Below are 72,089 nucleotides of genomic sequence, written 5' to 3' on the forward strand. Positions count from 1 at the left end.
GAAGCACCTTATTGAAAATAAGAAATGGAGTGATAATATCTACCTCAAATCTGTGATGAGCTGAGACGTGTATAAACCATTTCGTGTGGTGCCTGACACATGGCCAATGAAAACTGCTCAATAAATAGTGGCTCTTTTTTATTATTCTGTCATTTTACCCTCCTCGTGGAGGCTCCCTGAGAAAAGTGGCTCAGCCTCCTTGCTTATAGCTTCTGTTGCTTAAACTGGAAATGAGGCCCCTCAATAACATCCCCTCGAACCCTCATGCTCTGTTGGTGGGAATGTAAATTGGTGCGGCCACATATGGAAAGGATGGAGATTCCTCAAAAAATTAAAAATAGAACTACCGTGGGATCCAGCTTTTCCACTTCTGAGCCTTTATCTGAAGAATATGAAAACACTAGTTCAAAAAGATAGATGCAGCCCTAGGTTCATCATGGCTTTATTTATCATGCAGCTAAGATATGGAAACAATAAAGAAGACGTGGTGTCTATATACAATGGAAGATTACTCGGCCATAAAATAGATGAAATCTTGCCATTTGCAACGACGTGGATTGACCTTGAGGGTATTAGGTTACGCGAAATAAGTCAAACAGAGAAAGACAAATACTATATGATTCTGCTCATATGTGGAATATAATAAACAAACAGACAACAACAACAACAAAGAAATAAATGAACAAACCAAACTTGACAGAAATGAACACATACATACAGAGAACAGAGTGGTGGTTACCGGAGGGGAAGGGGTGGGGAGGGCGGACTGCATGATGAGGGGGGACTCTAGACTTCTGGTGGTGAGCACCCTGCCGAGTACACAGGAGTTGAAATACAATGTTGTACACATGAAACGTGTCAAAGTTATAAACCAGTGTTACCTCAATAAATTTTTAAAAAGCGTCTTATACAAACACGCCCCTTGTTCTCCCTCCTTCCACTTCTAGGGGGAACAAACTGGAGCAAAGTGCCAACAGGACATCAACAAAGCCTGGGGTGAATTGACTTGGGCACGAGTCACACATGGTGGTGGCCTGCTTTGCCCCCTCCTGTGCCCCCCGACAATGCAGACACTGCTTCCTGCTGCCATCCTTTTCTGGATGAAGGGTGGATGTCAGCCAACAGCTGGGATGTTAGCCCAGCAGGGACAGACAACCGGGACAGACACTCTCTATGCTGCCTCTTCCCCTTTCTTCCCGCTTGAATGCTTACATGATGCCCAGAGCAGAAAACCCAGCCCTGAAAGTGTCGTGATTCTCAACCAATGCCAGCAGCCCTCGAGATCTAGGCTCCTTGGAGGGGAGAAAAAGATCCCACTGTTAGCTGGGTCATCTTACAGCCAAAACCTTTCTACCAGACATGCTATCCTAACACTCACCATCACATGAGTTATCCACATGGCTGCGGAGTGACTTCCCGGTCATGAACCTGGCCTTTACCTCCCCTGAGGCTGCAACCTTAGACTCTCGGTCCCCTCTGAACAGCAGACCATGACAATGACATGCTCCTAACTTTCCCCTGCCCTCAATCCCTCCCTAAATTACAATCTATACCACTTCCGGATATACTCCTAAACAAAATTAAGATTACGTACCTCTGTAAATTAGTACCATCCGTGGTTCTCCACTGTCTGTGGTCCAAAGCCCAGATTCCTCAGTGTAGCATATTAAGGCCCCTTAAACTCGATCCTTCCCACCACTCCAGCTTCATCTTACCGGGCCGCTCCCTGCACCCTAGCCACGCAGAACCTGCTTACAGGTCCCCTGACGGGTGCTGTGCCTCATGCTGGTCCAGCTGCTTCCCTACACCCGATTCCCTTCCTCCCATCCCACCCTCTGGTCGGGTAAACACCATCCCCGACCCGGTCATCTTTCACACTTAATTCAAACAGATTTGTTTAAAGAGACCTCCGTGAAGCCTCCTCCGGTCTCGCTCTGTGCAGAACCCCCGGTCCTCTCTGCCCCATCTGTCCTCTGCATCTGTCTACTAATAGCTCCTATCATCTTGTTGTACCTCTCTGCTTACTGATCTGCCTTCCACTACACTGTGAGTCCTAGAGGCTGCAAACCAGGTCTTATTCATCTCTGTAAGTTCTCTACTGATCCATTTCTTGGCACACAGCAAGAACTGAATAGATACCTTTGTTGAATGAATCGTTAAATAATTTTAAAATCCTCAAAGCCCAAATCAAGTCCATGTAACGAGTTGTGAGCCTCAAGTCCAATCCTGTGAGGATGGTAGCCGGCCATTTGCTGGGGACACAATACAGGCGAATGGTGAAACTGCTGCTCTACAAGGGCAGGGGCTTGGTTCCCATCTTTGGGGGCCTTATGGGGAGTCCTAACACTCAGCACACCGAGCAACATAGGTGGATTAAGGACAAGAAATGTGCCCCCGGCTGCATGAGCCAAGGGCAGGGCTGCCCTGAGACTATGTGGGGTCCAGGTAGATATTTTTTATGGGACCCTTGTCTATATCAACAATTTGATTACAAAAATAGAACAAAATTCATGGGCACATGTGAGTTATAGTAATTTAGTGATGAGGATTTTGAATAATGAATGGTGAAAAGGCACTTTGTGTATTTCTTTACAGTCATACCAGTGCATGTGAAGATTTTTCATAGTGTCTTTTCTTGTTAAGTCCAAGAATCATCTCATCATGCTCTTTATTATCAAATGCCCAGGCCCTGGCTAACTTTTATATCTCTCACCACAAGTAAGGCATAGCAATGTTGTTATTACTCACAATGACATGGCTCTTTAGAGCCAGTTTGTATTGAAACAATATAGATCTTAGGGCCTCTGCGGTTCCCTGACACCAAATATTTAATGCTTGTCACAGAATTACTCATGATGCTACAGCCTGCAGCCCATGAATACATGTTTTATGGCTCTTTCGAAGGTTGTTTCTGTGCTTCATTGATGATGACCAAACATGCAAGTCTTAGCCGGGTATACAGAAAAATGTGAACAATAATTAATTTTCTGGTCATATAAAGTTTTCCTTTTGGAATTTTATAGCATAAGGATAGTATATTTCTCTCAGGTGGTAATCACTGCATTTCTAGAACGTGACCTAGAATGCAGTCCTGCACACCATCACCAGAGAGGGAGAGAGGCAAGCAGCCTCTGGGCTGAGTGAGAAGAGCAGTCCTATTCCTTCAAGAAATACTGTTCCCTCATTAAGACTGGTCCTGAAGATCAAGACGTCATCATATCCACTGAAGGCAAGAGAATGCGTCACTCAGAAGGCCTGCAAGGACTCTGGAGCAACAGTCTCAAAAGCTCTTGGGACATAGGTGCAGTCACCCTTGCGGGCCTGTCCAACAGGTGGCACAGAGCCTGCGGAGAGGGTAGGATGACTGTCCTAGGTGTCCACAGCAGAGGGGGGCAAACAGAAAAGGACACCATTGCCACCTCTCTCCCACATGGTGCTGTGGACCAGGTGGCACCATGGTCAGAACACAGAGGGGTGAGAGCCAACCGGAGCCCACAGTGCAGCCCAAGCCTGAAGCTGGGCAGTAGACCCTCCAGTGCTCAGTGCCCTAATTTTATCCTGTCTCCAACATCAGTAAGAGTCACCTCAGATTAGCACGTCAGCCCCATTTCAGTGGCCCCACCTTGCACGATCTTGTACAAGAAATACCCTTCGGTCCAGTGGCTGTGATCTGCTGGCCAGGTGGTCCTCCCAGAACCCCACTGACCATGGGCTGGGGCACTCTTATGGACAAGAATCACAAAACTGCTCAGGGCAACTGGTCGATCCCATGCAATGAGTTGGGAGCACCTGATGGGGAAAAATGGGGATAGCCTCATGGTGTTCCATTCAGATTGTGCTGCCTGTTCCTAGTCATTCCCCTGCATTAAGGTGGGCTTCTTCTGAGGAAGGTTTGCTGAAGTGCATTGTCCTCTGAGGCTTGGAGTGGAGCGGGCCATTTTCCCGGGTCAAAGGATGGTACTGACCAGTGGCAGGGCGGCCATCAGTCCCAAGGGAGAATGAGACAAGTCTCTGTCCCTTTCATGGAAGTGTAGTTAGAGCTTCTGTGCATACATTTCTAGAGTCAGATCCAGAAAAGATAAAGAAGGACAAGATAAGCTCCTCCGTAACTCCCATTAGAGAGAATGAGAGGGTTAAAAGAAACTGCTCCCTCTACTCAGGGGCAATAGTATTAAAGCACAACGGATTGAATGGAAACTCCCAAAGGATGCCCCATAAATCCCATCACAAAAGCCCTTTAGTTATGAAAGAGAGACCATGATTTCCTTCAAGGATTTTGAATTCTGGTTTCTCTACTAAGTCATATTGAAAATCAATGAGCAATGAATTAAGCTTTTGACAGACCTTAGAGATGCAAGAGTCACAGAAAGAAAAATCAGTGAGACACAAGGACTCCAACCCCTCATTTGTTTGGTGGTCTAGCACTGCTCTGGGAGACGGGGTGCCCAGTAATGGTGGACCAGACTGTGGAAACCTGCCTCGTGTCCTGTCTTTGTGGGCTTTTCCCAGTTGACTGGGCTAATGTTGCCCAAACTGATCCCACCTACTTCAGCAGTGTAGACCCCAAGCATTTCTTTGCATGCCCACAGACACAGGATTTGCCTTCCAGATAACACTCCAACAATTAATTGAAATCATTTAGACAGAGTGATAAAAGGCAGTCAAACCCAGCAAGGCATGGGAGCCCCTCTGGACTTAACATTTGAATACACTAATCCCTTGCTAACCATGGGGGCTCCATTCCTGAAACATTCTCTGGCAAACTGGAGGATCTGTAACATCTAGAAAATAGAAAAATTCATAGAAAAAAAAAAATTGGTGCTAAATTTTTAACTGAGAACAAAACAAGCAAAATTCCTCTTTTGTTGATATTTAAAACAAGATAAGTTATTCTTATCTTAAATCCTCTTTTTCAATTGTTCAGGAAATATTGGTGTAAAAACATGTCTCCTGAGAGTTTGCCAAAAGTTTTATTCTCGAAAGTCTATATTATTTTTAAAGGTTAAAACCTGCCTCTACTGCGCTAAAATGTAATGTGTTTTTAACTCGCTTCGGCTTTATTTTCTTTTTGAAAGACTCAGCAAATTGCCCACGTAACTCACCAACTGGCTTTTTCTGACCCTTGTTGAAGGTGGGGGACAGAGGTGTCTCACGTCTCTTCATATTAAAAGGATAGAACAAATACAATTTCCTTTTTATGTGCTAACTGAATCATCCAACAGACCTGTCTACAAACTGTATGAGAGTTGTATTCTTTTGTTTTTAGGATATTGAACTGAATGAGCATGATATAAAAATTTGAAAATTTAAAAATTTTAGTACAGAACTATGAAATAAAAACTAGGGTTAAGGCTTCCCTGGTGGTGCAGTGGTTAAGAATCCGCCTGCCAATGCAGGGGACATGGGTTCGAGCCTTGGCCTGGGATGATTCCACAGGACGCGGAGCAACTAAGCCCGTGCGCCACAACTACTGAGCCTGCGTGCCTAGACCCTGTGCTCCACAACAAGAGAAGCCACCGCAATAAGAAGCCCACGCACCGCAACGAAGAGTCGCCTCCACTCGCCGCAACTAGAGAAAGCCCACACACAGCAACAAAGACCCAACACAGCCAAAAATAAATAAAATAAATAAATTTTTAAAAAACCCAAAAAACTAGGGTTAGTATAAGGTGTGTATATCCTGAGTGGTTCACTCCTAACAAGTATAATTCCTTTGTGAGATTCAGGAAAAGGCTCCCTTCTTCCAGCTGGGGACATTTTCAGACTGGTACAAAGTCCCACTGACCCCTTTGCCCAGGCGCAACCAACATAGCCGTACATGGTGACCCTGATCCTGACAACTCTCTATGACTCCTGTGCAAGTAGCTCCAGCCGTGCTTCAGCTCTTTCTCTGAGTGTTGCTGTTTGCAGACCTTACTGTGAAGGCAGAGACTGTGTCTTATTCTCCATTGTATCTCTGGAACCTGACACAGAACAGGCACTCACTCAACAAATAGTTTTTGGTTGAAAGAGTGAGTAAATTAAAAAATACTCAATGCAATTCTTTAAAAAGGTGAAAAGGGAAGGGCTATGGGAGAAACATAGCTAACTGTCCAAAACATTTTGTGTCACATTCAAGCATTAGAAAACTTTTTTATTCTTGGGATCAATTACACTACATGACAATACACTGCTCTACTGGAATTTAGAAGAGATTAGAAGATTTAGAAGAGAGTATAAAATGACTTTGAAGATAGAGGCAGATCATTTAGAAGAGAGTATAAAGTGACCTTGAAGATAGAGGCAGATCATTATGTGTTAATTTCTAAGGGTTTGGAGTGTAGAGGGCCAGAAATCAAGGAGACCAAGATAAGAAGTCTGCCTTGCTGATTTTCTTCTTTCATCTTGTGAGCGGTTAGTATTATGCTTTGAAAGAGTATAATTTAGGCGTGGCAGCAATCAGTTGCAGAACACCATTATGCTAACATTTCTAGAGAAAAAAAGTTCTAGGAACTTGCTCTTCAGAATTTCTCAAGAGTCGGTTGGAGCCTACACATAGGATTTAAAGCAGGTCTAGTTGGTATGTGTCTTTTCCTTCCTTTTCTAATTCTATCACCCAAAATTGAGTCTCCCAAGATGTTAACAACAGAAAGAACTTGGAATAGACACTGACAAATAGGCTGTAAAAAAGAGCTGGTAGAAAGATAAATCAGATAGCCTCGAGACTCTTGCATTTCTTATTTCTATGACACCATTGGATCTAGTAGCCTGTTCCAGTGTGTAAAAAGGCAATTTTAGTTTTGGTGAAAAAGCAGCAAATGCTGTCCATTTCCATGAGTTGGAGTCCAGCCCAGGTCCACTCTGGCAGGACTTTGCCTCCGAAGCCTGCCAAGGCCCTCAGTGCCAGCCCAGGACCGGTAGCTGCCCGGATGGCTGGCCACGTAAGCTAACAACCTCACACAGCCCTCTCCTGTACACAGAATGGTGATCTGACTCAAAGGAGCAAAGTACTATCAAACAAACACTTGCAGCCGTTAAAACCAAAACATGCAGTTTCTTCACAGACTGATCACAACTTAGCTTTCTGAGACTAAAGATTCACGTTCATTCAACTCATGGGTCAACAGTCACTCCATGTGTTGAAATAATGACATTACAAAAGCAACCCTGAAATATCCAGGTTTTTTTTTTTTAAATCAGCTTATTTCTCCTCATGAGATAGAAGGCGCTCTTCTATTCCCTTTAAACTGGATACACGTTAAACCAGGCTTCCGAAAGAATGAAATATCATTAACAAGATTTACCCAAGAGCTACCCAAATAGAAGAACGGTGTGCGCAGTGATCTGTTTCGCAGGAACAAGGCTGAATCAAACATCTGTTAGGCTTTCCTCCCCTCCTTCTCCCCTCCCCAATGGTTAATGACATCTGAAGCGCTTAAGCTTTGCACATTCCTTCACTAATTAAATTCCTGCAAAGCTGTCTCATGAATCAGGTGCTTTGTGCAGCAAGAACACAGACCCAGCTTTTGTGTGGCTGGTGCCTGCCTCAGTGCAGGTAGGAGCTGAACGTGCGTTAGGCCCGCTCAGGGCCCTTTGCAAAAAGGTCTTAAAAGTCCTGTTTTTCCCAAAGACTCTTCCTTTGTTTTTTTTATTACCTGTTCCGTCAAAACTAAATGGACAAAAATAAATGAGGGGTTAAGTGGCACAGATAAAGATTTAAGAATGCGCAAGTACTAATTTTTCAGGGAACAGGGGCATTTCAGTAACCCAAGTAGAAATAAAGGGAGAGGGAACTGCTTTTTCCCAAAGAGAAGGCCAACTGCCTCAGATTCATTCATTCATTCATTTGACAAATAAATATGCATTGAGTGCCCCCTATATGTCCTCACTCTACAGGGTCCTGAAGTTAAGGACAGGCTCAGTCCTACCCTCATGGAGCTTCCATTCTACATCTCAGACCTTAGGACCCTTAGTCCAAAACCAGAATGAACAGTGGGATCTTTCCATGATCAGGAGGTGATATGGTCATTGAGGAGGCAGGGTCCCCATAGAAAGAAGTTTCCAACTGATGGCTACCTTGGGTCTGGATTTACCTGGGGACTGGATTTACTTTACTCAAGAGTGATTATTAAGTATATACTATGTATTATAGAATTAATGCTAAAAGCTACCTCTTATTAAATGCCTATTATACACAAGGCACAGTGCTAAGCACTTTATATGAATTCTCAGAATCTTCAAGATAGTGATTTCCCCCTCATTTTGCAGTTGGGGAAACTAATTCTTAGAGAAGTTGAGTATCTCTAAAACTCTTTCTACTTTTTATTTTTATTTTCTTATTACTATGCTTGAAGATAGGATTGGCTACTACAGCTATGACACAACACAAAGCGATGCTGTATATGATGACCAAAGAAGCCTGTCCCAGCACTCAGGAAGTCTCTGCAGTGGAGATTCAATAGGAAGGAATTGAAGCAAGTTCTGGATCATGTGGAAAGAGGCAGGAATGGAACCATGAAATCATTTAATTAGGGAAAATTAGAGAAACAGGGACCCAAAGGCATAATGAGCAGAAACCGTTTCAAACGTCCTCTACTCTCCTCAAACCCTTTCTCTTCCAGGCTTGCTCTCTCCTCCTTCATGGAGAAAACAGACACCATCAACCTTCCCAGGACAGAAGGCTCTGAACACATACCTTTACTGGCATCTGCCCTGTCCTCCTCTTTCCCTCCTATTACTTCACAGGTGCTCTCTCTACCTCACTAAGACCAAAGCTCCCACCTATGTTCTGGGGCCATTAAGTAAACAGCAACCCTGTGGGGTGGCTGTGCATTTATGACTACAGGACTAGATGTATTAGTGGAGGTAGCTGGCCTGAAAGAGAGTAGCTGCTCTACTCTCTAACCTTATTGCTTGTAACTTCCGCCAAGCAGAACTGCCTACAAGGCTGTTTGTGCTCCGTGTGACTTCATGCTCCTGTGGCTTTGAAAAAGTTTTTCTCTCTGCCTAGAAAACCCTTCTGCCTCTTATCCACCTTGCTGACTTCTACTACTCCTTCAAAACTTAGCTCAATGGGCACAATATAGCTTAGGATTAAGAAAACTCAAAATAATAATAATGAAGATATATGGATTTATATTTTTTCATATAAAGGGAATCCAGAGATAGGCAGTTCAGAGCTGTATGTTGGGTACCATGATCATCAGGGACTCAGATTCTTTATATTGTTCTGCTCTGCCATCCATAGCCCTTGGATCCTATTCTCAAGTTTACCTAATGGTACAAAATGGCTGCTGGAGCTTCAGGTCACACACACGTTGATATTTCAGATGAGAAGGAAGAAGGAGGGAAAGCAAAGAGGACAAGTTCTAGCTGTCTGTTTTCCCTTTTAAGAAGTCTTCCTGACAAACTGATCAAAATGTCCATTTACATCTCAGTCACATGATCTTAGTCACATGATCATTAGGGAGAGTAAGAAATGTAATCTCTCAGGTGAGCATATTGCCACACTGAATAAAAACTGGCATTGGGTTAATAAGGAAGGGAGCAGATTGAGTAAGCAATCAGCAGTCTTTGCCTAAATACCACCTTCTCTTGTAAGCTTTCCTGAGTTGCTTTCTTGTTCTCCCCGGCTATGAGGCAAATTTCTGTGTGTTCTTTGCACCCCAGGCATGCCTCTGCAACAATACATATTACATTACGTTGTCATCATCTGGTTTGCTTGTTTCTCTCCTCCAGTAACTGTGAACTCTCCGATGGCAGGTACCATCTCCATCATATATGAATTTCCTACTAGCATGGGGCCTGGGAAATTAGTCCCTAAATAATTGATCATATTGCACCATATCTCTGAGCATCTCCTGGGCCTGGATTTTCCACTCTTGTCTTGCTTTTTTGGAGCATTGGTATTTGCACCGAGAAAACACTAAAAATATCTGGAAGGTTATTCCAAAGTGCTACAAGCTACCACTGCGATTGGTGCTGGTTTTAGAGGAAGAAGCACATGGTTTTGAAACCAGACTTAAAATAGTATTGAAATGCTGACTTCAATTTCCACTCCAATAGGTCATTCATTCGGTATCTGTTACTAGGGAACCGCCCAGAGCGTGGTGGGTGGCAAGGACAGTCTGAGCAGCCTGCTGCAATTGAAAAGGGTCAGAACATGTATTTAAACCAATCTTCCTTTAAATGACACTTCCATTTTTTACAAAGGCAAATGGTTGAGGAAAAAAAGAAATAAGATGGCAGCTAAGAACAAGATGGAAACATGGTCTCATAGCTCAAATGAAGTCACATTTTCACTAGAAGTTGGGCTCTGTCTTTTTGTGGGAAGAGGAAATCAAGAGAGAACATTCTCAATGAAGTACTGAAGGCCAACTCACAAGGAAATCATACTAACGTGACACAAAAGCTTTAAGAATTGTGGTGTAAGATGCCATCGGACACCACAGAATCCTCAGTGACTTCCTACCCTTCCTGATCTTTATGTCCTTCTCTCAAGTCTGTTTCCTTCTTAACATTTTTGCTGTCATCAAGCTCACGCGGGCCCTTGAAACAATCGTTTGGAGGCAATAATACCCTCTTACCTAAGACGCTGCGTCCTTACTCTTCACCCTCACCTTCTCCCCTGCCCTTCCCACCCAGCCCTCGCCTCCCACTGCCTTGTGTTGAGTCTTGGTCTCTTACTCATCTATGAGTAAGTTCCCTCAATGCAACCACATTGTAAATTACTTCTTACACTTCTTCCTACTCCTCCAGGACCTAGTCCAGAGCTTGGCTCACCATATGGGCTAAATATTTGTTGACTGACTGACTCAGGGACGATGAATCCGCTGAGCACAGCAGGCACAGACATATGGCCCCCCAAGCTTCTAGAGGGCTGTGAAAATGGTTTAATATTCATTTCTTTTAAAATCAGAAGAAAAAACTGACTATAATAATAATGACTGTCTAGTAATGAATCCAGCCTGGATTGTATTCATCTCTTTACTAACACAGTCATAAAATAGAACTTTTAATATATTTTAAAAATTCTGGACCCATGAAGGCAAAGGTGCCTAGAACCCCTGAAAGTCAGAGTGAGGCCCTGGACTAAGTTTTCAGCGCCTAAGTCAATCAAGGTCAAAGTAGGCACAAAAACAAAGATTTTTGGTGTGCTTATTTTTGATGTGAATTTTCCTTGAACACTCTCCATTTCTCAGATTTTTATGCTGGTCCAGTGCTGATCACTAGTCCAGTAAGCGTGAAGGCTTCTTCCTGGGTTTGATACATTGATGTATACGGAATGCGTCATGTCACTGTGTTATTTTGTTCACACAATCGCCTCTTTGATGGCTCAGTAAAAGGTGGAAGAGAGAAACTTCTCATGATATCTCTAAAATACACACCATGTTCAGTCTGTGTGTTTAAAGACATAAAGTTCCCTTTCCAGTTTCTAAAACTGTGTCAGGACCAAATGAAATGTGTTTTAGCCGGCTCTTGGGTAAACACAGAAACGTAATCTTTCTCTCTTAAAGCCGAGCCTGCTTCACACACTGCATCTGTGTGTGTAATGTTTATTTAAGCATGCAAGGATTAGAACTTAAAACTGGTGTGAAAGCACTGGTGGGTGTTTTTTTTAAAGCACCTAATGATTTGAGAATTTACAATATTTTTAATTCTCCCAGATAACTTTTCCTTCCAGGTAATTTATATTCAACTTGAGTTGGAAATTAAGGAAATAATAACCGTGCTTTCTTTTCTCTCTTTTTTTTTTTTTTGTAGGGGTGGTGCACAAGATATTCTGTAAAGCACTGATGGTTTCTTGCAATTAGGAGTTTCACTTCTTTTTACCTAAACATAATTATCTCTAACCCAAATAAAATCCAGAAGATAAGTTGACTTTTCCTTTATGCCATAAATTATAATCAAGGCCATTACTTAATTTGTTTTTTCTGTCAAAATGTCACCTGCTCCTTTTTAACATTATACCCAATTTACATAATTTGAAGCTACTTTTGCAGGTACCTAAATGGTCACTTTTGTATCTTCATAGACTCTCTGGGATTTACTTTTCTATTCTTTGTGTCTTCCTTCTCATGCAGCATGAGAGTGATGTTGAAATATCACCTGGCGTAGTCCCATGCTTTTGGGTGGTGAACGCCCCACAGAAATTCATCTGCATGACGGGATGACTCTTCTCGTTCTGAAGGTCAGGGATTCCAATTCCACAGCTCCCCTCCATGACGCTTCTCGTTTTAACTGCCCTGACCATCAAGATGAGCCCTCCCTTGAGCTCAGCCAAGAATCTCTTTTGTCCTCCTTCTTCCCTGGCTTTCTTTGACTTTGTCCTTCACAAACCTGGAGAATAATTTCTCAGCATCTTGCTAAATAAAGTCCTCTTAAACCAGAAGTCCAAGTGACGTCCTGCTTTAGTTTCCTCTTCTTCAGCCCAATCTCTTGTCCTACTAGACTCACTTTCTACCTATAAAAAATGTTTAAATGGCATAGCCATGCAATGGACTATTATTCAGCCATAAAAAGGAATAGAGTGCTGATGAAACTCCACGTGGATGAAGCTTGAAAACATGCTAAATGAAATAAGCCGCAAAAGGTCACATATTATATGAATCTATTTATATAAAATATCCAGAACATGCAAACCCATTGAGACAGTAGCTGGAGGCAAGGGGGAATGGGCAGGGACTGCTTAATGGGGCATGGGTTTCTTTTGGGGTGATTAAACTGTTGTAGAATTTGATGGTGGTGTTGGTTACATGACAGTATGAAATGTACTATATGCCACTGAACTGTATACTTTAAAACGATAAAAATGAGGAATTGTATGTTATGCATATTTTAACACACACACACACACACACACACACACACAAAATGCTTAAACAGTTCTCTGAAGCCCTTCCATTTTTATGTGCAACCCCTTTTAAATGCGGTGATGAAGATGGTGGTCTTCTAAAGGCCTGACTGGGCATTGCAATAAAAAGATTACATCTCGAGTGACCAGAGACATAGTTCAATGGACAGAAGACACGACTAAGTGCAAGGCACTGCATTTCATTTATTCGTCAACAAATATTTGTTCAGCACATACTCTGTGATATGTTCTAGGTAACATACTCCAGGGGCTGGAGATACAACCGTGTGGACCTTTCATATATGACCCTGGTCCTCTGGGAAGCTGCAGTCCAGCCACTCCTTTCCATGACTTTATGAGAGTAAAGAGTCAATTTATTCTCTGACCTTCATTTGACAAACAAAAGCAGGGGATAATAATACTTCATCATATTTACCCTTACAACCCACAGGGTTATGCAAGGATTAAATGAGATAATGCATGTGAACATAATTTGTATTTTATAAAGCATCAAACAAAAATTAGGCATTAATACTATATTATTCTAGTTTAACGTTGACTTTTTTCATAACAGTACTGCATCTCAGTTATGAAACTGGTGTGTTGTCTCTTTATAACATTTATAGGTGCTGGGGGAGCAGGCTTCCTATTACAGATATGATATACAGCCATTGTAGAAAATTTAGCAAATGCAGAAAGGTACATTTTAATCAGCTGTTATCCTCCTCACAGATATGTCCCCTGCCCACATTTTAGCCTATGTCCTTAGGCAGCGATAGATCAATGGGTTAAGGCAAGGATGATGTTGGAGACAGGCTCTATCTCTAACTATTGAACTTTGGGGAGGCATCTCACATCTCTAAGCCTCAATTCCTTATCTGTAAAATGGAGGAAATAACACTCGCTACCTCCTAATTGTGAGGATTAAATGAGGTACTCGATGTGTATCACTTGACAAAGTACTTATTACATTATACACACACACGCGTACATATGTATTGATAAATATATATCTCATACGTATGTCATTCACACATGTGCAGAGATAAACATAGAATTTACTGTTTGCTTCTTGTTAGTGAGGCAGCAATAAACACATCTATCTCCATCCATGCCTTAGCTCACTACGGAACTACTTAAACGAGCCTCCCAAGTGTATTATAGTGGAAATTCTTTTAAATAAAAATATTCAACCTCTTCAAAGAGTAGAAGATTTTATAATCTGTGTACAGAGGTTTCCAGATTCTGTGCTGTTTATAATTCTTTTTTTCCTGTAGTAGGTGAAACAGTTTGCGTTTTAACAGATGGCCCTCTGAGCGCCTTTTAGACGGAACTGTTTGTTTTCAGCAAAAGTCCTTGATGTGCATATGACCTCTTTGGGGGTAGGGTTTGAAAGGACAGTGAAACACACCATCCAAACAAACCTTGTAAGAAATTAATCAGAATTGGAGCGGGGAGCAGAAGAGAGGAGTCTGGAGAGGAAAAGCTAGCAGGGCAAGTAGAAAGGAGAAAGCAGAACAGGCAGCAAGCAGGATTCTGGGTTCTGATAAAAAGTTGTGAATGAGAAATTTCCAGGGGTGGGTTAAACAAAGGATGTTTAAAAACTTGAATTCCTAATAGTCTAAGTTTATGTGTGTGCTGCTGAAAGGTGAGCACCATCCATTACTCCAAAACTTCAATAAAGTCTCTATGCCCATAAATACCTTGGGTGAATGGATTAAGGGCACATGAAAGAAAGGGACTGAGCTCCACATCTGGGCTGGTGTGTAGCAAAGAAAACTGTATATCCATAGAAAATGAGATGTGAGATTAAGATGTTAAGATGAGCAGAAATTCAGAGCCAGAACAAACCATGAGACTATGGTTTGGTCCCTCCCACCCCCCAAAAAATTCATGTCCACTAGAAACCTCAGAATGTAACAGTATTTGGAAACAGTGTCTTTGTATATATAATTAAGGATCTCCAGATGAAATCTTCCTAGATTTAGGGTGGGCCCTAAATCCAATGACTGGTGTCCTTATAAGAAGAGAGGACATAGAAACACAGAAAAAAGAGGGCAACGTGAAGATGGAGACTGAAATTGGAGTTATTTCCCTATAAACCAAGGAATGCCTGGGGCCAGCGGAAACTGGAGAGGCAAGAAAGGATTCTTCCCTGGAGCCTTCAGAGGGAACTGCTGACACCTTGGTTTCAGACTTCTGGGCTGTAGAACTGTGAGATAATAAATTTCTGTTGTTTTAAGCCACTCAGTTGATTGGAACTTTGTTACTTTACCACAGCCCTAGGAAACTAATACACCTCCTGGAAACTTGCCAAAATCTCCGGGTAGGCATGAACTTCCCATAGCCCATCAACAACCTAAGGATGAAACTGAACTAAAAACCGTACCATGATCTTTCCAGTTATCGTTCACCAATCTGATCGTAACACTCCCTGATCAAATAGGCTTTTCCATTGTTGACTCCTATCACCTACAGAACATACGCAGCCTACCTGTCTAGCCTCAACTTTTGGCAGTCCTATCATTCACCTCTTGCATTTTAAGTTTCAAATTTATAAAGTAATACTGAACTCTGAAAATGCCTCGCTTGTTCACTCCTCCCTGCTTTTGAACCTACTGTTCTCCCTGTTGGTCAACACTAATTGGTAAATGCCCACTCAGCTTTCAAGCCTCCTCTGGGCAGCTTAACTCCTGCAGTCTGACTTCTTCCATGTATCCGATGTAATATATATGAGATATAGATAGATATAGATATGGATATGGATATAGATGTCCACTGTGGTAGATTTCAAATGGTATTTTATTTGTTTGTTCTTATAGCTGCTTTTTGTCTTCTCAGAGAATGTGGGTTTTCATCTTTGTATCCCAATGCTGGCACAGCGCCACCGTCCTAGGTGGTTTTATGCAGCGGCAAGTGAACTGAAGTCATAAGACCCGGTTTGAATGCAGGCATCTCCACGGTCGTTGGTGTGGCCATGGCAGACGCTGGTAACAGAGTCGGTCCTCCGTTTTCCCTGCTAAAAAAACCCCGATTTTGTTCAGGTGTATGGCAGAGATTCTTCCATCTCGAGGAAGGTGGACCCAGCTGCTAACCCAGAGGTGGAAAATATAACTCAGTTCTGGACAATGAAATGTAAGAGGCAGTCTATGGGGTCTCCAGAAGAGGTTTCTCCTCCCTGACAAGAGGAAGGTGTGAAGAGAGATCCCCAGCCTGCCCCTCCTCTGAGTGGGCGTATGGCGATGCTGTAGACTTCTCACACTCCTGAGAGGAAGTCAGCTTAATCGCAGAGCCATGCATCTTGGGTCCCGACCTGACCGTGGAGCCACCCAGCCATCGCCAACAATGCCCCCCACCCTACTTTTTGTTATGGGAGAAAAATGAACCCATACTTGTTGAAGCTTCTGTTGGCCAAGTATGCCAGTGCTTGAAGCCAAATTCACTTTTGTCTGATATGATCAGACTTGAATAATTGAAGTCACTTAACATCTTTGAACTTCAGTTACAGCGTGGCTCATAATCCCGCTCTACATCCAACCGCCAATACAAGCTCAAATTGAAAAGCATGCATAATGTTTACATTTAACAATAAGTGGTTACATTTATTGAGTATTCCATGGGAATTCTTCTAATTACTTGTATTATTTTATTTCATCCTCACAATAACCTATAAGGTGCTATGTCAAAGAAGTCTTTGCCTACCCCAGGCTCACAAAGATTTCCTTTTATATCTTCTGCTTAAAGTTTTAGAGTCTTAGGTTTTATTTTTAGATCTGTGATTCACTTTCAGGAAAGTTTTGTACATGGTGTGAGTTATATATCAAAATTCATGTCTTTACATATGGATATCCAATTGTTCCAACACCACTTATTGAAAAAAATCATCCTTTCTCCACCTTTGTTGACAAGAGAGAAAAACAAATATTTTCCTTTACCTTTGCACCTTTGTTGAAATGTACAATATACTTTTATTGAAATATACAATGGTCCATGTATGTGTGTGGGTCTCTCTTCAGTTCCCCTGGTCCATTTGTGCATCTTTACCAGCTGTCTTGCTCCCATAGTTTTATAATAAGTCGAAGTTGAGAAGTGTAAGTCCTTTAGCTTTATTTTTCTTTTTCAAAGAAAAATAAACAACTTTTTCAAAGTTGTTTTGGCTCCTCCAGGTCCTTTGTATTTCTTCATGAATTTTAGAAATAGCTTGTCAATTTATACAAAAAAAGGCTGCTGGGATTTTGATCAGGATTGCACTAAATCTGTAGATAAACTTAGAAAGAACTAACATCTTAACAATGTTGAGTCTTGCAATCCATGCACATGGCATGTATCTCTAATTAGGTCTTTGATTTTTCTTAGAAATGTTTTCTAGTTTTCAGTTTATACGTATTATACATCTTTTATGAGATTTATCCTGAAGTCATATTTTTATGTTAATATAATTGACTGTTTTAAATTGTCAATTTCCAATTGCTCATTGCTAGTATATAAAAATAAAATTGACTTTTGTGTATTGATCTTATATCCTGAAACGTATTAGTTCTAGTACCTTTTTTGTCAATTCCTTCAGATTTTCTCTGAAGATGGTTAGAGTCATCTTAGAATTCAAATTATTTTACCTCTTCCTTTCCAATATGGATGCCTCTATTTCTTTTACTCACCTGATTGCCCTGGCTAGAACCTCCAGTACAGTGTTGAACAGTCGTGGTGGGAGGGAATATCCTTGCCTTGTTCCTGATCTTGGGGGCAAAACATTCAGTCTTTCACCATTAGGTATGATATTAATTATAGGCTTTTTAGGTAGATTCCATCCATTCCTAGTATTTTCCAGGGAGTTTTTGTTAAGATGTATGTTGGATTTCATCAAATGGTTTTTTTGCATCTATTGAAATGGTCATATGATTTTTCTTTAGTCTACTGATATGGTGAAATACATTGAATGACTGTCAAATTATAAATCAACCTTGCATTCTTCATATAAACCATACTTGGCCATGATGAATTATTGATTATTATTGATTATATATTGTTGAACTCAAATTGCTAGTTTTGTTTAAAATTTTTGCATCTATGTTCATGAGGGATTTGGTCTATAGTTTTCTTATAATATCTTTGCCTGGTTTTGGTATCAGAATAATTCTGGCCTCATAGAATGAGTTGGGGAGTATTCCTCTCTCAATTTTCTGGAAGATTTTATGTGGAACTGGCATTATTTCTTCCTTAAATATTTGGTAGAATTTGCCAGAAAGCCATCTGAGCTTGAAGTTTTCTTTATGACAATTAAAATTTCTTTATTAAAAATTCAACTTATTTAATAGCTACAGAATAATTTTGTGATTTATGTCTTCTGTCTTTTTTTCTACATTGGTTTGGTTAGACATTTATCAATATTATTGACCTTATAAAAGAACAAGTTTTTAGTTCCTTCATTTTCTTTATTGCTTTTCTGTTTGTATTTCATTGATTTCTGCTCTGATCTTAAGTATTTCTCTTTTTCTAATATTTACTACTTACTGCTTCTACTGTATGCTCTCCTATACTAATGCTTTTTTCCTTTGCTCTTGATTTTCTAGTTTCTTAATATGGAAGTTGAGGTCATTGATTTGAAACCTTCCTTTTCTTTAATATAGACATTTAACACTATAAATTTCCCTCTAGGTACTACTTTTAACTGCATCTCACCAATTTTGATATGTTGTGGTTTCATTTTCATTTAGTTCAAAATACATTCTAATTTCCCTTTTGATTTCTTCTTTGACCCATGAGTTTTTTAAAGAAATGTGTTATTTGCAATCCAAATATTTCAGGATTTTCCAGAGTACTTTGTACTATTGATTTAAAATTTAATTCCACTGTATCTAAGATACTTTTTAACCTACTGAGACTTATTTCATGGTTCAGAATGTCTATCTTAGTAAATGTTCTATATATACTGGAAAATCAGTATTTGGCTGTTAGTGGTGGAGTGTTCTATAAATATCAATTAGACCAAGTTTGTTGCTCGTATTGTTCAAGTCTTCTATAACCGTTTTTATTTTCTATTTGTTCTATCAATTATTGATAAAGGAGTGTTGAAATCTCCTAGTATAATTTTGATGTGTCTAGTTGTCTTTGCAGTTATATTTGTTTTTGCTTTGTATATTTTGAAGCTCTGCTATTAGGTATATAAGCATTAGTTACCAATTGATATGTAACAAATTACTCTTAAACTAAGCCTGTTAAAACAGCAAACATTTATCATCTCACAGTTTCTGTGCGTCGGGAATGCAGGTGTAGCTTAGCTGGATGCCTCTGTCTTAGGGCTTCTAATGTGGAAAGAAATATCTAATTCTTGATTTTATAAAAATAATACTAATCAATCAATCATTTTGCTTTATATTCTATATATTCCATACAGGTCTAATTTTGACTGTTCAGTCAGGTTAATTAACTTGAAATTCTACCATCAATCATATTGTTGTAATCTTTCTCATAATCCTTACTTTTGACTCATTTCTGACTCCACGCAATAATTTTTCTGAAAATTAGAGACACGAGCTGCCCAGCAGCAGAACCCCCCTGCCCCAACCAAATCTGCAGAAGTCTTCACTGTAGAGCTCACCCCTTCCACTAGAGCAGTTGAAAAGGCAGATATTCACTTTCCTTTCCTGGACAGCTGAGGTATGCACATGTGACCTTGACTCCGTCAGATATATGTACCCACTGCTCTCTAACTTGGGACAGTGAAGAATTCTGATTGGGTGGAGGGGGCAGCAACCATGCCCTTTATTCAGAGAAAACAGATGGCAGCAGTAGCATTCAGAGTCCAGAGCCTGCTGAGCACTCAGTGAAAAGTGGCAGCAGCAGTGGTGTCCTCTCCCTAGGCTGAGTCTGTGGCAGGATTTTGGCCATGGTTCTTGTTGACTATCCTTCCAATGTTTCTCACTAGTACACTGAGTTATTATCTCATCCCCACCCCCCTTTTTTTGTAATCTTTATTATCTTTATCCTCTATATCACATCTGGTTATAAATTCTTTCATAATAAGGATTCTTTGGTTCCAAGCACCAGAAACCTATTCTGGTTTATTAAGCAGAAAAAAAAAAAAAATAGAAAGGTAGTAGTAGCTCACAGAACTGAAGGGAAGGTTGAAAAGCCAGACTGGGGAAAAACCAGACTGAGAAGGGAACAGCAATCAAGGTAGCTCTGGAGGATGTGGTAGCAGGAATTAGTCTATAGCCCCTAATTAGAGCTTAATTCACCAGGGTCCCAGCCTGGGAACGAATCAGTGGCAACCATTTTATTTTCCAATCAGTTAACTCAAAATTGGTCTAACCTAGCTCATGAGGCTGTCCTTTTGCTTGGGGACAGCGACATGCCTTGATTGATGGTCTTACCAAGGGCCCACAAAGGGAGGAAGGGTAATTCACCAAAAGGACATCAACAAAGGAGGAAAGAGATTCTAGGTAGCCAAAAATATAAATAAATAACATGTGATTTGTTTGATTAAATGTACAGATACACAACACTTTAAAAATATTATATATAATCCTGGGTATCTATTCTTTTGTTCCCAATGTTGAAACTCTCAAAAACAAGTTGATTTTCCTCCGATTAAGAAAAAAAAGCCATTGAATGAACTTCATAACAAGATGAATGGGCTTGTAAAGGGCGAACCATGACTCTCTCTACTCATGGGCCGGGAGGGACAAAAGTCAATGTCACAGATGCCTAAGGTCACTGCAAGACACTGGGCATCCCCAAGTGTTTTGCAAGAGCATGGCACACTCTGTAGTGTGGGTCAGAGAGAAAAACAGAAACGCAGCAAACAGGTACATACCATGCATTTATTTTGCTGTTTGCAATCTCAGGTAGCTTAGCAGAAATTAAATTTTGCAGTAACTCACCTGAGGCTGTAAAGGGATCATTAGTTTTTCAAGGATTCAGTAAATTTTCTTAAAGCCCTTTGGTTCCATTTGGAAGGGAAACAAAATAGCATGAGAATATTTTGATCACTGTCCTGGAGCATGAAACCTGACTTAATACCCAAAGGTCACTGCACTGTTTTATTGTAGTAAACATTTCACTTCATGGTAAGAAGAAGTTACAGGGTAAACTGAACTGCAATTGGGGCAGCCCTGATTGTTGTGGTCTGCGATTTAGGTTCTCTGTCCTCCACGATATTGTTTGTACTGTACTAAAGAGTTCTGCAATGAAACCTCATGACAGCTATTTCCCCTGAGACTTCTCTGGAAATAAGATACACATTTCATGTGACAGTCCCAGAAAAAAAGCATTGAAAATAACTAAATATCCCATCTGTTTCCATCCATCTGAGTTCTCTAATCTCTTGTGCTTTCTCTGTGTCCTTCTCACACTGGGTACCGGCATGTCCAAGGGTTGAATGTGTGTCTGGAGCGCCCTGGCCCATCTCCCCTGACAAAGTTGGATGTTAGGGCAATGCATCTCTTTTGTACTATTTTGAGCAAAGTTGTTGTGAAAGCTGTTGTTTAAGGGAAGTTACCCATCCAGGATTTGGAGAGAAAGCTGCTGGGAGGAAGGGATGTTTAAAATGGATCATAAGGGACAAATGGGGTTCGCTGGGGAAAGCGAGAGCAATGGGGATGGAAAATGGGAGAACTCTGCAGATGGGGAAGAGGGTCCTGCTTGTGCTTGAAACTGGACATGAGAGAGAGTGTGGCCCTTTCTGCAATCTGCAAAGGCTCAGAGTGTGTGTGAATGTATATGTGTGAGTGGTACGTGAGTGAGTGTGTACGTGTGCGCATATGTGTGCGTGTGTGAGCCTATGTTTGAAGGTGTATCTGGCGGGCGCTGGCAAACGGTGAGGCTAGAGAGATGAGAACCTTACTGGTACCTATTTGGTAATGTCTGTGATTTTAGTTCTTCATCCATAAATTAATAAAGCTTCCCACCCCCCAGCGCCCCTACCCAGAGGACAAATGAGGCATTACAACTGGCTTCAAACAGCAAAAGCCTTTTCAGGGAACACTTTCCGGTCTGTCTTGTTAGCCCTTGTTTTAAAATCAGACTTTACAATCAGACCACCCACTCACTCATCTTGAATCTGAAATCTTGAGCCTCCTAGCAACTCAGAGCAGTAATTGTGTGTTCCTTCTCTCTGTGACAGTATGTTCCAGCTGCCTGCAGGCCTCACCCTCCTGAATTCTGCTCCCCTTTTAACTGACTACACTATGGAATTGGAATAGGTTGTTTCCTACATGTGCTAGTTTACTGAATAGTTTTATACGTAAGGTGGCTGCTCTTAATTTAAAAATAAATGTATAGAACAATTATATATATCGTTCTCAAAAAAATATAGTTGTCTTTGAGTTAATGTCCTTGATTAAATTTTTGGAGATCAGTGGTCCTTAGAAGCAAGAAGATTTTCCACACTTGCTACAGATACTCTAACTGGTTGCCTTGCTTACAGGGAGAGTTATGGAACTTTCCTTTCATAAGCCTTATCTGGGTTTACACACAACTGAGACATTTTCTTGAAGCAAGAGGGCAAGACTTCAAGGCACGCCTGGATGCGGTAGCCACAGCCTGGCTCATTTTATGTCCTTTCTTTGTTTTCCCCTTTTGTTCTTCACATATTTCTAATTTATGCTATCTTGCTATTTTTTATGTATCCTTTCAAAGCCCCTTAAATCCATTCTGAGACAAACAAAGTAGAGTATAAATTTTAAAAAATAAGTAGTATGAAAAAACATAAAATAAATCATGTACTACATATTTAAGCATAACATACTGTTTTTTCAGCACTGTGAGGGATTTTAGTTCATTTTATAGTTAAGGGGGCTTGAGGCTGAGAAAGGAGGGGCACGGCCAGGTCTCGGGAATATCAGTCCTGTATTTCTTTCACTACATCACAAATTCTAAAAGATGATTTTCTTCTGGAATTTGGAAAAATATCTATTGGGTTGGCCAAAATGTTCATTCTTATGGAAAAACCCGAACAAACTTTTTGGCCAACCCGATACAAACATCCCAAAGTAGATTCCATAGAAAGAGAAGGTTTCCCTCTACTCCGTTTTCATTCCTCGGGGACCCGTGAGTACTTCAGTCAAATTCAACCGCAGACAGGAAAGGGGCTGACATGTGCCTGTGAGCTCCCAGGAAAGCTAGACCCCAGACCACGGCTGCAGTGAGGGGCCCCAGGCAGCCAACCCTCCCATCAGGCAAGTTCAAAGAGAGACAGAGAGAGAGGAGTTTGGCTCCAGCTCTGGGAGATAAAGTAGCCCCTTCCAGGCTGCAGGGTGGCCAGGGGAGCAGCCATTAGGAGATGCATGTCCATTTGGATTATGAAGTGGGGCAGTGTTTAGGGGGTGATGCTGGGACGCATATAAAATAATGCTCTTGTGAGACAGGCAGGTGTGGAAGCTACAGGACAATTAGAAAAAGGCTTCTACTTCTTCCTATGGGTTTACACCAGTGTTTCTAAACTTATTCCCTCTTTTGTTTTTAAAGGCAAAAAATGTTCTCATGAACCCTTGAGAATAGGTTCATTGATGGCATTTTGAAAAACATTGATTTAGGTTGTACTTTCTCTGAGAATCGATATTTGTCCTTGGGAGAGGGGGTGTGTGTGTGTGTGTGTTTGTACGCGCGTTCATGTCACGCCACACTGATTCCCTTCTACGGAGTGATTTCCTCGGACCAGAAGCTAGCTCCATAGTGATTCCGTGCACTCACAGCCCTCCACCAAGGACGTCACAGAGGACGCAGCAGCAGGTGGAGATGACCGCCCACTGCCTTGCTTCCATCAGGAAGTGCGGTGAGGCAGGTGTTGCAAGAGGAACATGCCAGGGCTGGAGGGATAAGGAAGAGGATGACTCCAAAGCAGAGAGCAGGCCAAGCTTGCATAAACACACCTCCTTTTAGGGTACAAAGCAAGAGAGGTAAAGACAGGGTGACTGGGCAGTGGGGGAAGCAGGTCTGCACCTTGGACAGCAGACAGTGAGACAGGTGACCCTTCGTCATGCTGAAGGCAGTGAGGGGTAATGGTGCAAACTGAGGCGCTCATTCGCTCTTTCTGAGGTGTTTCTAGGTGGCCTCTTTTACAAAGGATGTCCAAGACAGTCAAGAGAAAAGAACATAAAGTCTAATTTTTATGGGCGATATAAAATAAACTAGACATATCAGCATACCATTCAATATTATAACCTGAAAACAAAGACCAATTGAAAAAATTAGCTCCTAAACAGGATTTATGTTTAAATAAATGGGCATTAATGTACATAGGAATCACCTGGACGTCTTGTTAGATGGCAGGTCTTGAGTGGACAGGTATGGGCTGGGGCCTGAGACTCTGCATTTCTAATGAGCTCCTGGGTGAGGCTGATATTGTTGGTTCATGGACCACACACTTTGAATAGCAAAGTATTTTCCAGTCTCAGTTTAAAAAAAAACCCGAGAAACCTGTACCTTTCTAGTAGATTATCTAACAGATTCAGAATACCTACCTTCTTCAGAAATTTTTATTTTTCTCTCTTGTGTACAATATTGTTTATCTGTATTTGCAATTATTAATAACAATATAATAATCCAACATTTATTAAGTGCTTAGCACATGCCAGGGACTAATTTAAGTACTTTATTTGTATTAACTCATTTAGTTCTCACAACAAACATCTGAGTAGCTTCTCTCATTATCCCCATTTTACAGATAAGGAAACTGAGGGAAGCTGATAAGGGAAGTATATTCCTAACAGTTCTTTTGGTTTTTACTAAATGAGATTTATTTTAATCTGCATTTACAATTCAAACACGATAGATGTCTATTTATAATCATTTTGAAAATAAAATCCAAGACTTTTGTCCTTCTGAGACAGTCTATTAAGCTATAATTATCTTCACTTTGGAGGTTAAGAACCAACAACTTTGCCTGATTCATCCAGATAATTGAGGGAAATTATCCAGCCTCGTTTCAGCCCACACATGTATTGAATAAACCATGAAGTTTCCAAATGATCATCTGTTGTCACTCTTTCTTGCTAGGGAAAAAATTAAAGTATCAAGAGGTATTTGCCTGCATTCCGCATTCTGGCCATTCTAGCCACAACAATACAGCCATGGATTGGTGCATGGGCTCTACCTAGAGAGGACAACTGCCTCTGAAACAGCTTGACCTGAAAGTTTGCCCAAAGGGCAGTTCTGTATAGGATGGGGTAGAGCGTCTCCATCATATCTTTAATTTGGAGAAATGTAGATGCTAATTACAAAGTAGGTCACATGGTCAATCTGCATTCCAAATGAAGAAGAGCTTCCCCTTTTGTCTGGTGTTTTTTTTCTGTTTGGGAATGTTTGGAACAAGGAGTATCTGGTTGGCTAAGAATATAGTTATTCCTTTGTTTCCTTATCACGAATCCTCATTACTAAGTGTAATTGGTGCCAGTCTCTTTCTTCCAATCTTAAAGAGTCAAATGAATACAACATACCAATAGAATTTGTTGGGTTATATCCAGTGCCTTGCCTACCACTATCCTTTAGACTTAAGCTGGAATAACATATCTATTCAATTAATATATTTCTGTTTGGAATTACTTCTTGTGCTACATACCACCTCCACCTCCCAATTTGTTCAAGACAGGTACGAATTTTTGCCTATTAATTGCTCAATTTGGTGGAAAATGTAAGGCATTTTATAAGTTCACTTAGCCTCTCAGTGATGGAGCCAGCAAATTATGAAAGACACAAAAGGAACTTTCGACTCCTGTTTTCAATACACATTGTTCACATCTAAAAGTTTATGTAAGCATATTTTATACATAAGTGAATGTCTTTAATTGCTCAGAAATACATTCTAGCCCTATAACTGAATTCAGAAAAGTCCTCTAATGATTATGAAACTTTAGCAAACATTTCAATATATTAGCTTAATAAAGAAAAGGCAATTCATAATTCTCAAACCTTTAATTCAGCATCTACAAGCTACTAAAATTTTCTAATATGGTCTCTATAGGACAAGTTATTGAGTGTATTTTTGTTCGTTTATTTTTGATTCCCTGATGGAAATGTCATCATTGTTTTGTTAGCATCAACAATATAAAGTCACTAGGTAGCATCAGATTTGCAATAAGATGAGTTACTTATGCTAAATAATTTCAATATAGTAATATAAATCTATGTTTTACTTTCTTTAACTACTCAGTCATGACTATCTTGTTGTGTAAACCACAATTCCCTTTCTTTTTGTTCAGTCTGTATGGGGTAAAGGTAGATCTAATGAAAATAATTTGTCATAGCTTGTATACTAGTCAGCAAGGTCACCTAGATTTCTACTTCATAAGTTACCTAAAAGACCAACTTTCACGATTCTTTACTTTGAACAGAATATTGATAACAACATTCACTATGTCATGCCAATCAGAAGCTCTGAGAGGTGATTATATAACTTTGATGAATTTTTAAAGGGGCAGGAGGAAGGAAGGAATGTTTACCTAAGAGAAACTTCGTAGACAAAAAAAAGAAAAAATCTTTAAACATGGTATTCAGGAAGAGAAACCATTTTTTAATTCTTTGTAGGTAGAAAAAAGATATAAACACAACTGACTGAAGGACTACTCAGATAAAGCTAATAAAGTTCTTTTCAGAATTAAATTTAAAAAAAAAAGAAAAAAGAAACTGAGAAGAAAAAAAAGAAGACCAAAGAAAGAAAAGCTGCGGAGATAAAAATGGAAACGAGTAAAAGAAGGAGAGGAAAATAAAAATGAGGAAAGGTTATAATAAAAAGGGGAAAGGATCCAGCCTGTCACCCCTCCTTCCAAATTGCCTTTATAGGGATTTCCCTGGTGGCGCAGTGGTTAAGAATCCGCCTGCCAATGCAGGAGACGTGGGTTTGAGCCCTGGGCTGGGAAGATCTCACATGCCACGGAGCAACTAAGCCTGTGCACCACAACTACTGAGCCCACGTGCCACAACTACTGAAGCCCACGCATCTAGAGCCCATGCTCCACAACAAAGAGGAGCCATCGCAATGAGAAGCCCGTGCACGGTAACGAAGAGTAGTCCCCGCTCGCCGCAACTAGAGAAAGCCCGCACGTAGCAACAAAGACCCAACGCAGCCAAAAATAGATAAATAAATAAATAAAATAAACAACAAAAAAACAAATTGTCTTTATAGACATGAGTTCTTAGTTTACCATCTTTGTCTGAAGCCTTTTCATCATCGAGAAGGCTGGTAGCAACCAGCACACAATCAAATGCTGCCCGATTCTTTATCATTGATTTTGAAGTCACAGTGAAGAGGGCGCATCATGAACACTGAGTCTAACCGGGAGCAGCAGGCATGATAAGTACCCCTAATGCACCTGTAGAAAACAAAGGAGTCTTGATGCTTCCCCTTTCAAGTAATAAAATAGCAGAGCAGTGTGACAGTGCAAACATCCTTTGGTCAATTTGGAAGAACCACAAAGATGGATTCGTGTGAGGATTTATTTGCCTTTACCATGTAGCTTGGCTTTACCAAACATGGATATGATATTCCCACAGAGAGAAACCTGTTTGCTTACGACAGTGAAATGTCATTCTAGCACTTCGATGGTTTGAAAGACATTTATGTTAGCCTGTCCTGTTTATACATGATCATAATAAAGAAATTAGGCAATTATCCTTAGTCAATGTCTCAAGTTTAGCCAAATAACTGTCATTGGTTCATTCATTCATTCAGCAAATATTTATTAAATGCCTGCAATGTGCCAGCTGCTACTCTAGGAAGTAGAGATTTAGTCATCAACAAGACAGACGAAGTCCCTGACTATGAAGTATTTGCTACACTGAAAACCAATGAGGAGATTGCTTTTTTAGTCTGATACACGCTAGTTGATTTATTCTCTTATTTACTGACGAAGATTTTTCACTTTTCACAGAGTTTTTTAAACTCTCAAATAGAGGAGAATAGTGGGTGAAGAGAAATGATCCTGGGTAAGGCAAAAAAAAAGAAAAAAAAATCCCAAAACCAACAATAAAAAACATGATCCTACCGGCCAACTGTAGCTAGGAGCCAAATTCCCTTCAGTCAAGACTGTATGGATTTCAACATGGGCAGTTCCCCAGCTAATCAAAATTTCAAAGGACACAGAATAACCTTTAATAGGATTATACCTAAACCTGTTATAGATTAAATTCTCTGGCTGTTTGACACCCTAGTAACTAACACAGATTTGTATTTACAAAAAAAGAGATGAGAAAAATTCCTTCTTGATTAGGAACAAGAGAGCAGAATATCCTGGCCCTCCCCCTTCCTCAAAATAAAAAGGGGGGGGATGGGGAACGAGTGCCAGGAAACAGAAATCCCACCTCCAGAGTACTGTCAGCAAAGTTCAAATGCACCAAGAAAGCACACAGAGCCATGTCCCTCCTGATGCAAATCCCCAGGCCCTTGTTTCCAAAGGCCCGTGGCCAAGACCTAACATTTCTCCCAGAACAGCAGAAATAATAAATATCCACCTCTAGGTGACACAAATGGTTAAGCACTGACAGAATTTGAAGCAGAAAGTACTAAGAACCCTGCTACCGGGTTGCAACCACTAATTTTACTGTACCTTCCGAGTTTGAGGACAGCTGCAACTGACACTAGAGACCCACCAGCAGGAAAGTTATGTGAAGAGGAAAAAATACAAACTCGCATTTCTACCTTAAAATGGATGGTACTGGAGGAGACGCAGACTGGATAAAATGAGAAGTAAGCAATATTCTTTTTTTTAATTTAATTTAATTTAATTTAATTTAATTTTTGGCTGTGTTGGGTCTTCATTGCTGCATGCGGGCTCTCTCCAGCTGTGGTGAGCGGGGGTTACTCTTCGTTGCGGTGCGCAGGCTTCTCATTGCAGTGGCTTCTCTTATTGTGGAGCACGGGCTCTAGGCGCACAGGCTTCAGCAGTTGTGGCACGTGGGCTCAGCAGTTGCGGCTTGCGGGCTCTAGAGCACAGGCTCAGTAGTTGTGGCGCACGGGCCCAGTTGCTCCGCGGCATGTGGGATCTTCCCGGACCAGGGCTCGAACCCGTGTCCCCTGCACTGGCAGGCAGATTCGTAACCACTGTGCCACCAGGGAAGGCCCCAGCAATATTCTTTTAAAACATGATAGATAATACCTTTACATAGACATGTGTTCACCTCCAAGCTAATTAACTTTCAGATGAAGCTGTCATTCTAATATCGATTCAACAAAGATGTTCATAAATAGAATACTATGTAAGTAAGAGTTTAAGCAAATAGCTTTTCCTGACACCCATGAAAAGTCTTAAAACTTATTTCTCTATTGACTTTTACCATCTGGGAAGATGTTCTATGGCTAATAAAGCAGTTTTCCAAATGATTTGCTAATAAGATCAAGTCTCCTAGAAGGTTGGAGAGAAATCTTAAGAGCTAATTCACTTTTAGCTAAGATTGCTGATTCCTTCCAGATGGCTTATGTTTATACAGGTTTAGTAGCTGATTCCCATTTGCAGCATTTTTTAACTTGACTTTATACTTATTATTAGGAGACACTTCTAAGTCGACTTATTTACTACTCAACTGATTCTGTGAGCTACTACTGTAAGTACAGATTTTAAAATACAGTAGAACTGCCATTGAAATGTAAGATGGCAGCTGGTGTTCAGGCGCTCTGATGGGGAGAGAGGGGTGTGTTATGCTCCACCACCCTCAAGGGGACAAGACTTGACTGAATCTGTCACCTCAGAGGGTGCTTTGTCGCAGTTGTACTGGTTGGTGTACATACAGCTCTACAAACACATCTCTCATGGTACAACAAATACTGGCATTTGACAGGTCACGTTTGCAACAGACACTCATATTTATTATTTATAAACATGACTACATGCTCACACGTGATTAATTTGACTTTCTCATAATTTTAACAGGACAGGCACTAAAATATATTATTGTGTACCTGGGAAATTTTCCCCCAAATCTGAGGCATGATAAAAATGTACATGTCCTAAGAAATTGCTGTTGCTTCTTCATGCAGTGATTAACAGCTTAGGCTCTGATTCACTCAAACATTCTAGTTCTGCCAGTAATTAACCTCTCCAATTCTCAGTTTCATTAGCTGTAAAATGAGGATAATCATAGTCTGCCTATGGAGTTGTTATAACAATTACATGAGATTTTGCACATAAAGTGCCTCAGATAGTGCCTTGGAAAAATAGGGCTCAATACATATTAGGTGTTATTATTACCATATTTTATCAAATCTAATAGTCAGTGACTGCAAGATGCACCATTATGGAGTATACCACTAGGAAAGAAATAAAAACACTACCAGTTCAACTATACAATTATGATGTAATGCTTTTGCTTTTTCATTACTTAGAATTTTTATTTTACATTTATTGAGATAGGCTTTTTAGATGGAGACAGATTTTATTTTACAGAACCCTTATGCATGTATGAAAAGGGAGATATGAGTGAAAAAATGGTTAAGATATTTCTAAGCTTCTTCACATTCTGAGTCTGACTCCCTGAATTGCTTTTTGACTCATAATTGCTGATGGCCATGTTTTTCCTACACAATATCCTCTGAGCATCAAAAGTGCTGGAGATGCCGGATCATCTTTTAAGCCACTGACACTTTTTCTACAAGTTTTCATGCTGGTGCTTCTTGGATCTCACGGAATGACAAGAAGAGAAGGTTTTCATTCAACAGCCAGAATGGATAGTTCTTTCTCAAATGACAATTGAATTGCTTGTTGACAGAAATGTCAAGGAATTGCCTTTGTGTTGTCACACCACCAGGAATAATAATCCAGTTGACATATGCACGGCAATGTCACCCAAAATTGGTAAATTAGAATCGATTAAATACAGAATTTTCTGTTACTTTTTTCCCTTTCTCATATGAGTAAAATAAGATGTGTCAACATCTAGAGTCAAAATGAAAGTAAGGGCTTCCCTGGTGGCGCAGTGGTTGAGAATCTGCCTGCCAATGCAGGGAACACGGGTTCGAGCCCTGGTCTGGGAAGATCCCACATGCCGCGGAGCAACTAGACCCGTGAGCCCCAACTATTGAGCCTGCGCGTCTGGAGCCTGTGCTCCGCAACAAGAGAGGCCGCGATAGTGAGAGACCTGTGTACCGCGATGAAGAGTGGCCCCCGCTTGCCGCAACTAGACAAAGCCCTCGCACAGAAACGAAGACCCAACACAGCCAAAAATAAAATAAATAAATAAATAAATAAATAAATAAATAAATAAATAAATAAATAAATAAAATTTTAAAAAAAAAAGTGGAGGTCATTAAATGTTAAAAAAAAAAAATGAAAGTAAGACACTTTCCTATAAAATGTAGGTATTGATTCTAACAGTGTCCACGAAGATCCAAGATTTGTTATTTATTAATTTACCAAATATTTATGGAATATCTGTTCTATGGACACATATTCGGTAAGATATCAGGAATTCAAAGAGATTGTTTTCATCACTAAGACCAAGTGATGGGTGCAGCCCTTGGGCAATGAGAGAAAGCAAACAGGTAAGCACACAACAAATGCAGTGACTGAGGGTCATAAGAGATGCATGCACAAGGTATACTGGAGGCACGAAGGAGAACTCGATGGATTCTGCTTGGACCTGAGCTGGGAAAATACAAATGAGTTTCCAGACCAGCAAAGGAGGAAAGGGAATTGTAGGCAAAGGGGGCTTTCCTCAAAGGAAATGCTGTATCTTCTGATTTTTTTCAAATTTTCTATGTCCTGTCTGTGTTCCTTGCACTAATGGGTTGAAATGAGCATTTCTCTTTTTTCTTCTGGGAATTGTCTATTTATAACTTTTGTCTATTCTCCTCTTGGGTTATGTTCACATATTGACCTGTAGGAACCTTTTATATATTATGGACCTTAACTTACTATAAATTATATATTTTGCAAACATATTCTTCCATTCTGTCACTTGTCTTTTAATTTTGTTAATAGCAACTTTTATACTCCAACAGTTTAAATATTTCCCCAGTCAGATCTGTTGATACATTCCTTTATGGTTTCTGGGTTTTAGATTTGCTTGTGAAGCCCTTCCTTACCCTAAGACATATTCTAATACTTCTCATATATTTTCCTCTATCTTAAGGTTTGTTTTTTAACAAAAAAGTCTAAAGCTAAAACTTATTTTTAAATACTGCATGTGGTTGGTATAACATTTTCCCCAAAAATGCATATTGAATTTAAACCTACCCTTAGATTTTCTGTTAGTTCTTACCAGATCATTATTAACTTAGAAAATTACAAGCAGGCAACTTTCAATAATCCATGCCAACAAAGAAAAGTAGTGTCACAAATGAAATAAAACTACTTTTTTAGTTTCTTTTTTTTTTTTTAATAAATTTATTTATTTATTTATTTTTGGCTGTGTTGGGTCTTCGTTGCTGAGGGCAGGCCTTCTTTAGTTGTGGTGAGCAGAGGCTACTCTTCGTTGTGGTGTGCGGGCTTCTCATTGTTGTGGCTTCTCTTGTTGCGGAGCACGGGCTTTAGGCACGCAGGCTTCAGTGGTTGTGGCACGTGGGCTCAGTAGTTGTGGCTTGTGGGCTCTAGAGCTCAGGCTCAGTAGTTGTGGCGCACGGGCTTAGTTGCTCCGCAGTGTGTGGGATCTTCCTGGGCCAGGGCTCGAACCTGTGTCCCTTGCATTGGCAGGCAGATTCTTAACCACTGAGCCACCAGGGAAGCCCCTTTTTTAGTTTCAAGTGTCAGAAATTTCCATCGAATTAACTTTGGTAAAACAAGACATTTTTTTGGCTCGCATTAAGCAGGAAAGGGCAGAGATGGATATGACCTCAGGAATGGGTGGATCTGGGGATTTAAAAGTTATAAAGACCAAGTCTGCCAGTTGTTTCTGCTTCTCTCTTTGTGCTGTTTTTTGGTTTTTGTTTTCCTCCAACTACAGACAGATTTTTCCCATATGGTAGGAGAAATGGGTGCAAAGCATTCCAGACACACATTCCCACAGTTCAACAACCAGAGAGGGAAATGTGTTCCCCATCAGCTCTAATAAAAACCAAATCTCAGGATAGGAGTCTGATTATACTACCCTTTAGTCACTGGTTATTTCTTTCTCAGGCAATGACCCATCCCCAGAGCCACTCCTGTAGCCAGGAGGATCGAGTTCTATGCTATGACTGAGCAGACCTGGGTCATGTTCCCAGCCCAGTTGCCAAAGCAGCAGGATCTGATAGCAGAAGGAAGAGGGTGGTCACAGACATAACTGCCAAGAGATTCACTAACAATCAGTCCCTCTAATCTGTGATTTGCTACAATCAATAATCATAAAAGCAATACAAGCATTTACATTTCCCTATTGACTACATTAGATTTTTAGACATACAAGTTGTCTTTCTCTTTTTTTGATTATCTTAGGCTCATATTAAAATTAATTTCCATAACCTCAATACACAATAATTGATTTGAAACTTGGATTTTCACTGTTTGATCCCTAAGACAAGTTGTTTAACTTCATCTGGTTTAAGGTTTTTTCATCTGTAAAATGAGGTCTTTGGTTTTATGACGTAGGGAAATGGAAAGAAGACAATACAAAAGAGAGAAAGGAGCCTGGGATTCAATACTTGCCACAAATGGTTCCTAAATCTACAAATGCATGATAAGAGGTAAGCTTAGCTCATGGTATCATACACCTCTATCTTGTACGCCCTTCTCTATTCTCTATGTGTTACTTAAGGAAAAGAATCAGAATTCTCTATGTATGAGTCAGAAGCTCTTTCAGGAACAGGTAATAGAAACACAACTCAAATCAGGTTAATGGAGTAAAAAGGGATTTACCAGTTCCTACAACTGCAATGGGGAGCACACAGCACCAAAGGAAAAGCTGCAGCAACCAGTCTCAGAAACTGTAACTGGGACTCAAAGCTACCAGTGTTCTGTGTCTATTTTGTTCACTGCTTATCGCTGCTTCTCTTTGCATTTTCACTCTCATTATTTTGTAACGGGGGCATGGCTGCCAGAAACCTCAAGTTAGCAGCCATGGCCAAAGGGTGTCTTTCCACCCCAAGAAATGAGTCGGGCCCTAATTGGGTTATGTGTACACGACTTGGGCCAGCCTCTGTTGGAATGGGAATTGGGCATATATTTATTCCTGTGGCCAGGGAGATAGCAACTATTAACTGAAAAATGGGGTGGATGGGGAGTAGTGTTGCCAGACTTAGCAAATACAAAGACGTCCTATATTTAATCTGGCAGCCCTAGGTGGGAGAGCTTTCTAAACAGGCAAAATTAATAACCACCACAGTTTACTCCACTGTTTCCTCAAGAACCTGCCCTTGTGTCCTTTGCCATTTTGCTCATACCAGTGGGCAGATTCGCAAGCAGACAGATAACAGCTGTCATCTCAGGAATCTGGCTCAGCATTAAGTGTGGAGGGCATTGGTTATATTATTTAGTCCTTCTTGAAAAATTCTTTCTTGGCTTTTCTTAAAGCTAACATGACTCTTCCATAAGCATCTTGGTGGCTGTGAGCTGTGCATTCTGTCTAGTCACAGGATCACAGAGCTGGAGGGAGGTCTGGAGGTCCTGGCTGATCCTCTTGTGATTTGTAACTTTGGGTAACTTGGTAAACCACCCAAGAATTTCACGCATGGTCATTTATAGATGAGGGGTCCTTACCAACTATGTTTCTGGAGCATAAAGGAGAGAGGCAGGAGGAAGGAGATGACTTGAGAAGCAATGCAAAAGATCTTAGATCAATGAGGAGCCAGCAGCTGTCTCCCATAGAGGAGCAGAAAAAGTCAGGCTGCATTTTAGACAAACTGGTTTAGAAACCGTGAGTGGAAGGACCAGAGGGAAGTAGCCTGATGGGGAGCAGTTGCATTGGTCCCACTGAGGGGTTCGGTTAGAGTAGTGGAAGAAGAGCCGGAAAGAACAGAGGGTAGAGTAGACCCGTTTACACAGTTCAGAGTGAAAAATCAGAGGGAATTAGTGGCTGGTATTTTCCATATTTGAATTCACTCCTGCTTTTAACTTTAACCAATGACATATCGTCAGTTTCTCCCACTGTCAAGAACCAACAAGCATACACATCGATTTTGTAAAAGACCGCATTCAATATTCGCTGAAGATATTGTGCAATCTGCACATTCGTCATGTTCTCACCATTTTAATGATGTTTTTAAAGGAAAGTACTTCTCGTATATCTGTCCTCTTAATGTTTATTTTTACTGAGGGAGTTGTGTGCACAAGGATGATTCTACTGTGGTGTCAGTTTAAGAGATTTTTTTAAAATATGCATAATCCACATTCATTATTTTAGTTTACATGATTCCCATTTTGACCTTACCTTCAGTGAGGTGAGGTGGGAAAGTGTCAGATCAAGGGTTAGCTGACCTGTTCCAGACCTGCCTCTCACTTGCACAGGTTGGCCAAACGATCACAGACGTGGGCAGAACCTCAGATTCTCCACCTACAGCAGGAGGGCTCTTGGGCCAAGTGATCTCTCAGCAACCTTCCAAATCTAGTAACATCGGATTCGGTAGCTGAGGAAATTATAATTGAGACCATGAAAAGATAGTGACCTTTTGCTGAACGTGACCTCTTGTTAAGTAAGCAGCACTCTAGGATGTGGGTTAAGAACATGGGCTATGGAATCCAGCAGACTTGGGTTTTAGTTCTGGTCCTGACATGTCATATCTTCCTTAGTCCCCACATTTCTGAGACAGAAATAGAACTACCTGCTCTGTAGTGTCATTGTGAGGAATTCATGGGAAGGAGAGGTGTAGGAAGCACTCTACAGAGGGCTAAGACCCTATGTAAATCCCCAATACTTGGGGGCTTGCACTACTGTTCATCACATGGTGCATCACCAACTGGGCCAACACAGAACTAGAGAAGTTATACCAATCATTCAATCATTTGTTCATTCATTCAGTTATTCATTCAAAAATACTATATCTGTCCAATAAATATTTGCAAGGGTCTGCCAGTAGGCATGGCCTCTAGCTACAGAATTCCATCTAAGCATTTTTATATTCTTACTTTCTGGCTCTCCCCAGAGAGTTTCTGCATTTGCAAGAAACATTTTGGTATGGTTATCATTATGGGGTCTTTAAAAGTAACCAGCTCTTGGCTTTAATTAATCTTGGCCCTAACTTTTTCATGAGAAGAAAAGTCAGTGAACCCGTGCTGCAGCATCTATTTCCAGAGCTGACGTGTTTAGTCATTTGCATGTGAAACTGTCAAAGGCAGGCTGGGTTACTGTCCCATGGAACATCTGCACGGTGTTTATCATTTTGGCGTTTGAGAACTCCGTCAATACGTGCAGACCCATGACAACCTCGAGATTTTGTTTCCAAATGTGCCATCGATGAATAACAGCCCAAACAAGCACAATCATCCAGACAACAATTTGGGTGAAACGTGAGGCTGGGAATTACAATGTGTTTCCAGGTGCTCTGGGGGTAAAAATCCTTTGCTATCATTACAAAACAATACAGTCTTTGGAAGCACAATAATGTGTAGGAAGGCTTTAGAATCAGACAACTTGCTTTTGTTTTGGAGGCACAGATTCAAGTCTGGCCTATGATAATCACTGGCAGAAGCAGCTTTCTTGATTAAGTCAGTCCCCTGAAAGAACATGTGTCTTTATTACAGACAGTGCCTTCTCCTAACCCCCACCTTAGATGCAAAGGCCAAGTTCCCCTCAGCTGAGCTCAAGGCTCTCTCAACCCAGAGCACAGTGCCTCAATCTTGACCACTGGTAATCTGAGATAAATGCAACTTATGCTGTCTCTGTTAAGTGCCCCAGTGGTTCTATCTCCTTTCAAAGGACTTGATCTTTTGTCTCCAGATGGTACCTTGGAGGTGTACAAAGACACTAAGGCGATTAGTTTTGACTAACCTCCTAGAACCTGTCGAGAACCTCCTTCACAGGAGGTTGAAACCATGCTGGTCATTTAGTCTGACTCGACTGAAAGAGGCATCAGATACAAATAGATTCTGGGAAATAAATCAACTTTAGGCCTTTTACTGCTGAAGGCTTAAAATAATTCCCCCAAAGGCTAATTATGTCTTTCTTTGCTCAGTAGTTGGGCTTAATAATAAGCACCAAGCATATGGCAGAGATTGGGCTGCATAACCCATCACAGCCTTCTGTTCAGCAGTGGAGGTGTTGGTCTGAAAGTAAACTATATACAGAAAGCTTATATATATTAATAGTTGTAGTATGTATTAGAGCTGGAAACTATAAATGCTAACCTGGCTTCTAAACATTCCTTTCAACTCACTAGTAATCAAAGAAGCATAATGTAAAATAACACTAACAATCTATTATTCATCTATCAGATTAATAGAGATTCTTAAATGATGACAATATGGAGGAGGATTTGATGAAATAAGCACTTTCATGCCTTATGGTGAGAATATAATTTGGGACAATCTTTCTGGACAGCAATTTGGCAAGAGGTACCAGGGTCATAAAAATATTCGTATATTTTGATACCATCACTTCATTCCCAGGCATCTATCTTATAGTATAAACCATGGACAAAGATTTAAATGAAAGAATGTTCCTTGCAACACTATTTATAATAGCCAAATGTACAATGAAAAAAGAATGATTAGCAAATTATGTACATCTACCACATTCTATGAAATGTTACGCAGTCATTAAAAGTCATGTTGACAAAATCATGTTCAAAGGCAGAGGGGGAGTGAAAATAGGATACAGAACAATGGATACACCATGATCTTAACTATGTAAAATAATATATCCAACACACATTGCAAACGAAATGATGTTATGTTTAAAAATTCAGCCATTTCTGAATTCCTAGATAGAAGCTGAAATGTGTCTTAGTTAGGGATTGGGAAGGTGGGGAGGGGAAGTGCCTAAGCCATTGTCCTTGGGGAAGCTCTGAAGCAGCAGAATAATCCAAATCCAATTGCAAAAAATATTCTGTTTAATATTATCAAAGTCTGCAGAGGGCAGAAGCAAGGAGAACTACAACTCTGCAGCCTGTGAAAGGAAAACCACATTCACAGAAAGATAGACAAAATGAAAAGGCAGAGGACTTTGTACCAGATGAAGGAACAAGATAAAATCCAGGAAAAACAACTAAATGAAGTGGAGATAGGCAACCTTCCAGGAAAAGAATTCAGAATAATGATAGTGAAGATGATCCAGGACCTCGGAAAAAGAATGGAGGCAAAGATCGAGAAGATACAAGAAATGTTTAACAATGACCTAGAAGAATAAAAGAATAAACACCTAGAAGAATTAAAGAACAAACAAACAGAGATGAATAATACAACAACTGAAATGAAAAATAAACTAGAAGGAATCAATAGCAGAATAACTGAGACAGAAGAACGGATAAGAGACCTGGAAGACAGAATGGTAGAATTCACATCTGCAGAACAGAATAAACAAAAAAGAATGAAAAGAAATGAAGACAGCCTAAGAGACCTCTGGGACAACATTAAATGCAACAATGTTTGCATTATAGGGGTCCCAGAAGGAGAAGAGAGAGAGAAAGGACCCGAGAAAATATTTGAAAAGATTATAGTTGAAAACTTCCCTAACATGGGAAAGGAAATAGCCACCCAAGTCCAGGAAGCGCAGAGAGTCCCAGGCAGGATAAACCCAAGGAGAAACACACCAAGACACATAGTAATCAAATTGACAAAAATTAAAGACAAAGAAAAATTATTGAAAGCAACAAGGGAAAAACAACAAATAACATACAAGGGAACTCCCGTAAGGTTTACAGCTGATTTCTCAGCAGAAACTCTACAAGCCAGAAGGGACTGGCATGATATATTTAAAGTGATGAAAGGGAAGAACCTACAACCAAGATTACTCTACCCGGCAAGGATCTCATTCAGATTCAATGGAGAAATCAAAAGTTTTACAGACAAGCAAAAGCTAAGAGAATTCAGCACCACCAAACCAGCTCTACAACAAATGCTAAAGGAACTTCTCTAAGTGGGAAACACAAGAGAAGAAAAGGACCTACAAAAACAAACGCATAAAAATTAAGAAAATGGTAATAGGAACATACATATCAATAATTACCTTAAACGTGAATGGATTAATTGCTCCAACCAAAAGACACAGTCTCGCTGAATGGATACAAAAACAAGACCTATATATATGCTGTCTACAAGAGACCCACTTTAGACCTAGGGACACATACAGACTGAAAGTGAAGGGACGGAAAAAGATATTCCACACAAATGGAAATCAAAAGAAAGCTGGAGTAGCAATACTCATATCAGATAAAATAGACTTTAAAATAAAGAATGTTACAAGAGACAAGGAAGGACACTACATAATGATCAAGGGATCAATCCAAGAAGAAGATATAACAATTATAAATATATATGCACCCAACATAGGAGCACCTCAATACATAAGGCAACTGCTAACAGCTATAAAAGAGGAAATCGACAGTAACACAATAATAGTGGGGGACTTTAACACCTCACTTACACCAATGGACAGATCATCCAGACAGAAAATTAATAAGGAAACACAAGCTTTAAATGACACAATAGACCAGATAGATTTAATTGATATTTATAGGACATTCCATCCAAAAACAGCAGATTACACTTTCTTCTCAAGTGCACATGGAACATTCTCCAGGACAGGTCACATCTTGGGTCACAAATCAAGCCTCAGTAAATTAGAGAAAATTGAAATCATATCAAGCATCTTCTCTGACCACAATGCTACGAGATTAGAAATCAATTACAGGGAAAAAAACTTAAAAACACAAACACATGGAAGCTAAACAATAGGTTACTAAATAACCAAGAGATCACTGAAGAAATCAAAGAGGAAACCAAAAAATACCTAGAGACAAATGACAATGAAAACACGACGATCCAAAACCTATGGGATGCAGCAAAAGCAGTTCTAAGAGGGCATTTCATAGCAATTCAAGCTCACCTCAAGAAACAAGAAAAATCTCAAATAAACAATCTAACCTTACACCTAAAGGAACTAGAGAAAGAAGAACAAACAAAACCCAAAGTTAGTAAAAGGAAAGAAATCATAAATATCAGAGCAGAAATAAATGAAATAGAAACAAAGAAAACAATAGCAAAGATCAGTAAAACTAAATGCTTGTTCTTTGAGAGGATAAACAAAATTGAGAAACCTTTAGCCAGACTCATCAAGAAAAAGAGGGAGAGGACTCAGATCAATAAAATTAGAAATGAAAAAGGAGAAGTTACAACGGACACCGCAGAAACATAAAGCATCATAAGCAACTACTACAAGCAACTCTATGCCAATAAAATGGACAACCTGGAAGAAATGGACAAATTCTTAGAAAGGTATAACCTTCCAAGTCTGAACCTGGAAGAAACAGAAAATATGAACAGACCAAACAGAAGTAATGAAATTGAAACTGTGATTAAAAATCTTCCAACAAACAAAAGTCCAGGACCAGATGGCTTCACAGGTGAATTCTATCAAACATTTAGAGACAACTAACACCCATCCTTCTCAAACTCTTCCAAAAAATTGCAGAGGATGGAACACTCCCAAACTCATTCTATGAGGCCACCATCACCCTGATACCAAAACCAGACAAAGATACTACAAAAAAAGAAAATTACAGACCAATATGACTGATGAATATAGATGCAAAAATCCTCAACAAAATACTAGCAAACAGAATCCAACAACACATTAAAAGGATCATACACCATGATCAAGTGGGATTTACCGCAGGGATGCAAGGATTCTTCAATATATGCAAATCAATCAATGTGATACACCATATTAACAAATTGAAGAAGAAAAACCATATGATCATCTCAATAGATGCAGAAAAAGCTGTTGACAAAATTCAACACCCATTTATGATAAAAACTCTCCAGAAGATGGCATAGAGGGAACCTACCTCAACATAATAAAGGCCATATACAACAAAACCACAGCAAACATCATTCTCAATGGTGGAAAACTGAAAGCATTTCCTCTAAGGTCAGGAACAAGACAAGGATGTGCACTCTCGCCACTATTATTCAACATAGTTTTGGAAGTCCTAGCCATGGCAATCAGAGAAGAAAAAGAAATAAAAGGAATACAAATTGGAAAAGAAGAAGTAAAACTGTCACTGTTTGCAGATGACATGATACTATACATAGAGAATCCTAAAGATGCCACCAGAAAACTAATAGAACTCATCAATGAATTTGATAAGGTTGCAGGATACAAAATTAATGCACAGGAGTCTCTTGCATTCCTATACACTGACAACGAAAGATCAGAAAGAGAAATTAAGGAAACAATCCCATTCACCATTGCAACAAAAAGAATAAAATACCTAGGAATAAACCTACCTAAGGAGACAAAAGACCTGTATGCAGAAAACTATAAGATGCTGTTGAAAGAAATCAAAGATGACACAAACAGATGGAGAGATATACCATGTTCTTGGATTGGAAGAATCAATATTGTGAAAATGACTATACTACCCAAAGCAATCTACAGATTCAATGCAATCCCTATCAAATTACTGATGGCATTTTTTACAGAACTAGAACAAAACAATCTTTGTTTGTATGGAGAAATTTGTATGGAGAAAGAAAAGATCCCGAATAGCCAAAGCAATCTTGAGGGTAAAAAAAACAGAGCTGGAGGAATCAGGCTCCCTGATTTCAGACTATAGTACAAAGCTACAGTCATCAAGACAATATGGTACTGGCACAAAAACAGAAATATAGATCAATGGAACAGGATAGAAAGCCCAGAGATAAACCCACGCACCTATGGTCAACTAATCTATGACAAAGGAGGCAAGGATATACAATGAAGACAGTCTCTTCAATAATTGGTGCTGGGAAAACTGGACAGCTACATGTAAAAGAATGAAATTAGAACACTCCTTAACACCATACACCAAAATAAACTCAAAATGGATTAGAGACCTGAATGTAAGACTGGACACTATAAAAGTCTTAGAGGAAAACATAGGAAGAACACTCTTTGACATTAATCACAGCAAGCTCTTTTCTGATCCACCTCCTAGAGTAATGGAAATAAAAACAAAAATAAACAAATGGGACCTAATGAAACTTAAAAGTTTTTGCAAGGCAAAGGAAATTACAAACAAGACAAAAGGACAACTCTCAGAATGGGAGAAAATATTTGCAAACGAATCAACAGACAAAGGATTAATCTCCAAAATATATAAACAGCTCATGCAGCTCAATATTAAAAAAACAAACAACTCAATCCAAAAATGGCAGAAGACCTAAATAGACATTTCTCCAAAGAAGACATACAGATGGCCAACAAATGCATGAAAAGATGCTCAACATCACTAATTATTAGAGAATTGCAAATCAAAACTACAATGAGGTATCACCTCACACCAGTTAGAATGGGCATCATCAGAAAATCTACAGACAACAAATGCTGGAGAGGGTGTGGAGAAAAGGGAACCCTTTTGCACTTGTGGTGGGAATGTAAATTGATACAGCCACTATGGAGAACAGTAGGAGGTTCCTTAAAAAACTAAAAATAGAACTACCATATGACCCAGCAATCCCACTCCTGGGCATATACCCAGAGAAAACCATAATTCAGAAAGAGACATGTACCACAATGTTCACTGCAGCACTATTTACAATAGTCAGGTCATGGAAGCAACCTAAATGCCCATCGACAGAAGAATGGATAAAGAAGATGTGGTGCATATATACAATGGAATATTACTCAGCCATAAAAAGGAATGAAATTGGGTCATTTGTAGAGACGTGGATGGATCTAGAGACTGTCATACAGGGTGAAGTAAGTCAGAAAGAGAAAAACAAATATCGTATATTAATGCCTATATGTGGAACCTAGAAAAATGGTACAGATGAACCGGTTTGCAGGGCAGAAATAGAGACACAGATGTAGAGAACAAATGTACGGACACCAAGGGGGCATAGTGGCGGGGGTGGTGGTGTGATGAATTGGGAGATTGGGGTTGACATATATACACTAATATGTATAAAATGGATAACTAATAAGAACCTGCCGCATAAAAAAATAAATAAAATAAAATTCAAAAATTCCATAAATAAATAAAATTCAAAAATTAAAAAAAAAAGAAACCTAATGAATCTCAAACATAATAAACAAGATGAAATCCCAAATATATATATATATATATATATATATATATATATATATATATATATATATATATAATCAAAGTCTGCCTTCACTTTGATAGGCAGTGGGAACCTGTACAGAGCACCTCCATGCATTCAAATAACAAGTATTCATGGAGCCTCCACTATGTGCCAAAGCACTGTGCTTGGTGAAGTGGAGACAGTATTAAACAAAAGAGACACCGTTCCTGCCTTCACAGAGCTTACAGTCTGATCAGTCATCATCATTATGCTGTCTACTGATATTTTTTTTCTCAATAGTAGCAACAAGTCAGGGATTTGGGAAAGAGATGTCCAGTGGGATATGTGTGGTTAATGGATGCTGGACACAGCAATGTCAGATACTCTGTTGTCAGTTTCCTTTCCTGCACTGAAGTTCCCTTGTGGGATCCTCAAGACATTTAAGGTCTGTTAAACACGACTGCCTCATGGTAGCTAGGCTATGGGGAATAACAGGATGGGCTAGTCCCCACCCTTTGCAGCAAAGCAGGCAGAAGTGAGCAGAAGAAGCCTAGCAACAGAGCAGCTGCCAGTGCAGAGCAAGAAGCAAGGAGAGCAACTGGGGTGTGCTGGTGGAACATGCAGACTGGAGAACATATGAAGCATCTCTAGAACACATGAGACAGATATAAAATCCTGGAAGGGAATATACCAAATATACTTCCGGGTAAGGAGGGTTCTGGGTATATTTATTTTTTTCTTCAATCCACATATATTATTATTACATGAACGAAATATAATTTTCAAAACCTCAGCCCTTAACGCCCTCATATCGTTTGTGTTCCTATTACTCTTTGTCTTCCTTCTTCATCTTTCATATTACTTTTCTTTTTCTTCCTTCCCTCCTTTTCCTGCCCATTGATCACAAGTCTTGTCAGACAGCCACATGTGTAAGCAGACTCTTTGTGCCATGACCTGTGCTTGGTATCAAAATAGCAATGCTCATCATGCACTGCTTAAGCATTTCACGTGTATTGACTCCTTTAATCCACACGACAACCCTCCTGGGTGGTAGTAACACTATCCTTATTTAGCAGACAAGGACAAGGAAGCACAGAGGCATAAACCAACCTGCCTAGTCACACAAGCAGGACTTCAATCTGAACACAGGCACTCAGGTTCCAGAGCACACACACACCTAGCCACTTCACTGGACAGCTAGGGGGAAAACACAAAGGACCACAGTTACAATTCTTACCCCAAGACTGCTTAGTATCTCTTTTATATGAAATTGAGGGTACAATTCCTGGGGTCCTGAGCCCAAGTATCTGATAAGTGGTGTGACAAAAATCCCAGCTTAGTGCCCTAGAGGGCACACTGTACCCACCAGCCGTGCCATACCCTCACCAACAGAAAGGCAGGCCATGGGACTGCACTACTTAGCCATGTGATCCCAGGTAAGTTACTTAAGCTTTCTGACCTTCATTTCTCAATCTACAAAATGCAACAGTAATACCCACCTCATTAAACAAAGTTTATATATCCTTAGCATGATGCCTAGCACATAATGAGTTCTCAATAATGTTAGCAAACTTTGTGTGTTAGGGGACTCACGTGTCCTCATGTAGCTTACCTTCTAGGGGTCAGCAATCTGCAGCCTATAGATTAAATCTGGCCCACCGTCTGTGTTGTAAATAAAGTTTTATTGGAACACAGCCATGTTCATTTATTTACGTATTGTTTAATGGCTGCTTTCATGTTACGATAACAGAGCTGACTAGTTGCAACAGAAACTATATGACCCGAAAAGCCCAAAATATTTATTCTTTGGTCCTTTACCAAAAAAGTTTGCCAACCTCTGCTACAGACACACTAACTAGATGGGGTAACAAAACAAATATACAAAATCACATATTTTTGTCATGTTTTAGATCTATATCTCTGTTTTGTTTATTTTATGGAAAGCTAAAGTAAGGTTTACATTCTAGACAAATAGCATAGAAAACACGTAACATAAAACAATTTTAAAATTGTCATCTTAAAAAAATCACAAATACACAAAGTCATTTGGCAAGATGTGAAATGGTTTACACGTTCCCCACATCATTTGTCCTTTCATGTGTCATTTCAACATTGCTGCTGAAGGCTTCCTTCCTAGGCACTGATATTCTTATCAGGGAGGCAATGATCTATGTTTCAGCCTCTTGGTTCATACGTTTGGGTATCATCTGCCTTGCCCTGAGATGAATCAGAATGAAACATTACAGGCATGAGAATGGGGAGGTTATGGCTTCCAGAATAAAGCAGCAGCCTAGTGATCTATAGAATGTCTCCAAAGAATACTAAATTAATCATCCAAGGATTATTGTGTATTTTTCCGAACATCTGTGAGCTCTTTCTTTAAGGTGTTTGGATGGAGTTTCTACGATGAGGTTGTAGCAGGGAGAGCGCTGTTACTGTCACACAGATGGCATATGGGCATGAGATGGGCACCAAGGACTCAGCGTTCAGAGTTCAGTGGATTCTCTGGAATACGAATACCTGCTTCCCCAAGGAAAGGAGACCGGGCTCTGTGGTTTGTTGAGAGGAGGCTTAGGTTAGTAGGAATGGACAATCTGTTTTTCCTATTGTGCTCTTTCAGAATCAAACAGCAGCCAAAAATCCCAGAGGAAAAAAATAAGAGCTCTTTTTAGAAAGATAATTGAGGGGGAGGGGGAGCGGACCCAAAGTGTAGCGCAATCATACATAGTTACCAAGAAAGTGAGGGATTCCTCCCAAATTAAATTTCACATTGAGCGATGAAGGTTACAGATCCTAACTAACCAGGGACTTGGGGGAGCGTGGTTTGGAGGCAAAGAGATGACTGTGGAGAAGTGGAAACAATTTAGTCTAATGTAAAAAGCTGTTGTGTCTCAAGCATCCATTAAATTAATTGTGACAAAAATGACTTTTCAAGGAGGGTACTTAACAGAAAGGCATAATAGCAGGGTTTGGTTAGACAGTACTGCACAAAGACAAGACAGTGAATCAGAGAAAGAACAGGGACTTTGGACTGAGACAGATCTCAGTTCGCAGCCCAGATCAGCCACTCACCCTTACAGAAGCTCAAAGAAGTTACTTCGCCTCTTGGAACCTCCCTCTCCTTTCTCTGCAGCTGGCCATGCCTTACAGTCCACTCCAGAGAGAAAATGGCAACCCTCAGTCCCAACCTCAGGCTATTTGCACTCCCTCCAGCTTCAAGCTCATCTACAGCCACACCTTTTCATGCCTTTTTTCTTTTTTTTTCTTCTGAAGACATGCATGTTGTTGTTGTTGTTGTTTTAAACATCTTTATTAGAGTATAATTGCTTTACAATGGTGTGTCAGTTTCTGCTTTATAACAAAGTGAATCAGTTATACATATACATATGTCCCCATATCTCTTCCCTCTTGCATCTCCCTATCCCATCCTCCCTATCCCACCCCTCTAGGTGGTGACAAAGCAACGAGCTGATCTCTCATGCCTTTTTTCTTCCAGCTAATGGAGGGTCTCTCCTCCAGTTCCCTTTAAGACCACCTGTGTTCCTGCCCTTCTCCCCTTCTCCCTCCCACCTCCTCTGGAACCCCAGCCTCTGTATCTCTGGTCTGTTCCTCCCTAACCATCTCCTAGTAACGCGAGCAAATATTCCTCCTCTCTCCCCTAGAACTCCTTGATTCTCCAGTTGCCTCCAAATTCTGAAGACACACTGGGCTCCCAAAATCATTCTCAATCCCATTACCAGAAATTCTGGGTCAATAGATCCAGAGTGGGGCCTGGGGAATTTGTGTTCTGAAAAGATTCTCCAGGCCATTTGAATATTTCCTTCCGCCCCAACCTGCTTCCCAGATGAAAATCTCTGCTTTGAACTTAAGCATCTTGTGAATGATCAAGCCAGGCCTGGTCATTCACAAGATGCCTGAAGTCACAGGTGTACACCTTTTCAGTTGTATTAGCTCTGTGTCCTCTTGGGAACCAGATGCATCTATGAAAACTTAGCTCTACCAGGTACCTTCTGTTCTACCTAAGGAGTCAAGCCAATTGTATTTGGCTGGGCCAAGTACAGAATTGAAAGTACCCTTTGGGAGACCCTTTGCAGATTTCTATGGCAATTAAGTATTTTCATGTCGAACTTCCCACTCCGATGCAATTATACATATGCAATCTGCGTTTTCAGGTGCTGACCCTCAAATCCCAACAAAATCTCCACCAAGTATTTCTGGGAGTTCTCAGAGGTGATTCATTAGTGATTTGTGATATTTTCATTCTCTTTTCTTGCTTCATTGTCACTTCCCTGGGTGCCGCCATGTTCATCAGTCTCTCCTGAACCTGTTGGACCAGCCAAGACTTCCCCATGACTCTACTGTTTCCATCCCCTCTTCCGGATGCCACTGCCTTAGCTGGATACCACTTTGGCCAGACCACTCATCCAACAGGTTCTGCTGCCTCCTCCAGGAAATCACAGGCTTCTAGTGTTGATTCAAGGGGAACCTGATCCCCAGACTGCTGTTGGGAAGTAGGGGAAAATGTGTCTTTCTCCTTAGATTCTCTTAGAGGAACATCAGAGCAACATGACTTGATTCATCAGCATAAAAGATGTTAGAAATAGCTTTTCGGGGGCTTCCCTGGTGGCGCAATGGTTAAGAGTCTGCCTGCCAATGCACGGGACACAGGTTCGAGCCCTGGCCCGGGAAGATCCCACATGCCGCGGAGCAACTAAGCCTGTGTGCCACAACTACTGAGCCTGAGCTCTAGAGCCTGTGAGCCATAACTACTGAAGCCCGCACACCTAGAGCCCGTGCTCCGCAACAAGAGAAGCCAGGACAACGAGACGGTGCTACGAAGAGTAGCCCCCACTTGTCTCAACTAGAGAAAGCCCGCGCACAGCAACGAAGACCCAATACAGCCAAAAATAAATAAATTAATTAATTAAAAAAAAAAAAAGAAATAACTTTTCGGTGGTGAAATTAGTGGTATTCAAGATGGGTGCTTGGCTAGATTTTGATGAGGATATTTGAAATACTTCTTAGCTGTTTTTGGTGTGTGGATTGAAGATTGGGGGATTTCCAGTGCTAACCAAAGATTATACTAACCCTTAGATGTAGGTTAAAATTAATTTACACACATGTATCACATTGTTCATACTGAACTGTTTCAAAATAAAATACTACACAGGCAGTACAGCAGACTTAGACATGTTTCTAGTGGAGGTCTGGATCGGATCAGGAGAAATATCCAAGGGACAAACACTCTGCTACCCGCAGAACTGCCCTTCTCATCCATATTTAAGAATTAGTAACATTCTAATTCAAAGTATTGAGCCAGATTCCTTTTTCTAGAATGAGTTCTTTTTCTCTCAGGAAGTTGCTCAAACTCATTTAAATAGACTCTGGGCGGCCCATCCAATATTTCCCCAAATATGCCCAAACTTGGCATTCCACCTCAATGTAGCTCTTGAAATTTTGCTACCACGCCAGCATATGTATGTGTGTGTATATATATATATAAAGAGAAAAGAACATATATGCTATGCTCTTTTTTCCAGTCATATTTCTTTCCTCTCAATAATTGAGTTGCCCCTCCTTCCTCTTTCAAGAACTGTTTATCGTGGGACTTACCTGGTGGCGCAGTGGTTAAGAATCGGCCTGGCAATGCAGGGGACAGGGTTCGATCCCTCGTCTGGGAAGATCCCACATGCCACGGAGCAACTAAGCTTGTGCGCCACAACTACTGAGCCTGTGCTCTAGAGCCCACCTGCCACAATTACTGAAGCCCGTATGCCTAGAGTCCGGGCTCCACAACAACAGAAGCCACCGCAATGAGAAGCCCGTGCACCGCAAAGAAGAGTAGCCCTCTGCTGGCCGCAGCTAGAGAAAGCCTGTGCGCAGCAACGAAGACCCAATACAGCCAAAAATAAATAAATAAATAAATAAAATAAATTTATTTAAAAAAATAAAGAATTGTTTATTGCATTGCCGCAGACCGGCTGCAGAAAGCTAGAAGTTCCTGGCGGTGAGGGGTAAGGAACTGAAAAGCACCAGTATGGGGTCAGAAGGGCCAAGACAACTGATGGTTGCAAGGCTAGTTTATTCAAAGAGCATGAATGTATATATAGGTTTAGTACGGAACGAATACCAGACAACAAATCAGCAAACCTTGTATTTCCACATAATTCTGTCGCCACTATCTATGCGCCATTATCTATGCGCCATTATCTATGCATCACTATCTATGCATCACTATCTATGCGTCAGCATGCCTTATGGGCCATTCTTTGGAGATACAGACTTCCCCCTCAGGGCAGCACGTCCTTCTTCTGGGGAACAACCAGGGGCTCTTAGATCCAGAGCAGGCACCTGGAACGAAACTGGCCACAAGCCATTTTCCTTTTTTACGCTCAATACCGCAGCGTCAGGAGTGCATACCAAGAAAGAGACAAGCAGTTCTCCGCAAAGCAGAAAGCTGAATAAGCTTACAGCTTGGGGGCCACCACATTTCCCCCTTTTTTATTATTTTTTAAAGCTTGATAATGTAGTTTTAAGCCATGAACATCCTGACGCAAGACAGCGAAGCGCCCCATTACAAATCTAACAATACAAGGTAATAAACCGATCACCAATAAAAGTAGTATACAAATTGATATCAGGCCTGAGAGCCCTCCATGAATCCATTGTATCGGATTTAGCCCTTGTAGTTGATCTAATAATCCTTGAATCAAATTCTGGGGTCCATCTTCGTCCAGGTGGGCCTCTTGAATAGCTTGTATTTCGGCATTTAACTTCTGAATATCAAGGCTAATGTGTCCATCAGTCCATACACTTAATATATGCATTTTTACTTTTTCCCAATCCCATTGTGAATCATTATATAAATGTTGAGTTACACAAATCCAGGTATATTTGGCATGACAAATCAAACGCATTTTTAATTTTAAAGCCATAACTTGATCCCCTATTCCTATTAGAACATTTTTTAATTCATCTACTTCCATTTTTAGTTGGGTATCAATATGACTTTGTAGGGCTAATGCTACACTAGTATTTTTAGATAACTGATTAACATAATGAGCCTGGTGAATAGTTTGTGAAAGAGCAATCCCAGCAGTGGCCGCAGTAGCAGTTAAAGCTGCTAAGGCTAGGATTGCACATATTAGAACACCTATAAATCTCTTTGGTCGTTTTAATGCTTCAGTCAATTCCAGCCAGGCTTGCATGCCAGTGTTATGATACCATGGTTCAGACAAATTAACAGGTAACATTATATAAGAAGGTTGCTTCATAATCATAACAGATGCAGATCCTTTAACGGGCAAAACACAACTACTAAAGATACAATTAACACAAGTAATATTATAACCTATAGGATTCATAGTGTTTTCTACAATTAAATCTCCAATCAATAAAGCATAAGGAGGAGCGACGCAAGTAATCACCGGTCTATAAGAAAAGGATAAGGCAAGTTTCCAGAATTCCCATTGCTTGTAAAAAACAAGGCTGTTATTATTAACGGGGACAGAAGAAACTAGTATGGTGCCATTATCATAATCTAAAGTACACCAGACAGAGGCTTTAGTCCATGTATCATTACAAACAGGAAAATCAAACTGCGGGAATTCAGAAGCCATAAAAGCAGGAAATTGTAGTCCTGTGACAGTCTTTACGACCGTAATTTGATGTCCAGCTAATAACGTCCCTTGATTACCTATGGTAGTTTCAATACACAAATAATGTCCAGTATCTTCAATTCTCAAGCGATATATGCATAGAGAATGATCCAACGAAGTATTAGAAGCAAACTTAGTTACTCTAGCATTCATGTGAATGGGAACGTTATCCTTATACCAAAATACAAAGGTGGATAAACCTTCTCGTCTAGGAACAGTCTGTTTGCAAGGAAGACAAATATTAGATCCCACAGCTTTATAATTTTTACGTAAATGAGTAAAAAATTGAGAATTTACAGTGGTTTGGTAAGAAATAGCATGTTCTAAAGCAACAGCCTTAACACAACCAGAATTGGTACTCATAGGACTTAAACAAACAGGGAGAGTATTAAACCAATTAGAGTAATTAACAGAAGTATTAGTAATAGGCAAATTTCCTAGCACTCTTCCAAAAGTAGAATCATTATAGAAAATTGGAAGGTCAGCTTCAGACCATGTAACAGGTTGTAATAAAGGAGGATCGGGTACATAAGCCCAATAAGATTTAGCCTCTATAGGTGGGGCTGCCAGTACAGCTATCATGGCTAAAAAAAAGGTAAGAGGAGAGCGAGGATGAGCACTCTCCTCCATAATCCTACGTGCTTGAAATACTAAACATTGCAATTGATACCAAGTAATTTGATTTCGATCTCCCCTCGCCTCCCTGACAAGTTGTCTCCTACTCCGTCGCCGCATTCTTCTCGTCCGCCGGGGGAACCGGTTGGGGTGTGCTGTGGTCTATTGCGAGAGCCTCAGGCGACGCATTCTTCGAGTCAGGGTGTTTATTGGTGATGGCATGATAATGTCGAACCAAGCGCTCCGGGAGCCACCGCGGAGAGTCTGCCTCCCTAGGGAAAACACAAACATGGCCTCGACCCCATACTAAAACAGGGTCTGGTCCATGCCAAAGGTTAGTCATGGGATCTTTCCATTTAACAAGCGCTTTTTCAGGAGGGGTTCCCGAAAGACCTGTAAACAATCGTTCATAAGGCGTGTGACTAAATGCATCTAAAGTTAAAAAATTTAAAATAAATAAAGCATGATTAAGCATAATCTGAGGAGATCTATCATATTCCCCCTTTTTTATTTTTTGTAATGTAATTTTTAATTGTCGGTTGGCACGTTCTACAATACCTTGACCCTGAGGATTGTAGGGAATGCCTGTTTTATGTGAAATATGGAAAGTTGCACAAAAATTGGCAAAAGCTTTACTCGTATATCCTGGAGCATTATCTGTTTTTAAAGCTTTACGAATTCCCATAGATGCAAAACAATGAAATAAATGAGTAATTACATATTTAGTAGATTCCCCAGCCAAAGGCGTAGCACAAATAAAATTAGAGTAAGTATCAACAGTTACATGAACAAATTGTAATTTACCAAAAGAGGGAATATGAGTAACATCCATTTGCCAAAGATGATGAGGGAGTAAACCCCGAGGATTGACTCCAAATTGTGGAACAGGAAGGTGGGGTAAACATTTAGAGCAGGACTTAACAACGTATCGGGCTGTTTCTCTAGAAATAGAGAATTGTTTTTGAAGCATAGCAGCAGATTGATGATGTAAATTATGTGACTGAGTAGCAAGATCCTGAGGTTGAGATAAACTTAAGCCTATAATCTTTGTATTTTCGTCAGCCAATTGATTTCCCAAAGACAATGGGCCAGGGAGACCTGAATGGGCTCGAATATGTAATATGGCTACAGGAAACTCATGCTGACGAATAATCTTTTGTAGTTGAAAGAAAGTCTGAAACAATTGAGAATCAACAGTATTGCCAATTATAGCAGTTTCTATGTTACGCAAAATAGTAACCAAATAATGGCTATCTGTATAGAGATTAAAAGAACAATGTGAAAAGATTTGAAAAGCCAAGGAAATCGCATGTAATTCAACTCGTTGGGCAGAGGTATGATCTGTTTGTTCTTTATGAAGTAAGTCATCAGAAATAACCACAGCGATGCCATTGGCAGAACCATCAGTAAAAACATTTGGGGCATTGAGAATAGGAGTTGAACAGATAGTTTTTGGAAAAATAAATAGATGTTGAGTAGCAAAATGAAGGAGCTTATTAGAAGGATAATGATTATCAATAATTCCTGAATATCCAGCAAAAGCAAGAGCCCAAAAATCAGAGACAAATAATAGCCAAGAATATTGATAAGTAGTATAAGGTATAATAATAGAATTTGGTTCATATCCTACCAACTGAATATTTCTTCTACGACCCAATTGAACAAGGGTTGCTATTAACTCATAATAAGGTGTAATGACTTTATTAGGTGTATTTTTCATATGAATCCATTCAAGAATTCCTGTTTCTTGCCATAATAAGGCGGTAGGGGTATGTGACGTAGCACAGATTATTAATAGTATAGGTAAAGAAGGCTCAATTCTAGTTAGCTGAGCAGATTGTATTGCTTTGTTTACAAGCTTGAGTGCTTGTTGAGCTTCAGAAGTTAGAATACGAGGGGAAGAAGGATCAGGACTTCCCTTTAGGATATTAAAAAGAGGCTGTAACTGACCCGTAGTTAATTTTAAAGAAGGTCGCAGCCAATTAATATCTCCTAATAACTTTTGAAAATCATTTAAAGTTTTAAGAACGTCAGTCCGTATCTCTATCTTCTGAGGTGTAATATTATAATTTGTGATATACTTACCAAGATATGAGAAAGGTGGGTTCATCTGTACTTTGTCAGCAGCAATGACTAGTCCTGATCGTGACAAATGACTTTGAAGGGAATTATAAGCCTTAAGTAAAATATGTTTATCAGAATAAGCAAGTAATAAGTCATCCATATAATGAATAAAATATATCTGAGGGAACTGTTTACGAACAGGGGCAATAACTTGAGCTACAAACTGTTGACATAAAGTAGGACTATTAGCCATACCCTGAGGCAGCATTTTCCATTGATAACGTTGCATAGGTTCTATAAAATTTAAAGAGGGTAAGCTAAAAGCAAATCGCAACTTATCAGCCGGAAATAGAGGAATAGTAAAAAAGCAATCCTTAAGATCAATAATAATAATCATATAATTTTTAGGTATGGCTGCAGGAGAAGGCAAACCTGGTTGCAGAGCTCCCATAATTACCATAGTTTGATTAACAGCACGTAAATCTTGCAATAAACGATATTTTCCCGATTTTTTCTTTATAACAAATATAGGAGTATTCCAAGGGCTATTAGACTTTTCTAGTCTGCCCAAAGCAAGCTGTTCATTAATTATATTATGAGCCGCCATTAATTTCTCCTTAGAAAGGGGCCATTGGTCCACCCAGACAGGATTATCAGAAATCCAAGTTATAGGGTCAGCATGTGGTGGAGGAGAATCCAAGGCCCCTAGAAAAAACCCAAGCCTGTTTTATCCCGTTTATTATCAGTCTGTAAGGGTAATTTATTTCCCTGTTGATTTTTTCCCAAACCATTCCTAGGATCATACCCTTGATTTAACAATATATTAGTTACAGTAGGGTTGGGACTAAGCAATAGGATTCCCATTTGTTGTAATATATCTCTTCCCCAAAGGTTAACTGGCAATCCGGGCAATACGTAGGGTTTGAATATTCCTTGATTACCTTCAGCATCCTGCCAATGTAGGTATTGCGAACTTTGTTGTGGAGAATTAGATTGGCCAATACCTTGCAACTGTGTAATGGTTTGGTGCACGGGCCAATTTTTTGGCCAATGTATAAACGAAATAACAGAAACATCAGCACCAGTATCTAATAACCCAGAAAAAGGCCTTCCATTTATTTTTAATACCAATTGTGGTCTTTCCCTACCAATTTGTTGAATCCAGTAAACTGCATCAGAGGAACCGAAAGCCCCAGTTCCTCTTTTGTTATGTTGTAAAATTTTTCCTTCTGGTATGAATGGAATTAATAGAAGCTGAGCTATTCGCATACCGGGTGTGATAAGAAAAGATCCTTTTGATGTTTGAACCATAACCTTTAATTCCCCTTCATAATCAGCATCAATCACCCCAGGAATAATAGTTAAGCCTTTCATAGACATACTACTTCTTCCAAGGATTATACCAACCGTTCCCTGGGGTAAAGGCCCAAAAGTTCCCGTAGGAAGGGCTTGGGGTCCCATATCCGAGGTTAATAAGAATTGGGTGGAGGCACAGAGGTCCAGTCCTGCACTATTTGGCGTGGCCCTTTGAAGGGAGGAGATTCCATTCCCTGAGGAACAAAGGTCTGAGCTGGAGACGGTGGAGCAGGTTGTGGGGGGATTATTGACATTGCTCCAATTGTTTGATGGGGCCGGAGCAGGCCCCTCCGGAAGTTTCCCAACAAGGGAGTTCCATCTTTACGAGTCACTGATCGACATTCTTTAGCCCAATGCCGTCCTCTTTGGCATCGGGGACAAATTGTGGGAGGAGGAGATTTACCTTGAGGCACAGAATTTACGATAGGCATATTAGGAGTATCAACAGTACAATTTTTTGCAAAATGACCTGGCTTCCCACATTTAAAACAGTTTTTACTTTTAGCATTTGGCCCAAATCCTGCCTTAGTTAGGGCTGCAGCTATAGTTGCTCCCTGTAAGTAAGATGATCCAATATCAGAACAAACTCGAATATAATCCTCTAAATTTCCTTTCCTTTTCCATGGACGTATAGCTGCTTGACAAATATTATTAGCATTTTTGAAAGCCAATTGTTTGACGATAATTGCTCCAGAAGGACCATCAGAAATAATTCTATTAACAGCCTGTAATAATCTATCCACAAAATCAGCATAAGGTTCATCTGCCCCTTGCCTTATTTTAGCAAGGTCTTCAGTCCTAGTGGAGGCAGGTAAATGTTTCCATGCATGTAGAGCTATATGATTGATCTGAGCATAAGCCACAAAAGGGAAAGCTAATTGATCCTGTAAAAACTGATATTGTCCTTCCCCAATCAACATCTCATAATTTACTAGCACATTATGTGCAGTATTTCTTTCAGCTTGTTCAGCAGCCTTTTCATAATATTCTGATTTCCAAAGTAAATAGTCGCCACCAGTGAGACAAGCACGAGCAATAGATTTCCAGTCTGCTGGAGGCAATGCTTCTGTTGCAATAGTATCCAACATAGTAATAGTGAAAGGGGCTATAGGCTCATATTGTGCACAGGCTGCTTTTAAATCTTTCAAAACCTTAAAGGAGAGAGGCTGATATTCCCGATTATTTTGTTGTGGATTTTGAGGATTGGGTCGTTCCACCACCGGGCAGCAGAATAAAGGATCCTCCCCTCTATTAAGAGCTCCCCGTACTGCTTGTTGTAAAGGACTAAGCTTAGGAGGGATAGGGACAGAGACATGTAATTGCTGTAACCGCGGAAGAATATTTTCATCAGGATATTTTTCAGCCTCATATTTGGCTTCTTCACCCTCTAAATCAAAAGAAAAGTCATCATCATCAAGTGAATTAACACTTTTTATCCTCGGTGGCAACGGAGGAGCAGTATCTACTGCAGCAACATGTTCTACAGATTTAGCTGTTAATTTTGGAACTGAATCATAAATTGGATTAAAACAATCTCTTATTAAATTCCACAAGCTAAAAATGGAAACTGAAACAGAAGATGGTCCATGAGCTTCATGATATTTAGATAATTCATCTCCTACACGAGTCCAAATTGCTAAGTCCACTGATCCTCCTTCAGGGAACCAAGGACAAGCATCATATACTAATTGCAAAAATTCCAGAAGTTGTGAGGTAGTTACCTTAGTTCCACGGGCTTTTAACATTGAAAGCAAAACCTGAGCAAATAAATCACGCTCCTTAGAGCCCTTTTGTCCCATATTATTTTACTTCTGACTCTTTCTCGAGTTACCGTCCTAAAAACGAAATTATTTCTTGTGGCCACACTATCTCACTCGAGAGTTCTACTTACCTGAAATCTTCTGAAATGCCTCACGCACTCAGGTCCCTGTTCGGGCGCCACTTGCCGCAGACCGGCTGCAGAAAGCTAGAAGTTCCTGGCGGTGAGGGGTAAGGAACTGAAAAGCACCAGTATGGGGTCAGAAGGGCCAAGACAACTGATGGTTGCAAGGCTAGTTTATTCAAAGAGCATGAATGTATATATAGGTTTAGTACGGAACGAATACCAGACAACAAATCAGCAAACCTTGTATTTCCACATAATTCTGTCGCCACTATCTATGCGCCATTATCTATGCGCCATTATCTATGCATCACTATCTATGCATCACTATCTATGCGTCAGCATGCCTTATGGGCCATTCTTTGGAGATACAGACTTCCCCCTCAGGGCAGCACGTCCTTCTTCTGGGGAACAACCAGGGGCTCTTAGATCCAGAGCAGGCACCTGGAACGAAACTGGCCACAAGCCATTTTCCTTTTTTACGCTCAATACCGCAGCGTCAGGAGTGCATACCAAGAAAGAGACAAGCAGTTCTCCGCAAAGCAGAAAGCTGAATAAGCTTACAGCTTGGGGGCCACCACATTGCATTTAAGGTTCAATGATACCCTTGTTTTACTTTGTTGTTAGAAGTGGAGAGGACCCATCACTCACCCTCATTTATTAGTTCTAACCTATTTATAACTAGATTCAAGGAGTCGATGAGGAAAGTAGTACGGTGCTGGCAAAGTTGATTTGCGTAATGTGCAGAGACACTCAGCCTCTTACTCCAATTTGAACTTATCCACTAATGAGACTAAAAAGCTGGAGAACTTCAGACCTTCCCAGCAGGTGAAGGTCTAAAGCAGCTATAGAAGATCAGGCTATATGAAGCAATTCCATCTGAAGTCAGGAAAACCCAAAAGGGGGAAAAAAAAGTGACCCAAGGATTAGCATGAGCCATTGGCACATTAGACCCATCCAGGAAAGGCCCCATGGACATGGGACTCTCATCAATGTCCTGCTCCAGGGTGTTGAGGTATGGACAAGGGGGTAGGAGGAGAATGCCCCCTCCCCATATACTCCTGATCAAATACTTTGACCTCTAGGGCACAGTCATAACTTCCCTTCTGCCCAAATTCACTTTTCAAGAAGACATAAGGGGTCTTCTGTGCTAAGGAAATAGAAATTTCAGAGGAGGAGCAAAATGGAGTTAAACTCCCTCTTTTTGGTTCTCTCTAGCTTTCTTTCCTCCTAGGCAGCTGGAGGGTAGGATGGGAGTAGACGAGGGTCTCCTGCTTGGGAAGTGCTTCTCCTTTTTGAAGACTTCACAGACAATGGTGGCAGGGGGGACCAGAAACAAGGGGGCCTGGAGATAGCAATCAGGACTGTCTATCTCAACCTTAAGTTAATGGGGTGAACAAAGTCCATAACTGTCACATGTATCTGTCCACTTCCCCAGCATTTGGGCCTAAAGACCTAGGTGGATATTAAAAAGTCAGTAATAACTCTTAGGCATTTGTGCCTTCAGAACCAACTGGAGCATCTCCACCAGCCATTCAGATAACAGGGAGCCCAGGCATCTCTTTGCTTTCCTTGGAGACCAGCATTTGACCACAGATAAGCCTTTCCCAAAGCACCTGCTTAAGTTTCCAAATATATCCTGCATTAGCATTAATCCCAACTTCATTATCATAGGATGATTGTTCTTCAGCAAAGCCTGTGTGCCATTTCCATCCCTCACACTCACGTAACAGCAGTGGAGTTTGCACACATGCTTGATTGCTTCTGATACAAACCTGACAGTTGCTCATCAAATTCTTTTCTAATGGCCTAATGTTAGAGCCTTAGTAGACCTTATTAAGGAATGATTACCTCATTTGAATCTTTAATTATCTTCCACCTCTTTTTATGGATATAAACATGCAACTCCCTCATAGAACTATCAGCATATGAGTACGTTCATTAAGTCCAACAGCTGTCCTTTACCATCGAGGCCCAGAACATTTAAGCACTACTTTTCTGAATATCTCATCAGTTGAATTATCTGATTTATTTTACACTTTTCAAAACAGTAAGCCCGAAGTTATGAGGTTTTGTCATATTGCTTACCTTGAACTCTGCTGTTCCTCTGGTTATCTCAAAACAGTGGATGCAAATTTTCATTTGGAGGTGTGAAATTCTTACTATTGGTCAGTTTTCAGAGGTGAGAAGAGCCAAATGATTGCTGATTATAAATTGAGTCCTGTTTAGTAAAATCCATATTCTGTCTTGATAAACTTTCTGCTAAATATCTCAATTAATAGCAAAGTCGTTCTGGAGTTTATTCTGAGGTGACAAGTTTACTTTCCAAAATCAGATTAGAAATTAGTTGGGTTTTGATTTTTATTTTTTCTTTTGCTTCGTTGCATTTTTAACTTTTCTGTAGAGAAGATGAATTTCTTGTATAACTTAATGAAACTGTTGTAAAGAAGTAAGTAATATTGTGAACACTTCAAATTACCATGAAAATGTTAACCCCAAGGGAGGACTGTCTGGATGGAGTTGCTGCCCAGCACTGACTCTGAGTGCAGCCTTTCAATGTTTCTGTAGTTCATTAAAGTGAGGTCTTCTGGGCTCATACGGCAGCGTGAATTCAGCTTTGAAAACTCACTCTGCTCCAAACACATACATGGATAAACACATGGGTCAAATACAGAAATACAGAAAAAGAGTACTAAGAAATTCGACTGACATAAAAGGTGAGATTAATATCTTACTGAGCCAGTCATGGAAGAGAGATTTTTTTTCCTCTAATTCTCTGTATTTAAAAAAAAAATAATGGGGGGAAGGGAAATAGGTGAAGGAGGTTAAGAGGTACAAACTTCCAGGTGCAAAATAAATGAGACATGGGTATGAAATGTATAGTGTGAGGAATATAGTCCATAACTATATAATATCTTTGTATGGTGACATATTGTAACTAGACTTACTGTGGTGATCATTTTGAAATGTATAGAAATATCAAATCACTGTACTGTATAACAGAAACTAACATAGTGTTGTAGGTCAATTGTACTTTGAAAACAAATAAACAAACTCATCTAGAAATCAGATTTGTGGTTACCAGAGGCAGAGGGTGGGGGAGGGGAACTGGATGAAGGCAGTCAAAAGGTCCAAACTAAAAAAAAAATTATGTTTTAAAATTTGAGATAATTGTAGATCACTTGCAGTTGTATGAAATAATATAGCGAGACCTTATGTACCCTTTACTCAGTTCCCCCAGATAACACCTTGCATAACTATAGTGCAATATCACAACCAAACTATTGACATTGCTATAATCCAATGATCGATCCATATTTCATAAGTTCTACATGCACTTATTTGTTTGTGCACTTAATAATGTGCAATTTTATATTGCATGTATAGATTCATGTAATCACTTCCACTATCCAAATAGATAAGAGGTCCATCACCATAAGGATCCCTTCTACTGCCTTTTTATGACCACAGACACCATCTTCCCCGCCCATCACTATCCCCTGGCAATCACTAATCTGTTTTCCATCTCTAAACTTTTGTCATTTCAAGACAAAAGCATTAATGCTTTTGTCTAAATCTAAAGCACCTAATGCTTTCTGCTTTCTGTCATATAAATGGAAGAATCACAGAGTATGTGACCTTTTTGAATTGCCTTTTCAAACTCAGTATAATTCATTTGAGATCCATCCAAGCCGTTGCATGTATCACTTCCTTTTTACTACTGAGTAGTATTACATGGTATGGATGTACCACAGTTTGTTTATCCATTCACTCATTGAAGGATCTTTGGATTATTTTTAGTGTTTGACTATTACAAATAAAGCTACCATGAGTTATGCATATATTTTTGTGTGAATGTTAAGTTTTAATTTCTCTGGGATACATGCCCAGAATTTTTTTCAATCTCCAAAACTAAAAACATAATAGGATGAAATCATGTATCTCATACAGTTCTCACACCTAGTCTTGGAGCCTGATCTGGGCTACTGTACTCATGTTAGAGATAGAGAAACTGGAATTATAAAAATGATTCATCAGATTACTCCAAATGTAAACTTTGAAGTTGGAATTCTTTCTCATTAAGGCCTTGTTTATTCTTTAAGGCAGCCCTTTTAGAAGGGAAGTTTTCTCCATACCTTGGAACATGATGTCATCTGCTATCTCTGAGATTTTTCATCTTAGTTTAGGTACTGATATCTAAAATATCCAAATTCTGCACACATTTAGATGTCTGTGATTTTGAAAATTGACCCCTATCCCTTTTCTCTTAATGAAGAGAGCAGCCCAACCACAGCAGACAATGAGGAATGCGTTAGCACCAACTGGGGAAGAGCAGGAATTCTGCAAACCCTTCATCTGAAGCTAGCTAGCAGCCAGAAATTCCTCCTCCCCATAAGCTAGAAAACAGCTGTCCCTGAAAATTGTTGCTCCAAAGAAGGAATTACTTACACTCTTTTCTTTAACTCAAAAGATCAAGGCCTGGCAGAATGGAAGACCAAATCATTTGTCTGTTTATTCGCAAAGGGTAGATTTAGCATCCCAACCTCTAACTGGCTACAACCTGCAAAAGCAAAACTGGAAACCAAGAACCACCAAACCCTAAGCGTCATTATAGCTTCCTTTGACAGTTTCATTTTATTCAATTGGGCCACTCACTGATTACATTTTTGTCAATGTTTTTCTGTGTAAGAGGAGACGAAAAGACTTAAAGACTTAAACCTGTGATCAGCAAAACCTAAAAAAAAAAAATTCTAAATCCATCAATCCCAAAATGTGCATTTCAGAAGATAGGGAGTCGGTCTAATTTAACAATATGCTAAACGGGTAAAATATTTTGCCTTAGAATTAAACTCGTCAGCAGTGAGACGTGAAGCTTCTACAGTCTGCCTGGAAAAGACAAGAAGTGCTCGGGCTCTGCTGTGAGAGCCATGAATTCAGCTCGGGGTGGGCAGGGGACCAAGGGACCTGAATATGCCACTTCCAACAACTAATTCAGATTAAGTGAATTAAATCTATATCTACCTTTCCTGGATTCTGCGTTGGACTTACATATGAATAGAATTGATCCTTGCCAATGGGATGGGATTTCACAAAATAAAACAATAATGATAATAACAGCTAACATTTGTCAAGTGCCAGCATAGGGCTAAGTGCTTCACAGGGATTATTTCCTTGAATCTTCATGATACTCCTATGAGGTAGGTATTATTATCCCTATTTTACAGTTAAGGAAACTGAGACTTAGGATAAGTAACTTGCTTATGATCTCATAGCTATTAAGTGATGAATCTAGGCTTCAAATCTGTGCATGTCTAATTGTCAGAATTCAAGTTCTAAACCATATGCTCAGGTTTTTACTCTTAAATTTTACCATTAGAAAGCCATTTTTTTGGCATAAGACATAGTCCTCTATTAATTGCCAATCTCCTTTGAAGGCATTACATGTTAAGGCATTATCAATTACCAACTCCATTGTCAATGAGTTCTTCAAACCCTTACAGCTTGATAACAAACTGGGAGGAAGTGCTTCAAGGAAACAAAGGGGAGTGGGAGTGGGAAGTCTAAAGGAGGGCAATGAAGTTGTGGAGAGGCTCTGGGACTCTACAAGAAGGCTGGAACCAGAGTCACTATGACTGCCAACAAGCCTGCCTGAAGAGACAGATTTAGAGCCAGCCCACTTTTATCCTTCTATCTGTAAAAGACAGTCACACTCACACAGAACCAGCCCTACTCACTGCCCATTCTTTTATGCTATAATTAACTTTATTGATGATACTTTTAGGAGTCAGTAGTACACATCCCCCAAAACTGCCCATATGCTTTCATCTACTCCTTTGGGTCTTACACTCCAATCTTCTTGCCTCTGTTGATATTCAGTAACCTTTGATGAGTAAGGAACCCATTTACAAATTAAAAGGATAGATAGGAGTGGAAATGAACGTGAGCTGAGGATTTGTTATGCACCAGACACTGTGCCAGAGATTGACATACGTGACCTCATTAAATACTCTCAGCAACCCACCCAGGAAGGTGTATTATCTCTGCTTTACATAAGCGGAAACCAACAACCAGAGCCCACCCACAGTCTCACAGTTTAGTAAAAAACCAAGCACAGCTCTTTCCAGACTCCAACTTCCATTTTTGAGCCACTACATGATAAAGTAAATGAGCTACAAAGTAAATATCTTTGAAATGAATCCCATATTAAAATTAAAACAATATTCAAAGGGGAGCAGAAAGGGAGCTGATATCTCGTATGGATCTTAGTAGTCAGGATATAAAAGAAGGTTGGATTGGCCTGGAGGGGGGAAAGGTAGTGAAAGTGATGGTAAAGAAAAATTAGCCAACCAAATGCCTTGGTCGATAGTCACTCGTTTGGTGTGGTTGAAAATGGCACACACTGGTCATGATCAACAGAAAGATGGCCAAGATTTCGAATCCTCAAATCCTTACCTGAGAGGTGGACATGTGCAGTTTACATTCTAAATAAAGGTACATTTCTTGTTACAGTGATGGTTGGGGCCCCAAAGCCCAATGTGGTCTCCTGGCGAGGTGGGATAGGCCACCGCGAGCCCTGGCTCCCAGTTGGCCTTCTAATAGTAGCCAAGCAGGAGACAGTCCGGGCCTTCTCATCACCCTGTTACAAATGAAGCTTTCCTGGTTCTCTGCCAAAAGTGAGAGCTTTTAGCTGTTGCATCTCTCATTGGAGTTTTCCCTCCAGTCCTTAGCATTACTTTCTAAATGAAGGAAAGGAGGCACAAGAAAGTGGCCAAACTATGTCCTTGTCTCATTCCCAAGTGCATTTCTCTTGGCTTGAGGAAGAAAGCTTTGTTCTTCTCTTCAGGTAAGTGTTTAATCACCCCCTCTTCACCCTACTGGTGAAAAAGGGATTTCTATCCTAGGGTTATGGAAATGGCCAAAAGCATGACACCTAACACTGCACAGCAGTTTATCAGTCATATATACTCATAGCCCCGGAGAGGAGGACACAACATACCAAACATTGTCATGTGGGGACTTGGGAACAGAGTGAATGGTCGGGGGCTGTGGGAGAGTGCAGTTGTAGTATCAAAAGGGTAGTATCAAATCAGGTGCCTGCTGAGTTCCATGGGATTGGCTTCTTTGAATAATTCCATGGGCAGGCAGGGAACTAAAGCCTGCTACTCAGGGATGGGCAGGCTCTGTGCCTGGTTCCCATGATAAGGGTAGAAGACCTTATCCATGGGAGCAGAGTGGGGAGGCGGACTTGTGGTTAGGCCATCGGAAGCACTCTCAGTTTCCCTCAGATGTCAAGGCACATCTGTTGGGCCTTATACCACAGTAGGAATATCATTAATGGAATAAATAAAAATAGAGAAGGAATTATACAAGTTTTGATTTGTGTATGTCCTTCTTCAGTTCACATGCCCTAGAAGTAAAGAAACATACTGTTCCTCCCCTTTTGTTCCCCTTCATGAAGACTTGGAAAATACTTTGTCCTTTTTTTTTTTTTAATATTTATTTATTTATTTTGGCTGCTCCAGCATGTTGCAGCATGTGGACTTCTTAGTTGCGGCATGTGGACTTCTTTGTTGCAGAATGTGGACTCTTAATTGTGGCATGCATGTGGGATCTATTTCCCTGACCAGGGATTGAACCCATGCCCCCTGAATTGGGAGCACGGAGTCTTACCCACTGGGCCACAAGGGAAGTCCCTACTTTGTCCTTTTTGATGGAACACCTCGGTAACTGGACACTTAGTTAGTGTCATTGTTTGAGGAAGCTAATTTTTATCTGAGCAAATGCTGCCACCTAAGTTTTTAAAATTAATTTATCAAATAGTTATAGATACTCTAAGTATAGACCATTTGTATTGGAGCTGTATAAGTCAGAGTTCTTTGGTTGCAGGCAGCAGAAACAGAAGCTGGTTGATTTTAGCAAGAAGTAATTTATTGGACTGGATCTGAGTAGCTCAGAAATGCCTCCCCCCCCCAAAAAAAAGCTTAAGGAACCCAGATTCAGAAAGAACAATAATTTGGGCAGCTCTGCTGAACTTGTCAGCAGGAACGAATGGACACTCTACTGAGGGCAGCATAGTAGGAATGAATTAGCTCTAATACAGTCACTGGCTTTAACATTCACATTCCAGGAAGAGTCTGACTGGCACAGCTTGAGTCTTGGCCAAGGGAAGGGGGACACATTGACTGAACACTGAACCCAATCTGCAACAGGTTGGGGATGGCTTCTCAAAGGAAAATCAAATGACTGTCTACCCTAAGAAAGGAAAAGGGATTCTGAGCAGACAAAAAAAAAAACAAAACAAAAAGAGGTATTCATTTCTAGAGATATTTTATTACCTTATGTGAATTAGAAAATCAATGCTTATCAAATGAAAGAGGTAAATCATATTTTGGCTCATTTGTGGTGCTTTCTACCGTGTCATTTCTGTTTATGTATATACTTTCTCATTTCATCAAAATGAAGCATTTTCAGTGCCTCAATACCTGGTTGTAGGGTAGATTTGTTATGAATTTAATCCTCAAATGGGTCAATCTGCTTTTAAGCCTTACCTCTTAGTCCAACCACAAGAATGGGTCTTTTAAACTTTTTTCACAAAGAAGTAGGGATAGGAGTGGATCAGTGGAAACTCAATATGTTGAGTGATTTAAAAACTATTTAGGGGCTTCCCTGGTGACACAGTGGTTAAGAATCCGCCTGCCAATGCAGGGGACATGGGTTTGAGATCTGGTCTGGGAAGATCCCACATGCCGCAGAGCAGCTAAGCCCGCAAGCCACAACTACTGAGCCCACGAGCCACAACTACTGAAGCCTGCATGCCACAACTACTGAAGCCCGCGTGCCTAGAGCCCGTGCTCCGCAACAAGAGAAGCCACCGCAATGAGAAGCCCGCGCACAGCAACTAAGAGTAGCCCCTGCTCGCCGTAACTAGAGAAAGCCTGCACGCAGCCACAAAGACCCAACGCGGCCAAAAAAAAAAAAACCTGTTTAATGAAAGCATTAAAAAAAATTTTTTTTTGGCCACACCACCTCACAGCATGCAGGATCTTAATTCCCTGACCAGGGATTGAACCCGCACCCCCTGCAGTGGAAGTGTGGAGTCTTAACCTCTGGGCTGCCAGGGAAGTACCTAATGAAAGCATATTATGTGCACATTGCAGTGCCAGACTCATGGGCAGTAAAAAGATAGATATACACAACAAAAAGTACAACTGCCTATACCTAAGGAGTTTACAATGAGCATATGCACACACAATTAAGTGAAAGTTCAAATAATAAATATGTAACCCAGATGCCAGCAGAAACTCCACATTCCTTTCCCTCCCAAAGTTACATGAAGAATCCCAGAGGCTTGTATACTCAAGGTCACTTTTGAATCTTAGTATATACTACCCCTGGAATCTTATTTTCACTTTTATTTCTGCCCTACAATTGCTTCCTTTCTCTGATCTGTACCAAACCAGCAACACTCACACTTTTTAAAAAAAGGCATATTTGAGTATAGCAAACTTCACTCAAACTTTGGAGAAAAGAAGAGGACTCACATCACAGAAGAGCTAATAGGTTAAAAAGTATTCGATTTCTATATTTTTAAAAGTTCTTTAGATATTTCCAACAATTAAGTCCCCAGCATCCTGCTATGTATTTTAGCCCTCTCCTTCTCTCATTCCTTGCCAGTAATTTGTCCCATGTTATTATGCAAAGCAATTCAGCTCTCCGTAATTCAGCCCCAGTCCTCTCTTGGCAAATCCCAAGCTGTTAGACTCAAGCTCTAAGAAGCAGCTGGCTATGGGGTGGTAGGCTGGGTGAATAATTAAAGTCTTGCAGAACAGCGCACCAGTCCTCTGCTCTCAGAGTTGCAGACTCTGTTCTTTGCCCCAGGACTGTGCCCCAGAATACAGTCTTCCATTGGCCAAATAAATGAAAAATCTGATACAGAGCTTTCCAAAGGTGGTTGCTGGGACCAGAAAATCAGGATAATTTAATGCCTAGGTAACATATGATCACTATGCAATCCCCAATGGAAAAAGAAACAACTTGTACATCTTTCCTTCTGCTTCCCTTATCAATTATCAAAAGAAAGTTTGCTCTATTCAGAACCTGTCACTGCCAAAGAAGAAGGGATTTTTCATTTGGGCTAGGGAAATGCACTCCAGCTCCCAATCCAGGTCATTAATAAATATGAATATACAGCCAACAATCACCAATTATTTGAAGGAAATGAATGAGAGGGAGCAAACTCAGAGTGGAAGAACTAATTCCTAAAGAAACAGAGTTAATAGAAGAAACAAGAAATCAGAGTTAATAGAGTCAAGAGTATGTCACATCCAAAGGAAGAACAGATGGCTGTGAAAAAGAATCTATCAGAATCCTTGGAAATTAAAAATATGATCACCAGAATAAACAACAGATGGCCCAAATAACAGAATTTACATAGCAGAAGATAAAGTTAGTAAATTAAAATATCTGGCCAAGGAAATCTCTGAGTGTGCAGTAAAAAATAATAAGATGAAAATAGGTGCAAAATTAAGAGACAGGAAAGAAAGATACAGGAGATCCAACATCACCTAACTGGAGTTCTAGAAGGGGAGAAAGACCAAGAGAGAATAACCAAAAAAGCAATTAGGTAAGCTCATGAAAAATGCTCAACATCACTAATCATTAGGGAAATGCAAATCAAAACCACAATGAGATACCACTTCACACCAATTAGGATGGCTATTATAAAAAAACAAAACAGAAAACAACAAACATTGGCAAGGATGTGGAGAAATTAGAACGCTCTTGAATGCTAGTGGAAATGTAAATGATACAGCTGCTGTGGAAAATGGTATGGTGGTTCCTCAAAAAAAAATTAAACATAGAACTATCATATGATCCAGAAATTCCTCTTTTAGGTATATATCCAAAAGAATTGAAGGCAAAGATTCCAACAGATATTTGTATACCAGTATTCACAGCAGCATTACTATAGCCAAAAAGGTGGAAACAACCCAAATGTCCATCAATGGATGAATGAATAAACAAAATGTGGTATATCCATATAATAGAATATTAGCCTTAAAAAGGAATAAAATTCTGATACATCTACAACATGGAGAAACCTTGTAAACATGCTTAAATGAAACAAGCCAGAAACAAAGGGACAAATATGGTATGATTCCACTTATATGAAGCCCTTAAGAGCAGTAAAATTTGTAGAGCCACAAAGTAAAATGGTGGCTATCAGGGGCTGGAGGAAGCAGGGAATGGAAAGTTATTGCTGAATGGTTCCAGAGTTTCATTTTGGGATGATAAGAAAAGTCTGGAGATTGATAGTGGTGATGGTCACCACAATGTGAATGTACTTAAGGCCTCTGGATTGTGCATTCAAAAATAGTTAAAATGGTAAATTTTATGTTATGTACATTTTAACACAATAAAAAAATTTAAAGCAAAACAAATATATTACAGATTGTGTTTGCATTTAATTAATAAGACATTTTTTAAAAGAAAAAATTATGTAAAATTTCTGAAATAGTTCATTGAGCACTGAGCAGGAATAATTTTAAAAGAAACAAACCTAGACACACCATGGTGAATTTTCTGAACTCTAAGATTAAAAGAGAATCCTAAAAACCATGAGAGAAAAAGTAGATTACCTACAAAAGAGCAGGAATCATATTTGCATATTCCCTACAGTACAAGATGCTAGAAAACAATGGAGTGATGCCTTCAAAGTTTTTGTTTTTGTTTTTGTTTTTTAATATTATTTTTTTCACATCTTTATTGGAGTATAAATGCTTTACAATGTTGTGTTAGTTTCTGCTGTAAAACAAAGTGAAATCAGCTGTATGTATACATATATCCCCATAACTCCTCCCTCTTGAGCCTCCCTCCCACCCTCCCTATCCCACCCCTCTAGGTGGTCACAAAGCACCGAGCTGATCTCCCTGTGCTATGCGGCTGCTTCCCACTAGCCATCCATTTTACCCTTGGTAGTGTATATACATCAGTGCTACACTCTCACTTCATCCCAGCTTTGCCTCCCCACCATGCCCTCAAGTCTGTTCTCTATGTCTGCGTCTTTATTCCTGCCCTGCCACTAGGTTCATCAGTACCGCTTTTTAAAGTTCCATATATATGCATTAGCATACAGTATTTGTTTTTCTCTTTCTGACACTTCACTCTGTATGACAGATTCTGGGTCCATCCACCTCACTACAAATAACTCAATTTTGTTCCTTTTTATGGCTGAGTAATACTTCATTGTATATATGTGCCACATCTTCTTTATTCAATCATCTGTTGATGGGCATTTAGGTTGCTTCCATGTCCTGGCTATTGTAAACAGTGCTGTAGTGAACACTGTGGTACATGTCTCTCTTTGAATTGTGGTTTTCTCAGGGTATATGCCCAGTAGTGGGATTGCTGGGTCATATGGTAGTTCTATTTTTAGATTTTTAAGGAACCTCCATACTGTTCTCCATAGTGGCTGTATCAATTTACATTCCCACCAACAGTGCAAGAGGGTTCCCTTTTCTCCACACCCTCTCCAGCGTTGATTATTTGTAGATTTTTTGATGATGGCCATTCTGACCAGTGTGAGGTGATACCTCATTGTGGTTTTGATTTGCATTTCTCTAATGATTAGTGATGTTGAACATCTTTTCATGCATTTGTTGGCCATCTGTATGTCTTCTTTGGAGAAATGTCTATTTAGATCTTCCGCCCATTTTTGGACTCGGTTGTTTGTTTTTGTGATATGGAGCTGCATGAGCTGCTTGTATATTTTGGAGATTACGCCTTTGTCAGTTGCTTCATTTGCAAATATTTTCTCCCATTCTGAGGGTTGTCCTTTTGTCTTGTTTATTGTTTCGTTTGCTGTGCAAAAGCTTTTAAGTTTCATTAGGTCTCATTTGTTTATTTTTATTTCCCTTACTCTAAGAGGTGGGTCAAAAGGGATCTTGCTGTGATTTATGTCATAGAATGTTCTGCCTATGTTTTCCTCTAAGAGTTTTATAGTGTCTGGCCTTACATTTAGGTCTTTAATCCATTTTGAGTTTATTTTTGTGTATGGTGTTAGGGAGTGTTCTAATTTCATTCTTTTACATGTAGCTGTCCAGTTTTCCCAGCACCACTTATTGAAGAGGCTGTCTTTTCTCCATTGTATATTCTTGCCTCCTTAATCAAAGATAAGGTGACCATATGTGTGTGGGTTTATCTCTGGGCTTTCTATACTGTTCCATTGATCTATATTTGTTTTTGTGCCAGTACCATACTGTCTTGATTACTGTAGCTTTGTAGTATAGTCTGAAGTCAGGGAGCATGATTCCTCCAGCTCTGTTTTTCTTTCTCAAGATTGCTTTGGCTATTTGGGATCTTTTGTGTTTCCATACAAATTGTAAAATTTCTTGTTCTAGTTCTGTGAAAAATGCCATTGGTAATTTGATAGGAATTGCATTGAACCTGTAGATTGCTTTGGGTAGTATAGTCATTTTCACAATATTGATTCTTCCAATCAGGGAGCGTGGTATATCTCACCATCTGTTTATGTTATCTTTGATTTCTTTCATCAGTGTTTTATAGTTTTCTGAGTACAGGTATTTTGCCTCCTTAGGTAGGTTTATTCCTAGGTATTTTATTCTTTTTGTTGTGATGGTAAATGGGATTGTTTCCTTAATTTCTCTTTCTGATCTTTCGTTGTCAGTGTATAGGAATGCAAGAGACTTCTGTGCATTAATTTTGTATCCTGCAAACTTACCAAATTCATTGATTAGTTCTAGTAGTTTTCTGGTGGCATCTTTAGGATTTTCTACATATAGTATCATGTCATCAGCAAACAGTGACAGTTTTACTTCTTCTTTTCCAATTTGTATTCCTTTTATTTCTTTTTCTTCTCCGATTGCCATGGCTAGGACTTCTAATACTATGTTGAATAATAGTGGCAAGAGTGCACATCCTTGTCTTGTTCCTGATCTTAGAGTAAACGCTTTCAGTTTTCACCATTGAGAATGATGTTTGCTGTGGGTTTGCTGTATGCAGCTTTTATTATGTTGAGGTAGGTTCCCTCTATGCCCACTTTTTGGAGAGTTTTTATCATAAATGGGTGTTGAATTTTGTCAAAAGCTTTTTCTGCATCTATTGAGATGATCATATGGTTTTTATTCTTTATTTTGTTAATATGGTGTATTACATTGTTTTGTGTATATTGAAGAATATTTGCATCCCTGGGATAAATCCCACTTGATCATGGGGTACGATCCTTTTAATGTGTTGTTGGATTCTGTTTGCTAGTATTTTGTTGAGGATTTTTGCATCTATGTTCATCAGTGATATTGGTCTATAATTTTCTTCGTTTCTGACATGTTTGTCGGGTTTTAGTATCAGAGTGATGGTGGCCTCATAGAACGAGGTTGGGAGTGTTCCTCCCTCCACAATTTTTGGGAAGAGTTTGAGAAGGATGTGCATTAACGCTTCTCTAAATGTTTGATAGAATTCACCTGTGAAGCCATCTGGTCCTGGACTTTTGTTTGTTGGAAGATTTTTAATTACAGTTTCAATTTCATTACCTGTGACTGGTCTGTTTATATTTTCTAATTCTTCCTGGTTCAATCTTGGAAGGTTGCACTTTTCCAAGAATTTGTCCATTTCTTTCAGGTTGTCCATTTTATTGGCATATACTTGCTTGTAGTAGTCTCTTATGATCTTTTGTATTTCTGCAGTGTCAGTTGTAATCTCTCCTTTTTCATTTCTAATTTTATTGACTTGCATCCTCTCCCTTTTTTTCTTGATGAGTCTGGCTAAAGGTTTATCAATTTTGTTTATCTTCTCAAAGAATCAGCTTTTAGTTTTATTGATCTTTGTTATTGTTTTCTTTGTTTCTATTTCATTTATTTCTGCTCTGATCTTTCTGATTTCTTTCCTTCTACTAACTTTGGGTTTTGTTTGTTCTTCTTTCTCTAGTTCCTTTAGATGTAAGGTTAGATTGTTTATTTGAGATTTCTCTTGTTTCTTGAGGTAGGCTTGTACAGCTATAAACTTCCCTCTTAGAACTGCTTTTGCTGCATCCCATAGGTTTTTGATCATGGTGTTTTTGTTGTCATTTGTTTCTAGGTATTTTTTGATTTCCTCTTTGATTTCTTCAGTGATCTCTTGGTTATTTAGCAGCACACTGTTTAGCCTCCATGTATTTGTGCTTTTTACTGTTTTTTTTTCCCTGTAATTGATTTCTAATCTCATAGAGTTGTGGTCGGAAAAGATGCTTGATACGATTTCAATTTTCTTAAATTTTCCAAGATTTGATTTGTGACCCAAAATGTGATCTATTCTGGAGAATGTTCCATGTGCACTTGAGAAGAAAGTGTACTCTTCCGCTTTCGGGTGGAATGTCCTAAAAATATCAACTAAGTCTATCTAGTCTATTGTGTCATTTAAAGCTTGTGTTTCCTTATTTATTTTCTGTCTGGATGATCTGTCCATTGCTGTAAGTGGGGTGTTAAAGTCCCCCACTATTATTGTGTTACTGTTGATTTCTCCTTTTATGGCTATTAGCATTTGCCTTATGTATTGAGATGCTCCTATGTTGGGTGCATATATATTTATAATTGTTATGTTTTCTTCTTGGATTGGTCCCTTGA

The 72,089-nt window shown here is 39.9% G+C and overlaps 1 long non-coding RNA gene across 2 annotated transcripts; it reads left to right on the forward strand.

The window, feature by feature from the left end:
- The first annotated feature begins 10,844 nt into the window (after positions 1-10,844).
- LOC309631256 lies at positions 10,845-48,854 on the forward strand. Of its 2 annotated transcripts, XR_014246151.1 has the most exons (4): positions 28,433-28,514; positions 29,314-29,368; positions 33,325-33,419; positions 48,489-48,854. It is a non-coding gene; the product is annotated as an uncharacterized lncRNA (long non-coding RNA). The 2 variants fall into 2 exon arrangements; XR_014246150.1 differs by lacking the exon at positions 29,314-29,368 and having other exon boundaries at positions 10,845-28,514.
- The last annotated feature ends 23,235 nt before the right edge of the window (positions 48,855-72,089 follow it).

This window comes from Balaenoptera borealis (genome assembly GCF_965194805.1).
Source record: "Balaenoptera borealis genome assembly, chromosome: 6".
Lineage (NCBI taxonomy): Eukaryota > Metazoa > Chordata > Mammalia > Artiodactyla > Balaenopteridae > Balaenoptera > Balaenoptera borealis.